General features: G+C 44.9%; 2 protein-coding genes and 1 pseudogene across 2 annotated transcripts; all 3 read left to right on the forward strand.

The window, feature by feature from the left end:
* The first annotated feature begins 11,820 nt into the window (after window positions 1–11,820).
* LOC123081704 (putative protease Do-like 14) lies at window positions 11,821–26,928 on the forward strand (annotated as a pseudogene).
* Window positions 26,929–33,141: 6,213 nt separating this feature from the next.
* Window positions 33,142–35,107, forward strand: LOC123081705 (putative cyclin-dependent kinase F-2). The gene has a single exon (XM_044504248.1). The coding sequence runs from the start codon at window positions 33,286–33,288 to the stop codon at window positions 34,489–34,491; it is 1,206 nt and encodes a 401-aa protein (XP_044360183.1). The 5' UTR covers window positions 33,142–33,285; the 3' UTR covers window positions 34,492–35,107.
* A 364-nt stretch (window positions 35,108–35,471) lies between these two features.
* On the forward strand, window positions 35,472–45,229 carry LOC123084993 (uncharacterized). Its single transcript, XM_044506544.1, has 10 exons — window positions 35,472–35,725; window positions 36,292–37,792; window positions 38,096–39,445; window positions 39,630–39,931; window positions 40,542–42,184; window positions 43,080–43,509; window positions 43,594–43,756; window positions 44,265–44,368; window positions 44,448–44,539; window positions 44,792–45,229. The coding sequence occupies exons 1-10, from the start codon at window positions 35,541–35,543 to the stop codon at window positions 44,866–44,868; spliced, it is 5,847 nt and encodes a 1,948-aa protein (XP_044362479.1). The 5' UTR covers window positions 35,472–35,540; the 3' UTR covers window positions 44,869–45,229.
* Window positions 45,230–72,089: the final 26,860 nt, after the last annotated feature.

Consider the following 72,089-nt stretch of genomic DNA (forward strand, 5'->3'; position numbering starts at 1 on the left):
ATGACAGGAAATGCATGAACCTGGCCTCAACTTGGAAATCCAAGTGTGCCACTGTAAAGATGAGACGAAATCGCTTGAAAACGATATAAAGAACGCCGAAATCGGAGTTACGGTTTGGAAATGGCAAGCGATTCAAATATGACACCGGTCTGCGATTTACAGCAAGTAGCCAACTAAATACAATGAGATGAACATGCTACAGCAACCAAACATGATAACAAAATACATGGCAGGGATGCATTCAAGATGCTTAACAAAAGTCTAGCACTGAGCTACGGCCAATTCATCCATTAACAGGTTCAAACAAGCATGGCAAAAATGCATATGGCAAACATATCTTAGACTTGGTGAAATTAACACTTGTCTGGAATTTCAGATCAGGTAGCCCTCTTCGGAGCAACAAAACTACATGCTAAAGGATCTGAACATGGCAAAGTAAAGCATTGCATGGAGCTACTCAAAGAGCTTAACAAAAGTCCCTTAGTGACCTTGAGCCAAAAGGGGTCAGAAAATACAATTGCAAGCATGTGAACATAGCAAAAACATAATCAGTTTTTAGACTTAGTGAAAACTGGCACATGCTGAAATATAACTCAAGTAGGCATGTTTACGAGCTCGATGCACTCACTATGGTGCAAGTCATGGCAAGACAAACATACATCCATCAAGAAGGCACAAAATTCAAGCTAGAAATGGCAAGAACAATAGCATAGCATGCACGGATCAACTACAACATCATCGGCAAAATTGCAAACAAGTTGACAATCTGCCCAGATTCACAAAGTAGCAAAAGTAGAGCTAGATTGACTCAAGCTAGGGTGATCCATAATTGCAAACAAAGACATGGATGGATAGAGCACTACCAGATTAAGAAAACATCCTTACTAATCATCCTCAAAAGAGGCACGGATCACTAGAAAACAATATGAACATATGGCAACATGAGATAAACAGATCAAGGACTTAGTGGAATTGCTAAGTCCTTGAAAACAGAATTACTAAGTGCACCACTTGGCAAGCTTGCACTAGTCACCTCACACATCACAAAAATACATGGGTTGCATCTCTGGAAAGATGACAAAACCCCTAACAAAACATATGTAGAGCATCAGGGCATATCATGCACACAATAATCATGGCAAAAATGACAAAAACCTAAATGGAGCAATAGATCTGACAATTATCTCAAGTAGCCCTCTTCTAACAGCATTTCGGGCATCAAGATGAATTCAAATGAAAAAGATGCAATGGAATTAAATGATGTACTCTCTGAGATGAACATTTTGATATGCTATATGCATGAATCGGAGCTACGGATGCAAAGTTACGGAGCCACGAACAGGAGCACTTGAACTGAAAATATCAGGGACTTAGACGAATTTGACCTAGGGTTCATCCCAGATCTGGATCGGCATGCAAACCGAGGAGCTCCGGCGAGGCGGCGGCTGCTCCGACGAGCACTGTTCGTCGGCGGGGAGGAAGAGGCCGGAGGAGGGAGAGGCAAGGTCGGTCGGGGCGGACGGAGGCGGTTGGCGCGGCGGCGGCGGCGCGTGGATGCGGCGGCGCCGGCGAGCTCGGCGGCCGGAGCGCAGCGGGCCGGCGGTGGCCGGCTCTGGTGGCGGCGCGTGAGGAGGCGGCGGCGTCGGGGGCGACCGGGCAGCGCGGGCAGCCAGGCGGCGGGGCGAGGGAGCGGGCCGCAGGGGCCGGCCGTGGGCTCCCGGGCCGCGCGGTGGGAGGCGGCGGCGGAGGACACATGGTGGGCGGCGGTTGGCTGGGGCGCGGCGGCGGACGCGTCCGGCCTGAATCGGACACGTCTGGCGGCGAGGAGAGCGGTTTTTAGGGTTTGAGGACGAGGGGGATCCGGAATTTCGGAGGAGGGGCTAGTTTTATATGTAGAGGGAGCTAGGAGAGTCCAAATGAGGTGCGGTTTTCGGCCACACGATCGTGATCGAACGCTCTAGATGATGGAGCAGAGTTAGGTGGGTTTTGGGCAAATTGGAGGGGTGTTGGGCTGCAACACACATGAGGCCTTTTCGGTCCCTCGGTTAACCATTGGAGTATCAAACGAAGTCCAAATGATACGAAACTTGACAGGCGGTCTACCGGTAGCAAACCAAGGGCGCTTGGCAAGTCTCGGTCCAATCCGGAAATGTTTAATCCCCACACACAAAAGAAAGCTAGAAATGACCACCGGAGGAGAACGAAGCGCCGGAATGCAAAACGGACAACGGGGAAAATGCTCGAATGCATGAGACGAACACGTATGCAGATGCAATGCACATGATGACATGATATGAGATGCATGACAATGACAACAACACACGGAGACCAAACCCGAACCCGAGGAAATAAATATAACTTAACGCCGGAAACGGCAAGAGTTGGAGTACAAATTGAAAAGTTACATCTGGGGTGTTACAGTTGACTACGATGAGACTTTCTCACCGGTAGCGAAGCTGAAGTCCGTCCGAATCATGTTAGCAATTGCCGCATTCTATGATTATGAGATATGGCAAATGGACGTCAAAACGGCATTCCTTAATGGTTTCCTTAAGGAAGAATTGTATATGATGCAGCCGGAAGGTTTTGTCGATCCTAAGAATGCTGACAAGGTGTGCAAGCTCCAACGCTCGATTTATGGGCTGGTGCAAGCATCTCGGAGTTGGAACATTCGCTTTGATGAGATGATCAAAGCGTTTGGGTTTATGCAAACTTATGGAGAAGCCTGCGTTTACAAGAAGGTGAGTGGGAGCTCTGTAGCATTTCTCATATTATATGTAGATGACATACTTTTGATGGGAAATGATATAGAGCTTTTGGACAACATTAAGGCCTACTTGAATAAGAGTTTTTCAATGAAGGACCTTGGAGAAGCTGCTTATATATTAGGCATCAAGATCTATAGAGATAGATCAAGATGCCTCATAGGTCTTTCACAAAGCACATACCTTGATAAGATATTGAAGAAGTTCAATATGGATCAGTCTAAGAAGGGGTTCTTGCCTGTGTTGCAAGGTGTGAAATTGAGCTCAGCTGAATGTCCGACCACGGCAGAAGATATAGAAGAGATGAGTGTCATCCCCTATGCCTCAGCCACAAGTTCTATTATGTATGCCATGCTGTGTACCAGACCTGATGTAAACCTTGACGTAAGTTTGGTAGGTAGGTACCAAAGTAATCCCGGCAAGGAACACTGGACAACGGTCAAGAATATCCTGAAGTACCTGAAAAGGACTAAGGAAATGTTTCTCGTTTATGGAGGTGACGAAGAGCTCGTCGTAAAGGGTTACGTCGACGCTAGCTTTGACACAGATCTGGATGACTCTAAGTCACAAACCGGATATTTGTATATTTTGAATGGTGGGGCAGTAAGCTGGTGCAGTTGCAAGCAGAGCGTCGTGGCGGGATCTACATGTGAAGCGGAGTACATGGCAGCCTCGGAGGCAGCACATGAAGCAATTTGGGTGAAGGAGTTCATCACCGACCTAGGAGTCATACCCAATGCGTCAGGGCCGATCACACTCTTCTGTGACAACACTGGAGCTATTGCACTTGCCAAGGAGCCCAGGTTTCACAAGAAAACCAGGCACATCAAGCATCGCTTCAACTCCATTCGTGAAAATGTTCAAGATGGAGACATAGATATTTGTAAAGTACATACGGACCTGAATGTAGCAGATTCGTGGACTAAACCTCTCCCTAGAGCAAAACATGATCAACACCAGAATTCCATGGGTGTTCGATTCATCACAATGTAACTAGATTATTGACTCTAGTGCAAGTGGGAGACTGTTGGAAATATGCCCTCGAGGCAATAATAAAAGGATTATTATTATATTTCCTTGTTCATGATAATTGTCTTTTATTCATGCTATAATTGTGTTATCCGGAAATCGTAATACATGTGTGAATACATAGACACCAACATGTCCCTAGTAAGCCTCTAGTTGACTAGCTCATTGATCAACAGATAGTCATGGTTTCCTGACTATGGACATTGGATGTCATTGATAACGAGATCACATCATTAGGAGAATGATGTGATGGACAAGACCCAATCCTAAACATAGCACAAAATCGTATAGTTCGTTTGCTAGAGTTTTTCCAATGTCAAGTATCTTTTCCTTAGACCATGAGATCGTGTAACTCCCGGATACCGTAGGAGTGCTTTGGGTGTACCAAACGTCACAACGTAACTGGGTGACTATAAAGGTATACTACGGGTATCTCCAAAAGTGTCTGTTGGGTTGACACAGATCAAGACTGGGATTTGTCACTCCGTATGACGGAGAGGTATCTCTGGGCCCACTCGGTAATGCATCATCATAATGAGCTCAAAGTGACCAAGTGTCTGGTCACGGGATCATGCATTACGGTACGAGTAAAGTGACTTGCCGGTAATGAGATTGAACGAGGTATTGGGATACCGACGATCGAATCTCGGGCAAGTAACGTACCGATTGACAAAGGGAATTGTATACGGGGTTGCTTGAATCCTCGACATCGTGGTTCATCCAATGAGATCATCGAGGAGCATGCGGGAGCCAACATGGGTATCCAGATCCCGCTGTTGGTTATTGACCGGAGAGCCATCTCGGTCATGTCTACATGTCTCCCGAACCCGTAGGGTCTACACACTTAAGGTTCGGTGACGCTAGGGTTGTAGAGATATGAATATGCAGTAACCCGAAAGTTGTCCGAAGTCCCGGATGAGATTCTGGACGTCATGAGGAGTTCCGGAATGGTCCGGAGGTGAAGAATTATATATAAGAAGTGCAGTTTTGGCCATCGGGAGAGTTTCGGGGGTCACCGGTATTGTACCGGGACCACCGGAAGGGTCCCGGGGGTCCACCGGGTGGGGCCACCCATCCCGGAGGGCCCCATGGGCTAAGTGGGGAGGGGAACCAGCCCATAGTGGGATGGTGCGCCCCCCTTGGCCCACCCCATGTGCCTAGGGTTGGGAACCCTAGGGTGGGGGGCGCCCCACCTGGCTTGGGGGGCACTCCACCCCTTGGCCGCCCCCCCTAGAAGATCCCATCTCCTAGGGCCGGCGCACCCCCTAGGGGTCCTATATAAAGGGGGGAGGGAGGGGCAGCCGCACCCTTGAGTCTTGGCGCCTCCCTCTCGTCTGTTACACCTCTCCCTCTCGCAGTAGAACGGCGAAGCCCTGCTGCGGTGACCCCTGCATCCACCACCACGCCGTCGTGCTGCTGGATCTTCATCAACCTCTCCTTCCCCTTGCTAGATTAAGAAGGAGGAGACGTCACGCTGACCGTACGTGTGTTGAACGCGGAGGTGCCGTCCGTTCGGCGCTAGGATCTCCGGTGATTTTGATCACGTCGAGTACGACTTCCTCATTCCCGTTCTTTGAACGCTTCCGCGCATGATCTACAAAGTTATGTAGATGCAATCCGATCACTCGTTGCTAGATGAACTCATAGATGGATCTTGGTGAAACCGTAGGAAAATTTTTGTTTTCTGCAACATTCCCCAACATGAGAAGGCAAGTATTATAGATTTTTTTGTGCAGGCAAATGTTCAAGAGCTCAGAAGATAGAACAATGTTAGCACTCAAAAGCTCAGAGATATGAAATATTAGAACATAAGCATTCAAAGAAAGTGGCTCACCTGGCATAAAATTCACAAACATCTGCTATGAAGCCTGCATATTGTACCTACTTCCTGTGTAGAAGAAATAGAATAGTTTGATATGAGGGAAACTTTCTATGAAAATATTCACATGATATGTTTACAAAAATCACGTGGCCACAATAAATCTCAGCTTTCTTACATGACCAAGAATAGTGTTAAATCAATGCTTCAGTAGTAATTCACTGAAAAATAACATATCAAGAAATAACATGAGGGAGAGGAGTTTATCCTTCACTACGTCATATAGATCACCTTGATTCACCTCACCTGCAACCTGCTTGGATTTCATATCAAACACCCTTGTCAACATGACACATAAAAGATCTTCAGAAACAACATGAGAGAGAGAGAGGTGGTTAAGTTAGCAAATGGTAATAAGAAGGGTAAATCATGAACCAAAAATCAATGTAGAAAAAAAAACTGCAGCAACACCAATCGTTTAGTCAACTTTGTATCCAATTAGGAGCCATACTAAACAATAGAATAAACAAAAAAGGAACTCAGGAATCCTATTTACCTCCATATTGGGAGAGTTGAGGGTGAAGCATGAGGGGGAGACCCTGTGATGGCGAGTGGCGGGGCAGCGAGGAGGCGAACGGGGCAGAGGGATCGTCACGTCGACGCAGCTCTCGCCGCGGTCGTCGCGAAGACGCTCACCGGCAGCCATCGGGTAGGCTAGCGAGACGATGAGCGCGTGAGGGCGGATGTCTTCCGGGTCGTTCCGCGTCCCCTGCCGGCTGCCTTCTGCCGCCCCTCCCAAAGAATCCTCGGCCGTCAGTGCCTTTGGGAGGAGGCCATCGACGGACGGCGACAGCGTGGAGCAGCGGGCGGAGGATCAGCGGCGACAAAGGCCGAGTTGTGCGGCGGCAGCGGCGGAGGCCAAGCGGAGCGGGCGGTGGTGGGCTATTGGTCCGGCGGGGGAGTGGAGGAGCGTGCGTGCGGGGGTTGGTTGACTGGGGGCGTGCGTAGGCGAGCGGGCGATTTTTTGGGATCAATCACGGCAGGCGTGGGAGGAAAGGCTTAGGAAGCGTGTGGTGGGGATTGTGTGATTATAGTGATAGTAGATTAACTCAATGGTATGATGGGTAATTAAAGCATAAAACATGTTTAGTAGGCTGGAGGGATGTAGACTAGTAGATAGATAGACGAAAAAGACCAGCACCACAGGCCCAGCACACGGGGCCGTGGCAGAGCCGGAACTGGGCGGGAGAGAGCCCCATCAAGCAACCAGGAGGGGCCGCGCAAAAGGTCATCCCAGGATGCCGGCTTTGAAGATGGAGATGATACAGATGCTGATGTTACTAGCCCTCTGAAACCCACAACTGGCCTTAGCTCGTCTGAGGAGCCAGCGGCACGACATAACTTGAATGTTGTTCTTAACGCTAGTAGCAACATGCCTGAAGTTTCAAGCACTACGGGGACAAACGCAAACATCACTGATCAAAACCAAGCGCTAGGGCTGACACAGAAGGGAGCTGCAAGTGTTGTACATGCTAGTACGTCTGATACACCACCGCCTCCACCGGTGTATGTGTCCCCAAGGGAGTCAAAGAAAGCTAAGAAAGGTTCCTCACCGAAGAAGGATAATAAGATGGCGTTATTGGCGGGCTCCGAGCCGGGGCGCCGCCAGGCCCAATGAAAATATTATGCTGGAACTGTCGCGGGATTGGCGACCCTGCGACGGTCAGAGAACTCCGCGATCTCGTGGAGAGGAGTTCGCCGATGATTCTTTGCTTAGTTGAAACTCAACTGCCGAAGAATCGTGTTGAAGGTCTTCGTTTTTCGTTAGGTTTTGATTTCAGTTTTGGAGTTGGTAGTTCAGGCCGCAGTGGCGGCATATGTATCCTTTGGAAAAATTCTCTGGATGTTTCAATAAAAAACTTTTCTCGGTATCATGTGGATGCATGGGTTAAGGAACCATTGAAGGAACAATGGCGGCTCTCGTGTTTTTATGGGGAAGCAAATAGAAGCCTACGCTATAAGACGTGGGATATGATGACGCGTTTGCGAGGCGAAAGCACTCTGCCGTGGCTGTGTATAGGGGACTTCAATGAAATTCTCAGGAAAGAAGAGCAGATGGGAGTACATGAGAGAGATAGTGCGCAGATGGAGGCTTTCCGCGAGGCAACTGATTTATGTGCCCTTGCGGACTTGGGCTATAAGGGCCTGGACTGGACATGGGAGAAGAAAGTTTCTGGTGGTCATTACTGTAGAGTTCGTCTCGACAGGGCACTTGCGTCTGCTTCTTGGTCCACCCTTTTCCCTCTTGCCAGTGTAGAGCATCTTACGGCGGCCAAGTCCGACCACTCCCCAATCCTGTTGGCGACTGATCTAGTCAGTGAGAGTGTCCGGGCAGCCCAGCGGCCCTTCCGGTATGAATGCATGTGGGAACGAGATGGTCGGTTCGGGTCTGTTTTGGAGAATGCATGGAAATCCAAAGCCGTGGCTCAGTCAGTTTTTGATTTTTCAGAGAAGCTAGCCAATTTAGCGACAGATCTACAACAGTGGGGGCGCCACACTTTTGGTTCAGTTCGACATGAACTCAGACAACTACGCAAGAAACTTGAGGAATTGCGAGTGGCACCCATGCGCGTCGGACCAAGTACGGAAGAGGAGGAAGTTGAAGCTCGCATGGTCGAGCTGTGTTGTCGGGAAGAGATCATGTGGCGTCAAAGGGCCCGCATACAATGGCTCGCTGAAGGGGACAGCAATACGAAATTTTTTCACAAAAAAGCTAGTGCAAGGAAAGCCAAAAATCACATTATGGAGCTTCAGAGAGCTGATGGATCAATGACGTCCGATCAGGAGGAGATGGCAGCAATGGCAACTAGCTTTTACGAGAACTTATATGCTTCGCAAAATACCATTGGATTGGAAGAGGTTCTCTCTCACATACCGGTTAAAGTAAATGGCCAAATGAACACTATGTTGAACGCCCCTTATACCAAGGAAGAGGTGAAGTCTGCACTCTTCCAAATGTTCCCGACAAAGGCCCCCGGGCCCGATGGTTTTCCCGCTCACTTTTTCCAACGTCACTGGGATTTATGTGGTGAGGAGGTAACCGATATGGTGCTGCGTGTTCTGAGTGGTGATGATTCACCGGAGGAGATAAACAAAACTTTCATCGTTCTTATTCCCAAGATTGCTAGTCCAAAAAATTTAGCACAGTTCCGACCGATAAGCCTATGCAATGTGATCTTCAAGATTGCTTCCAAGGTATTGGCTAACCGGCTCAAACTCATTCTCCCCGAAATCATTTCAGAGGAACAATCTGCATTTGTACCTGGTCGTCTAATCACCGACAATTTCATCTCTGCTTATGAGTGTCTACACTATATGAAAACAAGGAAGTTGAAGGGAAACAGATTCTGTGCTCTAAAACTCGATATGATGAAGGCCTATGACAGAATCGAGTGGGCATATTTGAAGGCAGTAATGTTGAAACTAGGTTTCAGCCCTCGGTTCACCGAAACTATCATGAGGTGTGTTACTTCTGTTTCTTTTTCAGTTATGTTTAATGGAGGCAAGTTAGAGGAATTCAAGCCAACCCGAGGCTTACGACAGGGGGACCCCAATTCGCCCTATCTGTTTCTGTTGGCGGCAGAAGGCCTCTCATCTTTGTTGAAATCTTCGGTACCAGGGGAGAGTATCCATGGCATCCAGGTAGCTCCCGATGCTCCAATTGTTAATCACCTCCTCTTTGCTGATGACAGCTTGCTCTTTTTTGACGCTACACCCGAGATGGCAACACGGGTCAATGTTTTACTCCAGAGATATTGTGATGCGTCGGGACAACGGATTAACAAAGATAAGTCATCAATCTTTTTCAGTAAGGGGTGCTCTGGGGACTTGAGGAAAGATGTTATGCGAGTCCTGGATGTCAATAATGAACAATTATCAGAGAAATACTTAGGGCTCCCCTCGGATGTTGGTAGAGCTAAAGAGGGATCCTTTAAGTACCTAAAGGACAGGATTTGGAAGCATGTCCAAGGGTGGATGGAAAAGGCCCTTTCGGTGGGGGGCAAAGAAGTTCTCATAAAATCTGTGGCGCAAGCGATTCCCACATATTCAATGGCGTGCTTCAAACTACCGAGGGGCCTATGCCTTCATATTAACGGCATGCTTCGGAAGTTTTGGTGGGGATCTAAGAAGGGAGAAAGGAAAACTGCATGGGTCTCGTGGGAAGTCATGACGCAACCGAAGTTTATGGGAGGCATGGGCTTTCGCGACATCGAGCTTTTTAACTTAGCCTTGCTTGCCCGTCAAGCCTGGCGCCTACTGCAAGAGCCTGATTCGCTAAGTGCGCGCATATTAAAGGCTGTATATTATCCTAACTGCACCGTTCTGGAAGCTGGGCTGGGAAGTAATCCGTCTCAAGTGTGGTGCTCCATTCATGAGGGGTGTGACACCCTGAAATTGGGAATCATCAAAAGGATCGGCACCGGAAGTGAGACGAGCATTTGGCAGGACAACTAGATACCGCGAGATCACAAGCTACGGCCAGTGTGCCCAAAGACCCCAAACCCACCGCAACTTGTGTCAGAGCTGCTTGACCATACTACTGCAGATTGGAATATTGATGTCCTCGATGAGCACTTTTATGCAATGGACAAGGAAGTGATCCTGAATATACCTTTGAGTACACGAGTACAATCTGACTTTTGGGCCTGGCATTATGACAGAAGAGGCACTTTTTCGGTAAGGTCTGCCTACCGTTTATTGGCGACTACAAAGCAACAGAGAACGGAATGGCTGGAGCATGTTCCAGGGCATTCAGATACGGATGCAGATAAGAAGTCTTGGGGCAAACTTTGGAATTTGAGCATCCCACCCAAAATCAAAATTTTTGCTTGGCGGCTAGCCAAGACATCGATCCCCACAGGCGAGGTGAGGAAGGAGAGGAAGATGACGGACTCGGCGGCTTGCCCACTTTGCCAAGCGACAGTGGATACGTGGAGACACTCTCTGTTTGATTGCCATATGTCACGTTGTGTCTGGGCTCTGGCTGATGAGGAACTGATAGAAGTAATGATCTCAAACCAAATAGAGGATGCTCGTTTGTGGATGTTCTGGCTACTGGATACTCTAAAAGAGCAAGAAGTTGTTCAGATTTTGATCACAATGTGGGCCATATGGTGGGCGCGGCGCCGTGCTATCCATGATGAGCAGTACCAAAGCCCCTTGAGCACTTCGGTTTTCATCAACAAATTTCTGTCCGATCTTGATTGCATGGCTGTGCACAAGACACGCATGAGGGACTTGCATGCAAAGCCAAAGGACCTGCATGTAACAGCGGGAAACTCGAGGACCAGAGCGACATCACCTGGTTGGCTTCCTCCAACCGATGCAGAAGCGAAGCTAAACATTGATGGAGGCGTGTCCAGATCAGGTAGAAGGGGTGCAGCAGTTGTGGTCTGTCGTGACAGGGCGGGAGCTTTTCTTGGAGCCTCAGCCAGAGTTTTTGAGGGTCTCACGGATCCGCCCTCGTTGGAAGCACAATCATGCAATGAAGCCCTTGCTTTGGCGATGGATCTCAACCTCAACTCTATATGCGTGGCCTCGGATTGTGCTGTTGTTATTTCCATGATAGGCTCAGATGTCCCCTGCCAGTTTGCCTCAGTTTTGAGTGAGATAAACCATAGGGCTAGTTTTTTTCCTACTATCCATTTTATTCATGAGAATAGGAAGCATAATTTCGAAGCGCACGCTCTTGCAAAAGCTGCGGCTTCTTTGTCTCCCGGGCGCCACCTGTGGCTTCTAAATACGCCCGACATCATCTGTATCCCTATGAACATCCAGATTTAATAAAGGTTACAGATGCTCAAAAAAAAAGGCCCAGCACACGGGTGGCGGAATGGGACGCTATGAACCTGTGCCAAAAGGAAAATTAAAAGATCTTCACAGATAGACAGGGCCCACAGAGCAGAGAGTCTTAGCGGCGATGGAGCGGCCAGGCGGTCCCACCTGTCGGCTACACGCGTAATTTTTACTAGGAAACCCGGCCTCCTTCAAAGTTGAAGACTGAAGGGTCGGGGGGCGGCGGCGGCGTGATCGCAAGAGGTTCCGCCCGCTTCCACAACTACGCAAGAGAAGAGGGTGGTTCGTCGGGACCCCAGGCCGAGAAAGAAGATGAGCTCCCACATGGAGAAATCCAAGAACAAAAGGGCCATGGCGGCCGTTCCGGAGGAAGTCGAGGCGAAGAAGAGGAATCCGGGGATGGAGGAAGAAGAGAAGAAGGACTCGCCTGCACTAGCACTACTTCCCATGCCCGGAGGGAGGCGTGGCTGCTTCATCGATCCCAGGTGGCTCACTGCCAAGATTGCAAAGGAGAAACTGGATGCCGCAAAATCAGGTCCGAATGGTTCCCCTCCCCATCCTCAGAATCCAATCAATTGCTAATTGTGTGTGATCGTCTGATAGATGCATATCATGTTCTTGTAGCAGCTCCCCCTCCCCCGGTGAAGATTCCTACGCTTGAGCACTTTAAACCCCCGACCAGGTTTCACACCCAAGCGCTTCTCCCCTTGCGTGAATCTGGAAGCAAGGCGGCGCTCTCCGCCGCTAAATCTCTTGTGGGATTTCATCATCTCTTGGTATGTATATGCTGCCCTCTGGGTTCAAGATTAGCTAGCTGGCTGACCAAATGCGTGGATAGTTTTACTACTGTATATAGCATTATAGCACTACCTCTGACTGTGAACACGTATCTTCAAAGAAATCGTGTGATGTTGTTTGATACTGTTGGGAACATGTGAGTGAATTGCAAGAAACCACCACATTTGGGGCTTATCTTGCAGAAAACAACGTGGTCGCTAATCATTTGCAAAAGCCACCGCGGATTCAGTAACAGTTTTGCAGATTGCACTGAACATGTCATTTGGCTCGGTTGAGGGCGTTTCCGACATATGGGGCCCAATATGCGTGACATGGCGTAACGGACGCGCTGACGGTGCCGTTTGAGCGTACATCTTGTCGAGCCGGACCGACCGACCGACGGCGCCCGACCAGACCAGATCTGCTCCGTCCTCTCCCTCCAGATCCAATCCATGGCGACGACGAAACCTAGTGGCGTGGACGGCGGTGGGGGAGTTGCTGCCGGTGGGGATGCTCCGGGATCCACCGGAGTTCTGCGGGAGCTCCAATCCGTCGAGCGCGCTGCCTCTTCCTCAACCGCCGTCGCCGCCGAAGTCGTTGGAATACGCGGCGGCTACTGCGTTCGCCCAGGCGGTGAAGGCCAATCCGACGGGCAGCCACCATTTTGCCTCCTCCTTCGGCGGTGTGGAGTAAGTCATCCTCCTCCTCCTTTGTCATTTCCCTGATTGGTATTCTAGGGTTAGGGTTGTAGTGTTAGGGTTCTATGGTTGGTGTTCTTGGGTAGTTGTAGTACGGCTAAGGTTGTAGTGTTAGGGTTCTAGCATTAAGGTTAGTGTTAGCTGTTAACTGAATTTTCAGTAAACTGTTAACTGTCTACTGAATTTATTGAACACTGTATATTGTTAACTGAATTTTATGAAGACTGTTAAGTGGATTTTAACACTGTTAACTGAATTTTTGTTGCCAACAATTTTAACTCTGTTAACTGAATATTGTGAACACTGTTAATTGTTAACTGAATTTATTGATAATTGTATGCTGTTAACTGAATTTTGTTTACACTGTTAACTGGATTTTAACACTCTAAACTGAATTTCTGTTGTCACCAATGAGACCTCTTAACAATAATTGTGAACATTGTTAAATGCATTTTATCTGAATTTGTAGCTTGGATGATGAAGAATGGGAAGTGAGGTTCCATTTCCTAGACAGAGATAACTTAGAAAGAACAATCTGTTTATCAGACATAACCTTCTGGAATCTCATTGCCCTAATAGAGGTAGAAGGCTATAGTTCAAGGGATTTTATGTATTATGTTAGAGATCCAGGAGCTGGGGTGTCAGGAATGGAAGAATTAACTGATGATGACAAGGTTGAAGAAATGTTGGATCACATAGCTAGTAAAGGAAAGAATGTTGTTAACATTACAGTTATGAGAAGTGATGCACCTAGACCAGTTGATTTGAACATTGGTCATGCTTATGAAGAGCAAGTTCCTTTGTCAGAAATAGGTGTACCAGTTGTCTATGAGGTAGACAATTCAGGAGTTCTTTTCCCCAGTCCAGTGAAACCCCAACCACAGCCAGTCCAAGTAATGAACACACAGGAGAGCTCTTGTTTGTTGAAGCAAAAGGGCCCAAGTGAACCTGAGTTTGCTTTGGACAATGGTAATGAGAGGCATGAGTATTTCATGGAGACAGACCAAGAGCAAGAGCACATTGAGCAGATGATGGAGCAGAAAAGAAATGAAGAAATTTAGAGGTATAGGAGTAATATGATACAAAGAGAGAAGTACAAGGCAGCAAAAAGAAAACTCCCACAGCTGCTTACTGAGGAGTTCACTGATAGTGAAAGTGAGGATGAAGATCTTGAAGATGAGGACATATTGGCTAGGTTGGAGGCAATGAAGAGGCATAGGGATGATCCACTACATCACTTTGAAGGAGACACTGATGTAGAAGAGCTATATGGGCCAGATGAGGAGGAGGAGAATGAAGGAAGAGATGAAGAGGAAGGACAAGAGGAGCCACTAGATGAGGGCTTGAGAGGAGGAAGCAGTGTAGGAGGAAGCAGCAGCACATGAGGAAGTAAGAGGAGGGGAAAGGGGCCAACAACAAGATCCCATGCAAGTTTGGATCAAATCATATAGCAATACTAGGCACCTTCACCTGATGAGGAGAGCAACCCAGGTGACTTAAGTCAGGAAGAGAATGATTGTGCTCAGCTTCCACCATTTAAGCTACCAAATGGTAGGAAGAGCAGGGCCAAAAAGAATAAAGTTAGGGTTTGGTATGATGAGGAGAGGGAAAACCCACAAGAACAATTTGTCAAGCAACTTTGTTTCCTAGATGTCCAGCAGTTCAGGAGGGCACTCCTTACATTTCATATCTCACAAAACAGGAACTACTCATTTCATAGGAATTTCTCAGATAAAGTTATTGTAGTTTGCAGTACAGATGACTGTCCTTTTTTCATTGCTGCTTCCAAAATTGCACATGAGAAGACATTTTGCATGAAGAAAATGAACTTGTACCACAACTATCCTGCTGTTGGAGAGAGCACCAAAGTCACTGCAAGATGGTTGGCACATGAGTGTGAGCAACAGTTAAGGTCTGACATAAACACACCAGTCCAGGCAATAATTGACAATTTGAAGAAAAAACATGGAATTGAAGTGTCCATTCACATGGCCTACAGGGCAAGGAAAGCAGCTAAGGAAGTTGTCCAAGGAGATCAGAGGGCACAATACACTAGGATAAGGGATTACCTCCAAGCTGTGCTGGATACCAATCCTGGAAGTAGATGCATTGTGACAACAAAGCATTTAAAGCTTCATCCTAGCAAAAACCCTAGATTTCATGGCTTGTTCATGTGCCTCAATGCTTGCAAAGAGGGCTTCCTAAATGGTTGCAGACCCTTCATAGGTACTTGCATAATTATTTTCCCAACATATTTGCCATTGCTTTTGTTTATGTTTGGTGCTAATGTGTTATGTTTGGTTGTAGGTGTTGATGGTTGCTTTGTTAAGTTGACAACAGGGCAACAAATATTGGCTGCAACTGGAAGAGCTCGCCGGCAACAACCGCAAGCTGCGCGCGCAGTACAGGGAGATCGCGCGCTGGTTTCCCAGCGCGGCGATGCTGAGGAACCATGCCCGCGGCCTGGTGAAGGTGATGACACCTGCCGAAAGGCAGCGTGCATTCCCTGCCGGCTACACCGTCCCGCCGGCGACCATTCTCCTGTGGGCGATGCGCGAGGTGCAGCGCTCCCCCGACCCTAGGCAGCGCGCCCGTTGGTGGATGTACCGCTCATCCACCACGCCGCCGACCGCCGCGGATGACATCACCGACGCCGTCCTCGCTCTCCCAGCCCCCATCAACAACGCCTACTGGGAAAGGCGCAATCCATGGGTGCTCGGGCCAGACGACGACTCTGACGCCGAGTCGGAGTCCTCTGACGACTACGACTCTGACGAATCTGACGGCTACTCCTCTGACGACGAGGTGGACGAGGTCGTCGTACTCTCCTCCGACTCCTCTGACGACGAGCCTGGTGTGCAGCTCCTGGCGCCCGTCCTCCACGCCGTCGAGGGGCAGAAGAATAGCCCAATTGATGTGGATAAGCCGCCGGAGGTCGCCGACAACCCAGAGCTCATCGTCGTGAAGCAAGAAGAGGAGGGCGGCGGTGAAGATGTGGTGGAGCCAGCGCCGGCCAAGAAGAAGAGGGCGGCGGTGAACAACAATGACGTGCGGCGCTCCCTACGCCTGAAGATGCTGAAGAAGGAGGAGTGACATGCTGTCTTCAGTTTCGTCAGAAGAAGAAAAAGTTCAGTTTCGTCAGTATGTTAGTTTGCCAGTTCTATCTATGTCAGTTGTATCTATGCAGCTACTATCTAATTAGTATGCCACTATCTATGTAAGACTATCTATGCAGCTACTATCTATGTTAGTATGCCACTATCTATGTCAGACTATCTATGCAGCTATTATCTATGTTAGTATGCCACTATCTATGTCAGACTATCTATGCACTATGAATTTGCTATCTATGTTCACTATCTACTTGCTATAATCCAAGCTATTAATTCATCACAAACTGAACTTAATAAAAGCTGATAATTCATCACAAACATAGTACACTCACAAACAACATACAATCCAAGGTTCATTGCTACAGACATAATAGAGTTCACCACAATAAAGCTTAACACATTACAAGCTTTCCTCCATAGCTACTACAAAAGACATCATTGACACACATGGTCAGACAGCAACACAAATTAGTCCTCATCACAAATAGCCTTAATCTGGTGAAGCTTCCTCTTGTTGCTATCACCTGCTGTCTTGAGCTCAACAATGCAGGAAGCAAGAGTACTCTTCTCCATGGTCAACTTCTCCTTCACTTTCATCAGCTCAGCAATGCAACAATCCAGCTTATCCTTCTCTTTCTTTAGGTCATCCTTCTCTTTCTTCAGGTCAGCATAGCAAATCTCCAAAGTCCTCTTATCAGAGCTCAACTTTTCCTTCTCCTTAAGATGGTTGAACTTCAAATTCCTAATGACAGTGGCTTGAGCTACATGAATTTGCTTTAACTGGTCAACAACAGCCTTTAATTTTTTTATCTCAGCATCCTTTGTCATGCTGCTTTCCACACTAACTGAAATGTTGTCAGCATCATTCTTCTGGTTTACCTCAGGCTGGCTATTCTTATAATCCAAGAGGTTGTTCACATCTTCAACAAGCTTCTCATATGTCTCCTGCAACTCTTTTTTCTGCTGTGTGAGATTGTGTACAGTGCTTGCATGCTCCAGACATGCCATCCTGTTTTCATGCTGGCTATGCTCATACATAAGCCAGAGCTTATGAATAGCATTCTGCAGATGCTCTGGCCAATGCTCATCTACCCACTACACTAATCCACAATTTGCAACACCCTACAATAGAAAAAATCAGTTCAAAAATACAGATATTACTTACAGATTCAGTTAAATAGCTGATTCTGTTAATGTACCAGAATCACATTCATTTAATGATGAATAATTATGAAAACTACAACTAAGAACACTACCTATGAATCCTAGAACTAAATTCAGTAACTATAAACCCTAGAACATGAGCAGTAACTATGAACCCTAGAACATGAACAGTAACTATGAACCCTAGAACAGGAACATTTACTACAAACCCTAGAACAAGAATTGGAATGCTGCAAACACAACTTAAAACTTACTTCAGTGGCACAAGCAATGAACCTCCTACCAGTGCTTATCCCCTCAAATGCAACATACTTCCTCCCTGGATTCCCATGCTCATAAATCACATTCAAGTCGTCAGCAAGACCCTCGAACGACGGCTCATCAATTGTAGCTGGGATCTGAGAAATCCAACAAAAACGTGTTCAAATTGAGCAAATGTTCAACCCTACAAACCCTAGAACAGAAATGAGGAATAGAATGTTCTGACGTTGACAGGGGAGTCGTCGGAGGAGATGTACTGCGCGGCAGAGCCGTCTGTGCTCTCACTGTCGGTCCAGGACACCATGGCGGACGGCGGCCGGCGGTGACCGGAGAGGAGAGGAGCAAATGGGAGGGGAGCGAGCGAGCGTGAGAGCAGAGAAATCGAGCGAGATGTAGTCGGGCGCGGGCGGTCTGTCTCTGGCGACCCGACCGCGTCTGTCTTAAGCAAACGGCGCCGTCAGCGCGTCCGTTACGCCATGTCACGCATATTGGGCCCCACATGTCGGAAACGCCCTCAACCGAGCCAAATGACATGTTCAGTGCAATCTGCAAAACTGTTACTGAATCCGCGGTGGCTTTTGCAAATGATTAGCGACCACGTTGTTTTCTGCAAGATAAGTCCCAAATGTGGTGGTTTCTTGCAATTCACTCGGAACATGTTGACGATTCTGATTAGCAGAGCCAGGCAAAAGAGATTGTCAAACCAAAATAAAATAAAAATATGAAGATAGGCGTAATGTTCTTTTTTATAAATATTTTTACCAACATATAATATGAAAATCCAACTTGTTTGGGACTGATAGTCGTCGTCGTTGTTGTATATACATACATGTGAAAATCAAACATCTGTTGGAGGCCATGCAAATGTCCAAAACAATATGCATTTATAAATGGGGTGACTATTAGTTTTTTTGCTTACCCCGTGTGCAACTGTTGTCCATTTAATTTACCGCTACATTAACAGTGTTATGTCAATTGAATAGAACATAAAATAAACACTAGGTCTTAAGAAAAGATTATTATGACGTATTAAAGTTTCCGCAAGTCCTTCGGCATTCCATCTTCTGACCAATATCCTTTTTTCAGAGATGATTTTCCAACTGGTACTAAAATGTGAACATCGATGGGTCAGGCATAAACCTTGTGTTCTCTATTTGTGTTCCATGATCGGCCACATTATGGTTGTACGGCAACTGTATTTTTCGTTAGTGCCATATCATGAGTCTAGTTCCTTCCACACGCTCATCTAAGTATAGTTATCTTTCGTTGAAAGATGCTAAAACTAAAACATCATTTGACCATTCTACTTTCTATTTCCTCCTGTTTTTAACTTCTTATCAAACATGAAGTGGTTTGCTAATTTAATTAAATATAGTTTTATTCCACATCTCTTTTTTGTTGCATTTCATATATAAATCCGACCGTCTTTTATAAGTTGATTCCGAAAGTTAGTATTGTAATAAATTTTGTGTGGAGTATGTATGAAAAATCAAATTTGCTGATTTTCTTATGCCTCTTATTCCAATTTGTTTCACCTTATAAGAAATACATTTTTTGAAGGAAAACTATAAGAGAGACTCTACTCTATAAATAGAACCTAAATTTGCATGCATGAGGAGTTAAACTATGGTGGTGGGCTTGTTCATCCATTCAACCAGCCAACTGAGCTAGCTTCTATTGCATTGATTGCCGGTGTGGAATTTATGTGACTATCTCTTTTTTTGTGGGCATTTTTTTTTGTAAATCTCTGACAGGTGGCTTTATATGCGTACATATGTATTTGTTATTTTGAAAGTTTAGATTGTTTTTTATAAACTTGGTCAAACTTTATAAAATTTGACTTAGGTAAAAGCTAATATGCGGAGTAAATAAAAATATAGGGAGTACAAAATATGTATGTATATACCCTGTTGCGAGTAAATTTCTTTTTCTTACTATTCTTATCCCTGTCTTATATACTATTATTGCATTTGCTTTAGAACTCTACTTACTCCCTCCATCCGAAAAAGCTTGTCACAAGCTTGTCCTTCAAATGGATGTATCTAGCACTAACTTGGTGTTAGGTACATTTATTTGAGGGAGAAGTTTTTACGGAGGGAGGGAGCATTTATTTACCTGTGCAAGTTCATCTCCTTCTATAATTGGCTACTTGTAGTTGCCTAGATGTGTACATGTTGAATCCGTATCGGTCTAAATATATTGTTTGAATGTCTCTTTCTTTTCTTACTATATATATGACGCTATTAACCCTGTTTAATTTATTTTGTCATGTATGTCTAATTAGTTAACACTAGCCATTGCTTTTCTACTACTTTAACAATAATATAACTGATAGATTGATTGATCGTCCCACAAATTGATGTATATACTATTAATCCCTGTTGTTATTTTTCTGATGTGTATGTCTAGTTAACCATGGCCATTCATTTTCTACTACTTCAGTAATATAATAGATAGATAGATTGTCCTGCAACTTGATGTATATTTTGCATTCATCTGGATAGATATAGGTAGCAAGCCTCTAAAGCGGTGCTCTGGTTTATTGATTGATTGGGATGAGGAGCAAAACCTGTGTTGTTTTGACAACTGCACATCTGATTCGCACAAAGGATTCTCCTGTCAATGTGTGGTTAGGCGGAGAAGAGTATACTTCCAATGCTGATGTGAGCCAATGTTCTCTCTTTTAACTTCTATGAGTATTTTTTTCATTTTAGTTGATTCCAAATCACATTAATAATTACTTGATGTAAGATAGTTAGTGTGAAATTGCATTTCTTTTGCTATTGGACTTCTCTAGTAACACAAAGAAGCAACAAATATGTTTGATTAAAAACATTTATGTACATCTAGATTTTTTTTGTAGGCATTACTCAGAATGTAATCTGATTCTTTCTCCAACGTTTTTAGGTCACTGTTCATTTACTAGATGGCACTAGTGAAAAGGGTCAGCTGCTGTACTACCAGACACACTATGATCTTGCTTTTGTGCGGGTTAAAGTGGACCAGCCTATCCAGTTGCCGTCTTTCAGTGAAGAAGTGACATTTGCTGAAGAAGTTCTTTGGCTAGGAAGAGACAATATGTTAGATCTACGGATAACTTATGGTAGAGCTGCATATCAGAATCCAGATATTGATGAGCGGTATCATTACATGTACTTTGATTGTGCAGATGATGATAACGACGACGATGAGGTAATATTTATTGTCACGAGATTGCATAATTGTTTAATGTTGTATATTGCAATATGTTATGACTATTTTTCTATGTTGTAGTATGACAGCGGAGGGCTAGTCATTAGCTTGGATGGAAAAATTGTTGGAATGTTCAACATTAGCTCGAGGGGGTCTTTCAAACCTTCTTCTATTTTGCTCAGTTGTGTGAATTTGTGGAAGAAATATGGGTGCGCTTCTCTCTATTTTCTCTCTCATGCAATTTAATCTACTACCCCTATAAAAGCACGAAAGGGCGGAGAACCCATTCATCCTATCCATCAAATCGTGTGATCTGACGGTCTACATTGCTCCAACGTACTAAACGTGTTTTATGCTTTAATTACCCACCATGCCATTAGCCTGTCCACTATCCTCTACTGCCTCTTTCAAAGGAAAACACAAAAAACAAAACCGATGCCTCCCGCTAACTAGCCACTAATCCAATGCACGCACGCATCACGCACGTTCTCCCCCGAAAACTAATCCCACTCAAATCACGTCCCCTCGATCTCGATACGATCAGTCTTGGCAAAACGCCTCCACCGCTAGGACGTCCTGCCGGGTCGGCGGCCGCTTCACACCGGAGGGCGCCGTTGGGGCATGTAGCGCCGCCCGCCGGGAGATGCCGTGGCCGTGTATGAGGACCAGCTGCCCCCGGGAGTGGTCGTGTCCGCTGGCAGCCACGCCGGAGGGCGTCATTCGTCGCATCGCCTCCTTGATGCCGGCCAAGAGAGCTCAGGCGCCGCTTGCCGCTGTGGCGACGGAGGTCCTTCCGGTCTCCATGGTGCGCGCATGGCGTCCTCCGCAAGGCGGGAGCAAACGCCATCACAAGGGCCTCTGGAACAGCACCGGTACACGTATATATCAAGACATTGAATTCTTCAGTGAGCAAGTGAAGCTCTGATCCCTCTGCTGGAGTCCATGGAGATGAATGTGTAAGCGCAGTACGGGGTCAACCCTGACAGGGAGGTGCTGGAGATCTTACAAGCTGAATCCAAGGCCAAGCAGGTAATAGATCTACAGTAACATCATACATGTTAAATTAACCTACGTTTGATGGATCGTTGGTTCATATCTAGGGGATATCAGGATGGATTGGAGTGTTTGTCTCCATTGAATTTTCTGCTGTTTGTGTTGATTTGAACCCTGAAATTGATGCATTTTGTTACCATTATGAAAATAGAAACCGAAGACTGGAGCACAAGCTAGCTAGCTTCTTCGTGCATGCTGCTACCTGCTAGCTAGCGACTACAGTTTGCAAATCATGGCCTTGCACTCTGTTTATGCGATGTCTGCATATGTACGAGATGCATGCACTTGCTTGCTGAGTTGCACTCGAGGCGTATTGATTATAGGTTACCTTGTGTGCAGGTACGGCCAACCACGAGCCCACACATACAGATTGAAGAATGAAGAACTGTATGAAATGTTACCGTCTGTTGGTGATAGTGCTTTGCATGATTTTAGGACTTAGTGGATACACGGATCTAAATTTGATAGATGTTTCTTATTTAGTTTTTGTTTCAAACGCATGCTTTAATTGATGAACACTGTTACTAAGGAAGGTCTTGTTCCAAATGCACATGCCTTCCATGTTTAACTCTGAACAGAATGAACTGCACTTGCTATAACCAGACTAAACTGAATGTATAGAAACATGTACAGGTTCCCCTATCCCGCTCGCCCCTCCGGCAATGGTCCGGCCACCCCAACAATGGTCCGGCCACCCGAGCACGGATCCAACATCTAACACGTGAATCCTCGCCGTCCCCATCCTCAACGAAGCTACAGGGAGCAGATTTTGCGGAATCTATCATTTTGTGTTACATTTGTTGCCATCCAAATATTTTGCACAGACACCTTAAATTTTGCTGCGTGTGAGCTATGCTAATTTAAATTTACATGACATTTTAATTTCATATTTCGAATTAAGATGCCATCATCACTTTTGGTTGTGGTAGCTCTACTCCACTTTGTCATTTCTTGATGTTTGGATTGACCATATCTTAATGTCCATTATTGCTAGCATTAGGAATTATATGCACATGAAGCTGAATTACAACATAGAAGACTTTGATCAAGATATACATTTTATATTTAGAAAAGATATGTAATAAGTCTTTTTATGTTCCCTCAGTAGTTATTCAATGTACCAAATTTATGAAATTTCAATTGATCAAGGGAGCATTGGTCTAATTTAAAAGAAGATTAGTAGCTTATTTGGTTCACGTATATTTAGAAGGGGCGGAGAAAATTTCTTGCTGAGCTTTTATTGTGTGTTGCACGTGCAAACTTATGTAATTAAAACTGTTGTGTTTTTAGTTAGAAATAGATGTATCCCGTTGGCATGAAACTATTTTCGATCTTCAAAACGAGCATTAGTAAAAACGTGCGTTGCACGTGCAAGCTTACTAGTAATCATAAACTATGTTTGAGTAAATAGGTGCAGTAAGTCATGTATATATTGTTATGTTTGAACAAATAGCTACAAGTAATAATTTATCAATGATGGTCTAGCTGGGCATGTTGAGACTTCAAAACAATTCATTATGCCAACCACTTGTTGGAAAGAAGATGATTACCTTACCATATACTCTACATGTCTTTACTATCCACTACTAGGGAAAAACTTATAGACAGACGCTTACTAGTAGCGTGGGTTTATACCCCTCGCTGCTGCTACTTACTAGTAGTGCGGGTTTATAGCCCTCGCTACTATTAAGTTGATAGTAGTAGCGGGGGTTTATAACCCTCGCTACTACTAAGTGGTCTCTGCTGTGCCCCCCCGAAACATGCCATAGTAGTAGCGAGGGGTATAAACCCACGCTACTACTAAGTTGATAGTAGTAGCGTGGGTTTATAACCCTCGCTACTACTAAGTGGTCTCTACTGTGCCCACCCGGGACATGCCATAGTAGTAGCGAGGGCTATAAAACCGCGCTACTACCATCGACAGACATATGTACACATAGCGTGCGGAGGCCCAAATCCAAACCCACACTCTTCTGATTCCCCTTCTCCTCCCACTCGCCATTCCCTTCCTCGCCCACCACCACTGCCGGCCTCGCACCTCGGCGCCACTCCAAATCTGGCGACCTCCTCTCGCAGACCCCTCCCCTACCCCTCCATCCTCCTTCTCCGCTATTGGAAGGAGAGAGAAACCAGCAGAGCGTCATCCACATGGCGGCGGCCAGATCCGCCATGGATGCAACCACTTGCACCTCCTCACCGGGTCAAGGGTCCCACGACAAGCAGCGGCAGGTCACCGAGATTCATCTAGGGTTTCAGGCGTCGGCACCAACTCCGGCGGCCACCGGTGAGTTCCTCCTCCTACTGCTCTCTATCTCTCTCTTCCTCTTTCTAATAAATTTCTCTTCTTTTGTAGCAGCAGTAGACGAGAGCTGCGGGCACAAGTTGGGTGGGGAAGCACCATCACCATGAACAACTTCATCCCCACCAGGACCAGTAGCAGCCATGAATGGAGAGGACGATGACGCCGAGCAGAAGCAGCCGCCATGGCTGCAATTAATTTTTTTAATTCTGAATTAGTTAGTAGTAGCGCGGGGCTCTGACCCGCGCTACAACTAAGTAGTAGTAGCGCGGGTGGCAACCGCGCTATTACTACTAGAAGTAGCAGTAGCGCGGGTACCACCAGCGCTACTGCTAAAAGTTATCTGTAGTGCCCTAGCAGTAGCGCAGCCCCCCGTGCTACTGCTAGCAATTACCCCGCGCTACTACTAGGGTTTTCCCTAGTAGTGATCGTTTACAGCTCAAGTGCAAACTGAATTTAATAGAGATCAATTGTGATAGGCGTCCAATTTATATCGAAATATGTTAATTTTTTTAACATAACATCATGGAAGATCCTTTTTGAGTCTTTTTCAACTCTTACTAATGTATCATTCCCGTTGAACTCTATTCGAATTGACATATTGCTTACTATTGGGTTCTTTTGCAACATGCTAGAAAGAAGTTGGATTCCGCTGAAGATGGCTCATTCAGAAAGTATAACTTGCTTGTGTATACCATGTTATAAAGATTTTAATGATTATTTGGTTTGGTATAGGCGCATCCCCCGGCCCCAACTTGGAATGACGTTTGAGGCCATCAAGCTTCTAGAGCCTGCTCATGTTGACAAGATATGGCGCATGTGCCACATTGATGATGGTCTTGTTGTTCAAGAGGTATATAGAGTGCCTTCCTGAATGTACTTACTTTCTCATGTGTATAGTGGTTAATTATTGCCAATTGAACCTTAGGTCTTGAAAGGATCTCCTGCTGATAAATTTGGAATCGAAAGAGGTGATATTGTTGAGTGTTTCAATGGAGAGCCCATTTCTAATACTGTTGAGGTGAGTGCATTAGATATTTGTAGGTTTCTAATGAAGTGACAATAAGTTACATCTGCGTGACATTGGGTAACTTCATGCTCTTGATTCTGTGTTTTTTCTGCAATTGTCAGTTGGAGAATAGGTTGATGAACACATGCAAGGGCCTTTCAGACAATTATAATGACCTTATTGAAGTTCATATTTCTGTAAGTTCAGTTCTTGATTGATCCTAATCTTATTACTAAAATGCTAGCACTAACAAATGTGTTATGCTGACTCCATAGGTTGGGGTTTTTCACACGCTTAAAAAACAGCGAAGGATTGGAGAGTTGACTGTAAGTGTATCAGATCTTGGAGAAGTTATTGCAAGAGGTACACATCTCCTATTTTAACCTAGTCCCATCTAAAAATTATCTTGGGGGTTAATTTGATTTATTCCTCTCCGAATTTCTAGAGATGAAAAAATGCCACTGCAGAAAAACGATTATAAAAAATGCCACCGCAACTTCCCCTATACTTTGAAATATGTTGTTATGCCCGATTCCACACTAGTACCGGTGAATAGCCTCTCGTATTTCGCTTCGTATGCCTGTAGATAGGATCCTTACCTGTAGAGATCAAATTTGCCCCAGCCTCTTACCACACATCTAGCTATCTCAAATCCCTAGCAGAAAACCCCAATCCGCTTCTCCCCCACACAGTCTGCACCCAGCCTCCAACCGCCTCTGCCTGACTTCTTCTATCCCGGCGACTTGCCGCCACTACTTGTGCTATTTCCTCAGTTAGCTCCCCGCATCCTACGGTCCGCAGCGATGAACTGCACAGTTTCTCCCCTGCCTGCTGACTTGGACTCATGCTCATGACAGCCCATGGGCTCCAACTACCTTCGCTGCCTCCCAATGTTCGAGTCGTCACGGGGAGGAGCTGCAGTTGTGCCTCCCCATTCGCCTGTTCTAGTCACTGTGAACTGCAGGTTGCTCCGCCCAGTCCTGTTCCATGTCTGCAATGTATATGCTGCAGCTTGCACAATTTGCTGCAATGCGGTGTTTTTCTATTTCAGGTAGCTAAGTCTGTTACCAAAAACTTGAGCATGATGACCATGATGTTGACATGTCCAGAAAGGATCAGTTTTTACCAAAAACTTGAGCATGATGACCATCATGTTGACATGTCCAGAAAGGATCAGTTTTTACCAAAAACTTGAGCATGACATCTACACATTTTACCAAAAAATTGAGCATGACTTTAGGTTGGAACAACTAGAAATCTACGAGTTCACACAATATAAAGCATCAGATTGGCAATAAAAGTTCCATGTTGTGTTGAGCATCTGGTTCACCAAATATTTCAATGTTCAAACATGCAACTTGAAGTTGACAATAAAAGCTCCATAATTCTTCACACACAAGTTCACAAAATACAAGTTCTCAGCACAAAATACAGTTGACAAGTTCTTGTGCAACGATCCATAAGATAAAACATAGTACCGAGTAAGAAGCAATGATATGTAAAACAAATTAACACGAGGGAAAACATTAGTTTGATGTTGGGTCTTCACCAACATCAGATAAGATCATAAGAGTTCCTGTTCGGGTTCGGGCTCATTGCATGTTTTCTTTGTATGGCCCACTCCTTTACATATTTTGCACTGACCACCTTTCTACCAGGTTCAAGAAAAATCTCCTAATTCTCTGCTTCTTAGGTCCGTCTAGAGTCCTTGGAGAAGGTGAGTGTACTTTGCAACCCAAGTCGACTTTCACTCAATTGTGTCTTATTTGTGAATCTGTCATGGATGGTGCTGACCCAGCATATGTTGCCCTAAACTTCTCAATGCTGTAAAAATTATCCACATGTGCTTGGATCTCAGCTCCCCTGATTGAGCAGATGAAGGCCAATTCATGAAGGCATGGCTTCCCAGAAACTTGACACACTCTGCATGAACATGTGCTATCTTTTATGTTCATGACGCGTCTCCTCACATTAAACTTACCCATAATGAGCTCTCTAATACAGCCCCTTGAAGTCCTTAATTTGACCGTTAAAACTTTTTTCAAACCATGCAAGAGGGCTGCATGTATTTCAGTATAAGAAATAAAAGAGGTTCTGGTAAATGGCTGGTGGCCAGCAAAAGTTAATTGTTGAGAACAGAGTTCATCCATGCTTTCTTTACCAAAGCATCCATGTTAGGTTGTGTGTAGTCTTGTAAATTTTAGGATTATTTTGGGCTAAGAGATCCATGTTTGTGCTTGTAGGTTTGCCAACCCATAGGATTCTGGGCATGAATTTTGTGTTGTGTGACATGTTGCAAAGAATGTGGATTAAATACTGCTTGCATTTTGCTCCCTCAGTTATATGGATACAAAACATTGGCCTCGATAGAGGCGTCATTATTTGGCACTCATGTTGATGTTATTCTTTGTACAGATCCTACTGTCTCATGAACTTGCTGCCAGAAAAGGGATGCCAGGCTACTAGATGTTTTTGTGTTGGGCGTACTGTGATGGATACTTGACCTGTGACCATAGCTAGTACTCTAGATATTAGAAATGACTTTATAATTTGTATATATGAGTACACTGCACAATCCGCCGGAAAAGCTTTTTGGGTGTGTCGAATAGCGAGTGGAGCTCCGAGTGCATTCTTCCTTTGTGGTGTCTCTGGTGGGATGAACTTGACCGACAACACATTTGGCAGCTTGAACTTCGTCCGCCACACATTTTTCTTCTTTTTTGGTGTCGGCAGTGGGATACTCTTGGCCCTGTGCATTCTTCCTCTTTTTTTGGTGTCACCGGGGGTGGTCTTGGTCCGCCACAGATTCTTCTTTGGTATTTCCGGTGGAGTGATCTTGATCTGTGACACATTCTTTCTTGGCAACGCTACCGTGCCAATTCAGGCAAGAGCCACGGTAGTTGTAGTGACAAGTTAAAATCATTATTATTGAACGTTCTTTCCTTTTGAAATAAATTCTTGAAATCATATTTTGCCAATGTCACGCACATTGTTTCTTTCTGAAACCATTTCTTGACATAATAAAGAAGTGTTAAAATCACCTTTTGAACTTTTATTTTTTAATCTTTGAATTAATTTTTATTCTATGATAATATGCGAACTTGGTTAAATAATTATCTTGAAGCCAGCCAACTCATGACCTAAACAGTGAACAACGTGTGTGTTTTGAGAGGGACCAATCATGTGGATAGACTCCAGAGGTGTGTACAATACGATAATTTTGCATATTCTATATTCTTAAAAAGTCTATCCCAATTCTTTCAACATGCAAAGTGTTCACTTCAACGTTCACACTAAGTCATGCATTTATGTCTTCTCTCACACTAAGCCATGCATTTTAAGTCGGCCACATAAGCAAGCCATGCATTTAACCTATAAATTACAATTATTTTTTGCATTAGTCTATGCATGTAATGCTCCCATATTATACATGCATGTTAGTCATACTTCATAGTTTGTTCAAAATGGCATTTTAACTATGATTCAAAAGTTTTCCCCCCTATTTTAGACACATTTTTTTATTGATTTTCAAGAGCTTATATTTTTATTATATTTAATTATTTTTAGCAACTATTTATGCCTTTTTTCATAAAATTATGGCTGTGGAGCATCATCTAGTTGACAAGAAAATGCTTTGGGCCTACGCTGCTTCTGCAAGCAGCATGGGTGCAACCCTAGCCTCGTCCCCCACTAGCATTTTCCTTCCTCCCCGATGTCGTCAGCGGTCATCGTCGAGCAAAGCCCGCGTGATACTGGCGGCTGCAGGGCCTATCCTCCCCTCTTGCTTGGCTCGAGGGGTGCCGCGGGCGGCCCTCCGTGGCAAGGGTGCATGATTCCTGGTGGCTTTTGGCGGTGGGGGGTTACGAATGAAAGGGTAACAACATGGGTTTGGCAATAGTATGGTTTTGGTAGTTGAGAAAAGTATTTAAGTTGTGATTTAAGATGAATTATTAGGCCATGTTGGATTATGATAACTTTAATATAAGGCCAATGTATGGAAAGGAGTAATAGAAGATGGTATTGGTTACGACAATAGATAAGGCCATATGAGTTGTGGCCATATGAGTTGAGTTATGACCACCTGGATTGAGTTGACTTTAATTTAGTAATGGACAAGTTTGGGAAAGGCACAATGTTGTTCAGACTGCACACGATAAGTTTATTTGTATTCTTGCTTGGATAGTATTGTTGTTGTTGCTTTGTTACAGGTTTGTTTGATTGCTATATATTCAGATGTCTTGCAAGTTCATTCAAAGTACTTACCTGTCATTGTATGTGGCTAGATTTTGAAGAAGATGAATAAGCTAAATGGTCGCCTCAGCCAGTACTATGAGCTGTGAAGCCCATCCAAGCCGCCAATGTAGTCTTCAGCTGCCAGGCAGCTCTATCATAGAGATTTACACCACATACTCTTGTAATCGTGTTGTAAAGTCCGTTATATTAATAAAGTCATGTTTGGAGCATTGTGTCATGAGTCTGGCGCATGCCGGGAAGTTATCCTGGGCCGGCATGTGCAGGGGCCTGTTTGAGTCAGATCGCGGTGCCACGGCCACCTTGCCTAAGAGTGGTCGTCTGCTCGGTTCCTCTCCACGCAATGCTTGCATTCGATCTCCCCATGAAGACCATCGCGGCCATGAACAAGATAATAACGGGTTTTCTGTGGTGTGGCAAGACCGAAGCCAATGGTGGGAACTGCTCCGTCGCTTGGGACGACGTGTGCATGCTAAAATGGGCAGGAGGCCTAGGCATTCCGAGCCTTAAATGGCTAAACATAGCAATGTAGACCCATTGAGCTTGGTTGCAAAGGGTGGATCACAAAAGACCTTGGAGAGAGTTCGCCATCGCCACCCCAAAGGATTCATTGGCGCTGTTCAGCGCTGTGACCATGGCAACTGTTGGGAATGGGAAGGAAACACTGTTTTGGGAGGATCGATGGTTGGATGGGACACAAATTGAGGAGCTAGCCCCGGCGCTCTACGCTTGCATCTCGTATCGAGCCAAGGCCACTCGAACAGCACACGCGGCACTGACACAAGGAACATGGGTGGAGGATGTTAGCCCGGACTTGGGTTTGGCAGTGCTTATGGACTAAATGGCAGTTTGTTAATGGGTGGGAGCAGTTGAGTTGGAAGGAGTCAAAGACACCATTGTTTGGTCTTGGGAGGGGGATGGACAGTTCTCGGTAAGATCCGTTTACGCTACCAAGTTCGTAGAAAGAGAGGTGGTGTCAACCGCGGATTCCACATGGAGATCACAGGCCCCACTACAATGTCAGTTGTTCATGTGGCTTGCAATGAGGAACCGATGTTGGACCTCAGATAGCCTCGCTAGACGAGGCTTACCACATCAGGACGCCTGCCCTTTCTGCGAGCAAGAGGAGGGAACTATCAACCACATCCCGTTGACATGTGTGTTCGCCAGGACCATATGGAGGGCGTTGTGCTTGGCTCTCGGCAAACAAGAATGGACATCAACGACACAAAACACTCTGAGGGCCTTGTGGGTGGAAACAACAACCGCGGTACAAGCTAAATGAGCTTCCGGCATTTTTCACCCTAGTATTTTGGAAGCTTTTGAAGCATATGAATGCGATTGTCTTTGACCGCGCATCTTCTTCTTTTGAGGCGGTGGCCATGAGATTAGCGACCGAAGGAAGAGCATGGCAACAAGCCCATTTTATCAAAGGAGACCTCGATAACTTTTTCAAAATGTTGCTAGGGTGGGCGAGGCGAGAGTGATACATCCTACGTAGATTAGCGGTAGATTGCCAGGTTGTTGTCGGTGTGGTAGTTTTACCTTGTACTCCCTCCTGTCCTTTTTATTCCACGCATTAGATTATTGTCATGTCAAGCTTTGCAAAGTTTGACCAAATTTATATTAAAAAAATATCAACATCTACAATATCAAATATATACACTATGATACTACATTTCACAATGAATCTAACAACATTGATTTGGCATTGTGAATGTTGACATTTTTTCTATAAGTTTGGTCAAAATAGAGATATTTTGACTCCGGACAAAACTTATATGCAGACTAAAAAGAACGGGACAAAGTAACATCGACGGTGGTTTGGGTTCTTTATACCCCCCCCCCCTTCCCCTCTCTCTATAAAGTATGATGTGCGTATGGGAGAAAGAAAAAAAAGCTCAAGCCAGAATGAAAAAGTATGCAAATAAAAAGAAAAATGACATCAACTACGAAGTGAGACATATGGTTTGGTATTGTGAATGTTGATTTTTTTTCTATAAGTTTGGTTAAAATAGAGATATTTGAACTTCGGACAAAACTTATACGTAGACTAAAAAGGACCGGACGGAGTAACATGACGGTGGTTTGGGTTCTTTATACTCCCCTCCCCTCTCTCTATAAACTATGATGTGCGTATTCGAGAAAAACAAAGCTCAAGCCAGAATGAAAAGTATGCAAATAAAAAGAGAAATGACATCAACTATGAAGTGAGACATATGATTTACTTAAAAATTGCAACCATGACAGCTTTTGACATCCGTCTAGGACTCAAACTGGCTACTAAATTCTATTGACCATTTCTGGTTCCGAAGAAAATTGGTGGAGGTGCATACGAACTTGAGCTTCTGAACACAACACAAATACATGAAGTTTTTCACATCAGTCAAAGAAACACTTCAGTCCATTAGCTGTTCCTGCTCCAGATTAGGGGTGGACTAACGAGCAGCTCGGCTCGTTAAACTCGTACTCGTTAAGCTCGTGCTCGTTAAGGCTCGGCTCGTTAAGCTCGTTAAGATTAACGAGCAGAAAACTCTGCTCGGCTCGGCTCGTTTGAAGCTCGTTAAGCTCGTGAGCGCTCGCGGACGCTCGTTAACAGACTATAATGTGTTATGATGTACATGATGAATGTTGAGGTATGCTTTTCAAGATGAAATATGATAACAAAAAGAAATGAAGTAGTTTGTTGCCCCATATGTCGATTAGATTAAATAGATGGGCTGAGGTGCTACAAAAAAAATTTGTCACGTAAGATGAAAATATGCGTTGTGCTGTTACTAACGAGCTTAACGAGCTACTCGTGAAACTCGTTAGCTCGCTCGTTAAGCTCGTTAAGCTTAACGAGCTAAAATCAATGATTGGCTCTGTTCATTAAGAAGCGAGCTACGAGCTTAACGAGCCGAACTATCGAGCGCTCATTAAGCTCGCGAGCTACGAGCTTTTGGTCCAGCCCTACTCCAGATCCTCGTGGCAAAACAAGGTCGCTCCTAATTCGAGCAGTACCTCGTCCTCCTAATTCGTAACATAGTTAACATGTCACCAGGAAGATGCCAACTTCATCAAGTTCACGTTTCCAGAATTCTTCAATCAGACAATCCCATCTTGGTTCCCTCAAAATGATCCTAGTGGGCAAGGATCGTCTTCAGGAACGGGCAATTGTCGGTACCTGAACTATCTGAACCTAAACATTTCTGAAGAATTGGACAGTGACACTGACGAAATCGACAGCTTGTCGAAGCGGTACACCGACTGGTTTGATTTCCGGCACGGCTACGTGCTCCGCTGATGCTTGCTTCACAACTGTGGTTAACTCCGGTAAGTCCTGTCAGCCGGCCTCGCGCCGGAGCTCCCTAGTGGCGTCGGCGGGGTCCTCGGTGAGGCGGAGGAACTTGATCGCGGAGGTGGCGCGGTGGCACACCTTGACGACGATGCCGGAGCCGCCATTGCCGATGCCGCGCGTCTCCTCGCAGTCCTCGGTGCTTCTCATCCGGATCCGGACGCGCATCCTCTTGCGGCAGCCGGTCGTTTCTGGTCGCCGCGTGGCCGGTGTCGAGGACGGCATCACGCCTCTTGCAGACGGCGCTCGATCGACGGCTTGGTTGGTGCGGAGAGGGGATCGAGATGGAGGAGACGATCCATGGATTGGAGGCGGGAAGGGGCGAGCTTTCCGTGTGGATCGTCTCGTCAGCATATATTGAAACCGAATCCGGAACGAAGGCGGGAAGGGAAATGAAGAACCTGAATTCGACTCGGAAACGAACGAACCTGAATCCGCCGTCGGTCAAACGAAAACGCAGGCAGCAAGGCAAAGAAGCTGTCTGCCACCGTAATTCGGACTGAGCTGAATTCCATGGCGAGTCGGTGAGGCAACCTGTGGAAACAAATAGCCAACGCAGCGTGTAGATCCATACGGAAGTTCCTCCCTCCCCCTTCTCCATCATCAATCTCTGCCGCCGCCCTCTCCACCAACCAAAGCAGTTCGTTCGTCGAGCTAGCGCCATGGCCGCCCGCAAGCGACCTGCTGCCGTCCTCGACGCCGACCACGGCCACGCGACGGCTCAACATCAACAATCGCCGACGTGCTGCAAGAGGAGCCGCGCCTCCATCGGGAGCACCGACGACTACGAGAAGGTGGCCTGCCTAGGCGAGGGTGGCTTCGGCGTCGTCCACAGGATGCGCCACCGCGTCACCAAAAAGGACGTGGCCGTCAAGTTCCTCTCCTCGCCGGACGACACCGAGGAGCCCCCCGACGTCCAAGATCTTGAGCGGGAGGCACGATTCCTCGAGGCCTGCAACGGAAACCCTTACGTCGTCGGCTTCGAGGGCATGGTGTGCGACCCGGCCACCGGCGACACCGCCGGCCTCGTCATGGAGTACGTCGCGGCGTCGAGCCTCCTGTCTTTATTGTGGGACAGGCGCGGCGACCCGCCGCTCCCGGAATCCACGGTGCGCGACTTCATGCGGAAGCTCCTGACCGGCGCCGAAAAGATGCACGAGCACGAGCGCCACATCGTCCACCGTGACATCAAGCCAGCCAATATCCTCGTCGGGAAGAACGGGGAGCTCCTCAAGATTTGCGACCTCGGGCTGGCCATGTCCATGTGCGACTGGCCGCCGTACAACCAGGTCGGCACGGCGCCCTACATGGCGCCGGAGATGATCCTGGGCAAGCAGGACTACGACGCGCTCGTGGACACGTGGTCCATCGGCTGCGTCTTTGCCGAGCTGCTCACCGGCACGACGCTGTTCACGGTCGACCCCAAAGACGAGGAGGAAGACGAGACAAAGAATGACGTAAAGCAGCTGTGGAGCATCTTCCGGGTGCTCGGGGTGCCGGACGAGAGGACGTGGCCAGGCTTCACGTCGCTGCCGCTGGCTAAGAAGGCGCCGCAGCTGCTACAGGCGGGGCACAACAAGCACCGGCTGCGGGATTTGTTCCCTGAAGAGAAGCTGTCCGACAAAGGATTCCAGGTGTTGCAAGGGCTCCTCACGTGCAACCCCGACGAGCGACTGACGGCAGCCGCCGCGCTGAAGCACCCATGGTTCGCAGCTCCTCGTTCCGCCGCCGACGCCGTTGAGAAGGTCGATGCTCTGTCATTTCCGAAAAGGAAGACACCAAGGATCAAGTTCATCCCGCCGGCCATGCCCCAGAAGAATCTACTCAAAATCCCACTGGCCGTGTGGAACGCAGCGCAACGAGTGTAATGAAACTCTCTACTATAGATGTGACTGTGCTTTGATGAGCCATCTGTGTAAATGCTAGCATAAACTCTCTTGATGTGATTGTGCTTGGATGAGCCATCAACAATCATGAGTCATTAGTGCTGATCCATCAAGTAGAAGTTGATCCTTGGCACATGTTCAGAGAATCAGAGATGTGTTAGCCTGCTTTTCTGAATTCTATGTGTCATTGTGCACATGTTCAGAGAATCAGAGATGTGTAATTGCGAGGTTGTGTTCAGAGATTCATTACAGTGCTGACATATGTTGTTTACATGGTCAGTTGTTATTGAGTTATACTGCACAATTTGTGTTGTTTTTCAGAAATCATGAGCTGATGATAAAAATGTGCAGTTCAAATCTATAGAGTGATGGATGAATTGATATTAAAAATGTCTTGCTGGTGCAGATTTCATGAGAACTTATATATTTAGCAATGGTACTAGTACAGCAACTGGACATACTTTCTTCAACCTAGTATGGCACCTAGGGGAGAATGAGTGCCTGGTATGGCACCTGTCGGATCTTCAACACATGGAGCTGTGGAAGATGTCCTGCAGGGGAGAATGAACCAAATTCAAGAGCTTATTGGACCATCGCAATCCGGCGGTACCCTTGCACTAAAACTGAAACTATGGCGTGGATCAGCTCTGTTCAAGCATCTAGCTCTGAAGCAGGAAGCAGAGACTTGAGTCTGCAAGGCAGGAGAAGGGCAGGATATGTATAACAAGGTAAGTTTCAATACCAACACAAGAAGAATCAGAGTGGCGCAGCGGAAACCTGGTGGGCCCATAACCCACAGGTCGCAGGATCGAAATCTGGCTCTGATATACATTTTTTCCACTTTTATTTTCTTTTTTTCCTTCATTTTTTTTGCTGCCTTTCTATGAGTTTCCGCTTCAAGATTCGTGCCACGCCTTCGACGCCATGTGCGAACCGCAGCACAGGTGTACCAAAACGAAACGCTCCCGCAAAAGCAAAACCCAGAACCCTAGCTTCCCTCCCTCCCTCCCTCCGCCCCCCTTCGCGCTCCCATGGCCATGGCCACGGACTCGGCGGCCGCCTCCAGCCCCCGCGGCGCGTCGAGGAAGCGCCCGCGGAGCCAGTCGCCGCCCCCCGCAGGAGAGGGCCCGAGCGAGCCCGCGCTCTCCCGGCCCCGCTTCGCGGAAAACCTCGACCTCGTCCTCTCCCTCCAGGGCAAGGGGCTCTCCCTCCAAAGGTCATCCCCTCGCTGCCCCCCGCTTGCGGTTCGATGCAGCTTAGCACCCCTGTGTGCCCAATCTCCGAGTAGGATCGAAGCAATTTTTCTGTAGTAATTCGCGTGCTTCTAGTCTGGCTGCGGCTACGTGGATTTGGGGATGCGCTGCTCTAGGTAGCTACATGAGGAGATTCGTCTGATTCAGCCAGCTAGTATATTTGGAAATGTAGTTTCGTTGTAGTTGTGTGATTCAAAGGGAGATGATGTGGGCATGTGGCCAGAAGTTTACACCTGCACTGGTTGGATCATTGTTGACTTAGGATAATAACAACAATAATAATTACTCTGTAAAAACAGTTGCATTAATTAAGGTCAGATTTTAGCTTAATTGTTCTGTGGAGGCGAAAATATGCTTATGATTATACAGTATCTTTTTATGACCTCCGATTCTCAATAGCATCTGTTTGGTGATACTTGGATATTGCAACACATAGTCCAGTGTTTCTTAGTTGGGGAATAATTCCTGGATGAACCTTATTATGCTCTTGCTGTTTGTGATTCTAACTTTTGTATGCTAAATCATGCAGAAAGGTTGAACTGGCATTCAATTTTATAAAGGCCGAGTCAAATCGTTCAACCCATGGCCATAGAGCGGACAATATCCAGCTATTGCGAATGGTTTCATTTATTGGAAACTGGGTGCAATCTATCCTACTTCCGTCTAAGAAGGTTCCAGAGCCTTTTGATCCTGTTTTAGATTATAGATGCTGGGAAATTCTGAGATTTTGCATTGAAAAGAAGCCGTCAGTCTCAATTTCTCTGAAGCTACTTCAACCACTTGGTTGCATTGCAAAGGATGGTTTGAGCAGAGTTCAAATCGGCGCTCCATGTGATGACCATGAATCCTTTTTGCTCTTTGAACGAGTTTTCCACTGCGTGTCCTTTCTTTTCTCCTCCAATACAAGAGCTTTCTTCAACGCACCCGTGGATTTGTGGACCTCTTGTGTCACCGAGGCTATTAATCTTGTCCAGAAGGTTTCAACTAATGAGAAAAAGGGTTGTACCATTCTTCAGAATCTTGGAAATTGTCTGCTTGAGCAATTTTCAAGCTTTCTCAGATTCCATGCAAATCCTAAGAATATTTTCCGTCCTTTTGTTGACAAGATTCTTGATCCGCTGTTGGAATTGTTGGTTTTACTTAATTCACAAGCAAATTCTATCAAGCACAAGCACGCAGGATCCACGTTGAAGATTGCTGAAGAAATTTTGTCAAATGGACTGTTTCATCCACAACATCTTAGTGGATATTTTGGGCTCAAGAATTTGAATAAAGGTATTGTCAAGGATGTCAAAGGAAGCTACCATAGGCATCTGTTTGAGCGATTCAAGGGAATAAAAGCAGAAAGCAAGGCTGTATTGCTTGCTGGGTTCGGTTACTTGCTTCAATTGTTTGTTACCAGGGCTAGAAATCAAAGAACATCTTTAGCACCAAGGGGTACATCCTTCAAAAGCCCACAAAAAACCAGTGAGGGTTCTGAAGAACCCCAGCAACAAGGAGAATCCATTTTTGAAGTGTTCATGCAATTTATGGAACCTTTGGTGTTAGAATGCAAATCATATTCGCAAAAGGACTTCTCTGATTTAGGAGTCACAAAGCTAGTAGAAGTTCATTGCATGCTGAAGTCCATCAATGAGATGCTAGCAACAGTTACTGAAGAGAAAATTTATGTCCCTACAGAGGACACATCGGAAGGATCTTATCTCCAGTTCTTGCAAGAAATTTACAGGGTCTTAATCTTGATGGCTGAAAAAATGTACGACTTCTGGGTGTCAGCTCTGCATTTAGAAGATACAAACGTTAAGAAGATGCTGCCTTTAATGTTTGTGGAGATTGTTGTTGCAGTTGGTCATTTTCTAGAAATTGAATACAAGGTCATGGGGAGTGACCTTGTAAAATTATGGTCAATGATTTTTGCTTTGTCTGCTATCAATGCATCTTCCAAGGACATCAAACCATGCTTACTACTAACCTCAAAGATTTCAAGCCTTTCGTCCCAAGTGATTCGTACATTTAGTGAGCTTCGTCAGGTCAGTTATGTTCTTTTTCAGCGATCACTTTTAGCAATGCCCTCTAAAAAACAATTGTTATCTTTTTTCTTTATTTTTTATATGCTTCTTACTTTCTGCTTTTGTGTTCTTTCGTTGCCTATGCCAATGGTTATATTTCTGCAATGGGATGTATATTTTACGAACTACTCACTCCGTCACATAATATAAGATGTTTTTGCAGGCTAAGATAGCTTGCAAAAACGTCTTATATTGTGGGGCGGAGTAGTACTGAATAGATTTTTATTTTGAATCTGATGCTTCTCTCTCTTTTCCAAATTGTAGGTTGCGCACTCCATTTGTACGCTGTGCAATACTGTGAGAACATTCAGAACTGTTGCTGGTCCTGATGCAGTACCAGGACCGTTTTCTGTGGCTTCTTTATCCTCACATAAATGTTTTGAATCACTGGCAACATTGCTGAGCTCCCAAACATTGAGGGATGCTATCTGTACTTCAATTAACTCAATGCCAGAAGGACAGTCTAGTCGATGCATAGAGGAGCTGACAGTAGATCTTACAGAAACATTGAAATGGATGAAAAGTTGCGACGAGTTTGTAGATTTGGAAACACAGGGAGAGCCCCGCTTGATGTCCAGGAAGTCAGTTTTTCATCAGAGAGCTGAACTTTTTGGAAGGTACTTATCTGAACTATACACAAGCGTGCTTGACTCAATAACTGTGACCGCTTCAAATACTACACTGGTTGCAAAATCTGTTGAAAGGTTGGTCAACACAATACGTCCCAACTTGAGTCAGTTGATGAGAAATGAATCAATTAATCCAAGTGAGTTCATTTCTTCAGTTGTAGGAAAGAACCTATCTAACAAGCAATGTGCCAACTGGCAAAAGATTCCAAGTTTGTCTTGGTTTTTTGCCTTCTTCTTTCGCATATATACATCATGTAGGAGTCTGTATCTGCAATCTGTTGGCCTCATGCCTCCAAATTTAGCAATAGAAGCAACAGAATTAGTGGGGAATTCATTCATTGTATGCTGCGGAAAGGAATGGACCAATACATCCAATATTATCGCTGAAGGCTACTTTGCTTGGATTGTTGAAAGTGCTGGCTCCCTTTGGGAAGTCATCGAAATTTTATCACAGTCCCTTCCAAGAAACCATTCTGGTTTTACTACGCTTTTTTACACCCTTCATGTGATGGCTCTGCAAAGACTCGAAGATCTTAACAGGCAGATTAATGCATTTGACTTTTTGCTTGAAGACGGCACACAGCAGTTTGATACTGAGGATAGGGGAAAAACTGAGTTATTAAAGGATCCTTGCTGTCTTGAGGCTGCTCGACTAACCGGTTTTATGATGAACTATGTGAGAACATTATCTTCAGGAGGAACTGACAGGACTTCTTCCTGGGATATGAGTATATGCTCTTTAGATGAAGATTCTTTTCACATAGCAACTTGGCGGCTTCTGTGTGAAAACATTGATATTTGGAGTTCTCATGCATCGAAGAAGGACCTAAAGAACTTCTTTTCGAACCTGATAAAGTTTTCTTTTGTTCAAAAGAGGTCATGCAGAGATGAGGAGAGTAGTGACTGTCAGGATTCATGCAGAGAAATAACCTTGCATACTATTTCGGTGGAGCTTCTTTGTGATACTATCATTTATGACCAAAAGGTTTTGTTGTCCTACTCCTTCCATCCAAAGAAAACTTTGTTAAAGAATTTACCGTGTATGCTGATAGTATTAATTCTGTTTCGATGACGATGATCTGTTTGTTTTGCAGTTTTAAGTTTGAGTAGTTTCTTCCGTTTGTTCTTTCCTATTTGGTCTAATTTGGAACGAATGTACTATTTCACAGGTGCTATTAAAGAATTTGGTATCATGTTTTTGCGGTGCTCTCAAGAAATCAACATCTTCTTTTATCACCAGAGCTGATGAAGATAATGCCTTATTGAACATCTCGCCTGATTTGATGGAGATATTAAATAAACTGAATAATGAGAAGTTGTTCCGTACATATCCTGATTCTACACATGCACACGGTGTAGATAAATACCGGATCTGTGAGAATTTACTAAATTTTTGTAGCACAGTTCCCGGATTTCATTCCAACTCCAAGTCATTCTTGCAACTTATAACTTACATTCTCCATCTTGAAAGGCAAGTGCACTATTTTTACATTTATCCATTTATTTGTATGGATGATGACGGCTATCCTTTCTGCCATTGCACTAGAGTATCTCTGTATGCTCCCAGTTTGAACTTTTGATCTAAAAAAGTGTTCACAAATACTTGCCCCTAGGCATTTTCCCACTTTATGGTCATTAATTCTACTTATCTCCTCGGCTTTTCCTCGTTTTTTAGTCTTGTGAGATTAACTGGAGGGTAGGAAGGTGTGGGAATGCCAAATCTCGTGAGGATAAAAGGTCCATTATTTTTATGGATCCTGGTGATGCTGATAATTTATCTTTCATGTCACCACAAAAACTAGTCAGTGTAGTTGCTAATCTGTACAACTTAAGAATTTGTCACTTTAATTTTAATGGTTATTTCTAGTCTACGTTTAATCTTTCTGTGGATTTGATGACTTATCATATGATGACGTGTGTCTGTCAACTATCAACTAATGTGCCACCTAGTTAACGCTACAGCCTTCTTGGGTAATCTGGGTTATCCGCAATTTCGGTGAATATAGACCAAACATGCTCATTTCTTATCTGCAAGTCTGTGCTCTGATTAGCTTGCTGACAAATTCTTTCTTTCCTTTCAGACTTCTGCTGTTGACATTGCTAAGTCGCCATTATGAATCATGTAATCCAATTGAGCTAATCCGTCTGTTTATATGTTGTCGAAGGGCAATGCAAAATCTTGTTTTGAAATTTGGCAAAGAGTACCCAGATTCAAAGCAATACTCCACGTCTTCTGAACTTCTAGGTAACTCATATTCTCTGATTTGGCTTTTGAGATCTGTCCAGGAGATTATTGGATTGTCACACGAAATATTTGGTGAGCACACTGATCAGAAGAAAAATACCTTGTTCTCCTTGGTAGACAAGACATCAGAAATATTTTCTACACTAGCGAACATGAATTCGAAATTTTGCTTGCTGGGTCCCAAGAAACAAATTGGATCTTCCCTGAAGCATACTGCTAGTGAAAGCGACACTTCTGAACATGATGGTCAGGCATTTGATACTCTAGAAAATTTAGCTTTGGAGCATGTCAAAACTATGGCTGAACAGTTAGAGAAGACTACAGCTGGCATACCTGTAACCACAAAGGATTGCAAGTGTGTTATAAAAATAGAGAACTCTTATGACAATGTGTGCTGGGATAAACTATTATGCACCATGTCTTGCATAGGTGGATTCTTGTGGGGTCTTGTTTCAGCATTTGAAAGCACAATCAAAGACTATCCAACTGCAAGCTCAGAGGAAAGAAAACTGATGCTTCACTATGCCTCCAATTTCAGCAGATCTATTGCTAAATTTGAGACCTTTGTAGATATCTGTCTGCATGTCTTGTTTATGGAGAACAAGGATTTTGGGTCTGTTGATTTGATCTCTTGTCGTCTACCACAAGAGCTGCTTTGTGAGAATGGTTTTCTGAATATTGAAGTAGTCATGGATGTTTGGACTATGCATCAGCTAAAGGATAACAAATTACAGTCAGATGGTCCACCCGGTATGAAAAGATCTCTTTTGGAAAGTCTGTTAAATGGTGAAGGTCCATTTGTAGCATTTACTTTGAGAGAGCTCTACAGTGTATCTGCTGCTATTGTTAAGTTGAAGGGCCTCATATCCTTTTCAGGCGATGTCTGTAGGAAGGCATGCAATCCTTTCCAACACCTGTCGCTAAATCCAATGGTTGGGACAGCTTGCATTGCCCTACAGAAAATTGCAGACATGTCTGATTGGCCAGATATGTTTTCTCTTGTATGGATTGATGGAATATTAAGATATCTTGAAGTTTTAGGAACATTTCCTGAACTCAAGTTGTCAAAAGAACTGTATGCTCAGATAGTAAATGCACATGTGAGTGCTATTGGAAAATGCATTTTACTTCAAGGAAAGAGTGCGACTCTACCTACCCATGAGATTGGATCAAGCACAAAAACACTTCAGTTGCAGAATACGTCTGGCTATGTAGTTACAAAGAATATTATCGATAGGCAGAATAGGTTAAATTCATTGATATCAAGACTTAGACTGTCGATGAGAAATTTTGTTAGTGTTGCATCAAACATGCATCTAAGTGCAACTTTACAAGTCATTGAGAGAGCCTTGGTCGGAGTGAATCAATATAGCCACTCAATATATGAAGTGGAGACTGGAACATCTGATGGTGGGACAGTTTCTTCTGACGTTGCTGCTGGAATTGACTGCCTTTATCTTGTTCTTGGATCTGTGCCAGGTTAGCAGCCAAAATTTTCTATCTGATATTCTCTGGAATGCAATCCTATTATTCATGTAATGGAATGTGTTTCCGTCTACTTGCTTCTGGGATATGTTAAATTAGCTTCTCCAAATAAATCAGTAATCTACTAAATCTGTAATGTCATGATATGCATTCGAACTAGATTACTTGCCTTAACAATAGTGATTGATTGTACCTGACAATAGCATTAGTCTCAAATTTTCATTGCTCATTAATGTATATTCCACTGTCCACTACTGAATATATGAAGAGTAAGCATCAAATTGTTCTTCAATGATAAAGAATGTTGATCAGTCATAGGTGGTTCTGAACGTAATAAAGTTCTATTTTAAATAAATATGTAAAATTTTATCTTGGAGTGCTTGATCCAGACTTCCATATTTTGGTTTCTCTTTAGGTAACAGGTAGTTGGTTAATGCTTCCACGAATAGCTGTAAATGATTTGATAATACATCATAACCAGAACATCTGTGATTCTACTCTGGATCTTTTGATCTGAATAATTCCCAATGATGAGTACTGTAAGGCGTTGGCTCGTGTAGCGTGGTGGTTGAAAATGTTGGTTGTTGCGTGAAAGGTTACAGTTTGAAGCCCTGATATGTGCTCCTAAAACTATAAAACGTGCAGCTCTTGCTTATTCTCAAAACAGCTTATACTCTGTAAAGAAATATAAGAGCCTTTAGATCATTAAAGTAGTGATCTAAACACTCTTATATATCTTTACAGAGGGGGTACTATATAAAGGTGTGGAGTTCATATTTTTGCAGGCATCATTTCAGACTACAGGGCTGGTCATCAGCATTCAGCAGTTTGCACCTTGTTTAATGGCAGGGAGCAAGTATTTTGGACTGATTTTGTACTCATATTGCAGGAAATAAGCGTGTTTTTCAGAGAACTGTCCCAAGCCTAGTTGGTGCTTTATTCAACATTGTTTTACACCTTCAAAGTCCACTCATTTTCTATATAGAGAAGCTACCTCCTCTTTGCCCTGATTTGCATCCAGATGCTGGAGCGATTGTTCTAATGTGTGTTGAGGTTATCACATCATTTGTGGGGAGGCATACTTTTCAAATCGATGCGTGCCATGTGTCCCAGTGCCTGCATCTTCCTGTGATGCTTTTCAAGGGCTTCAAACATCTTCTTGCTGATCGGAGTGTATCCTGTTCATCAGAAAACATTCGTGAGCAAATTGCAGGACAACCTCTAGCTAGTAAAGAATACTTACTTGACAGGCAATTTTCTGTTGACATGTATGCTGCATGTTGCAAATTGTTATGCACTGTTCTTCGGCACCAACAAAGGTAAAGATTTGGGTTATTTTCTTTTTGTGCTTTTATGTTCTTTATTAAGACAAGCCTTTATATTGTTTTTTTCCCTCTGGCCAGTGAGGTTGGACAATGTGTGGCTGTCCTGGAAGACTCAGTAAACATACTACTTAGTTGCTTGGAGTCTGCAGATTCCAAGATGGTTAGCATGGCAGGATGTTTCACTTGGAACAAGGAGGAGGCACTAAAATGTGCTTCCTTTTTCAGAAGGATTTATGAAGAGGTTTGTGATGCTTTTGTTCTGTGATTTAAAATGATACTTATCTTGCTTTAGTAGTAATGCCATGCCTGGACAGATGGTTGGGACGTTTTATTTGCTGGTTGTAGTTCACATTTGCACTGGGCTTAACTGGGTATCCTTTTAAAAGCAGCTTCATAATTAGGCCATCTACAATGCAAAGTGCTTTAAGAGGTGCTTATACAAAATAAACCAGTTCTTTTAAGCACCAGTGGTTATTTCTGTAGCAGAGGTGCTCAAATAAGCACCTACGCTCTACAAATAAGCACAGTGCTTAAGCGGTTTATTTTTCAAAGCACTTCTCTAAGCACCTTGCATTGTAGGATGGCCTTAGGAACCCGTTTGCTGCAGCACAGACTTTGTATTTTGCTTTCACAGAATCAGGAACGTAAATGGCACAGTATATAGATGTCATGCCATTCAGCCACATGTTTTATAGTTCTTATGTGAACAAATCATATGTACTGATTCTCCTTTTGTGTGGATAATACAGATGCGTCAGCAAAAAACCATCATGGAACATCACTCGATGCACTTTCTTGCTGGTTATATTTCCATGTTTTCTGGACTGGGTCCATTTCAGACAGGCATAACGCGGTATGTTCTCCCCTAATGAAGACCTTCTGTTTAATTATTTATGTTTTTGTCTCAGCACTCGCACCCTTGTCCATGATAGGGAAATTGACGAGGCCTTGCGACCTGGGGTGTATTCTCTAATTGATATCTGCCAGGAAAGCGATTTTCAACAGCTTCACACATACCTTGGTGGTTCGTAAATTCTTCCTGTTCTATTTATGAATAACCTTTACTGCTATATACTCCTTCCGTTCCTCAATATAAGACCTTTTAGCTATTTCAAAATATTGACTACATACATGCTAAAATGAGTGAAAATACGTACTAAAATGTGTCTACATACATACGAATCAAGAAAAAACTAGAAGGTCTTATATTAGGGAACAGAGGGAGTAAATACTAATCCGACACCCAAGATAATCCTTTCCTTGTTTGGCTTTGCAGAGGGCCCATGCCGAACCACTCTTGCTAACCTAGTGCATGACTATAAATTGCACTTCCAGTATCAGGGCAAAATCTAGTCCCAAGTTGCTTAAGAATTTTGGAATACTTGGTTATTTGTCCCGCTTAAGCTGGATATGAAATCTACGGTGTCACCTTTTGCATGATGTTGGGTTCCTGGAGTTCGATGGATATGCATCAAACTTTGGGGAGGAACCAATGGAACTTTGGTTAGTGCATTATTAAACCAGCCTGCTGGTATGTGTGGCAGATGAAGTGAAACCAAATCGTTTGCTGTAATTCGCAGTAATCTCGAGCAGATGTTGGCGTTCATATTTTGGGGCAATACATAACACGCTCGTACTAGACTAAACGAGTAGGAGTATATTATTCAGGCCATACTCTGTGTCACTAACTCACTATGATTGATGTTTCTTTTCACTTACGTTTCTATAAGTGTAAAAAGGTTGAAGGGGCGTTTCTATAAGTGTAAAAAGGTTGAAGGGGCACCCGATTAATCTATTGTTGAAAAATTCTGAAAAGAAAAACTCTCAGGCGCACATGTGTCCAAAACATGTGAACTCGCAGATCTCTTGCTGCCCCATAGACAACATAACTGATGGCACAAAAGAGTGCAATTTCTGCTCCCTATCCTTCTCGTGGGTAGTGAAGTTTGTAGCGTTTTTATTTTTAAAAATTCGTTATATTGCAGCATCAAGTTTTCATGATAAAGAATCAGAAAATATTCTTCTGAAATATTGCAGCATCAAGTTTTCTGCTGATAAATTCAGGCCCCTATGCCTTCACGTAACTCGGTAGTGAAGTTTGTAGATTTTTTTATTTTTTAAAATTGTATCTTGTTATTCTTCAGAAAATATCAGCAGCGTTTTTGCAGCATCAAGTTTTCATGATATCTGTCTTAACATCAGGGTAGTATATCGCCTTCTTCTCTTTCACCTTTTACCTGTTACAGTTTATCTCTAAACCACCAACACTTGTGCTGCTTTTTTTTTTGGCAAAGCACTTGTGCTGCTATGGCCTAGCATCTCTACGTTGTCGCCACCTAGGGCCACTTCATTGTGATGGCTAACCGTGGAAGCCACGGAGGATAAAATAAATTTGTTTTGATTAACATTAGTTTCGCAGTTCCAGCCATGCCTCCTTAGAGATTAGGATCACTGTAAGTGTATCAGGGCTAGGTGGGTGCAAGTGTATGATGCAGTCGCTAAGGATCAGTGTGGAGATTACCAAGAACGTGTAGCTGAATCCCAGACCACTCGAGGAAGGTGCCACATAGTTGACTCGCACGGCCAAGGGTGCCTCCGTCTGTACATTTCGTCGGGGTCTGTTTAGTGAGGGGCTTTGGATTAGCAACAAGTCGTCGTGGTCACCATCAGTCGAGAGGGCCACGAGAGAGAGAGAATATGTGAGGTGATAGATAGGTGTGCTGCGCGCGGTACAAGCAAGATCAACATGGTGGGGCACGCCACGGAATGGAATTAGGTGGATGCGGCAACAAGATAGCCGATCGGGGCCGAGAGGGACCAAAGCCAAAAGCTACCCGCACGCACGCACACCGCGGTGGCCACTATCATTGGATTGGATAAAAAGTCTCTCTGGACTAGGCCACAGGGCTGAATCAGATTCCCACGATCGCGTGTTATCCATCCGTCACCTCACGTCGCCTCGCCTCTCCGCCCATGACTCGACGCGACGCTCCAAGCCTCATCCACATCCCGTCTCCGTGTGCAGTGTGCGTGCACCACGCCGTGCCTCCCCTCGCCCGCCGGTTCTGCCTCAAGGTCGTTTGACGGTAAATCTTTCCGGTGCTGTTTTTGATGTGAACACATGCTTTCCACCTCTTCGCAATGGGGACGTGAGAGGTTGCACGTACTATGCATTAGCATGGAATCATTTGCCAACTTCTCTTGATTGATTGATTGCTTGATTTATTGCCCTCCAAACTCTACCTGATGTCCTCATCACCCATCACCCCGATGCGTGTGTACCGTGCATGATAATAGTTTGATTTGAATTGTACCGCTGCCAAGGACCCAGTTGTGTTACAACGCCTCTATGCACACGACACCGTGCGAACGTGCACCACAGCCCGTATCAGTCCGTTCATGTATTTCATAAGGCGCATGCATACGATTGGATTGGCCATCGTGCATCTGTCGTGCATGTATGTGTCGTCCCCGTAGCAGTTTTGGTTCTGTTAACTGTTGTGGGCGTTCCCCTAAAAAAACTGTTGTGGGTGTTGGCTGCCTGGTGCTGCGAGGGTTGCGGTTAGGGATCATCTATTTTTGGAACAACTTTTGTGGTTCGCGGGGCGGTCATCTCGTGTAGCAAGGGCTATAAGGCACTGGAGTCGTGCGGCGCTGCGGCTTGCGAGCGAGAGAGAGGGGGGGATGTCGGTCTGGCGGCGCCGAAGTTGGGGGTATGTGTTTTTTGCGATTATGCTCTAGGGTCGTGTGGTCGACGAGGTCTCGTTGCTTGTGTGGGTTTTGGGCTTTGTTTTCCTCATGAAAGGTTAGGTTTTTGATCTGCTATAAACGGGATCAATTATCTTCTTCCTGATGCATTGCCAGAGCTCCTAGCACTCTTAATAACGAGGTTTCGTGAAAGTGCATTGTCGGTTCATAGAAGTAGAAGTTTGAAGGCAGAATTTTAACATTCTCCTTTTCATTTTGTAGATTATTATTACTAAAAGAACACATCTATCTATGCATAGGATAATGCATGGTGGAAGTCTCTCATCAATCGAATGAACACTATAGGCCAACAGGTTGCAGGGAAATAGAAACCACCTGGGGCAATGAAAGTGCATGGTTTCTCCACTAAAAAAAGAGAGGAGATTAGTTGTCAACCCTGAACCCACCAAGTCGACTCAAGTATTTCCACGGACCTCCCCATCCCAATCTCTCAGCATTCCCATCCCCATCGAGCCTGATTTTCGCTTTTCTACATCAAGATATGGTGTTTGATTTGTGAGTTCGAGGTTTGTCTTCGGGCCATCATGAGGCTTAGCTCCAATCAACATCCTTGATATACCACATGCGATGGGATTGGGTTGCGTGCAGTGGTACTACTACAAAAAAGGAGGGCTAGGGCCTCCTCTTCTTGGCTTATCCCTCCTTTGGTTGGCTTGCTGCTGACTTTTTTGGCACCTCCAGCCAAGCCACCAGCACAGCACTACGAGTCGCAAAGCAAAGCAGCGGTTTGCCTCCAGTTAGCATTGGACCACGTGTGCCAAAGCATTATTGTCACTCTGACTCAGCACCCTTCGCCCACCCACCAACCAACCAGAGGAGTCCAGCGCAAAGGAGATAAAAGCTGCCCGGCAGTATAGCGTGTTGCATGCACGATCCGTTCCGTCGAGTGCGTCCGGTTCACGATGCTACTACTCCTCCAGTTGCATTGCATGGCATTGCTGGGGTCAACCGACGTCACCGATTTGCCTCTTATTTCGTCATCGAACGCCTCAGCTACAGTTCGATTTTACACGCGATATAAACTGGTTGGAGATTTTCTTCCATCTTTTAGTCTGGAGGAAACCAATGATACCGGTATGTCAGTCAGGTCTCTTGACTCTTGTCGACCCAAGCGCCAGTGTAGTACCATCGATCGGCGAGGGAGGAAACGTGTGGTGCAGCGCTAGTCGCACGAATGACAACGTGCTGCCATTGCCCACTAGCCAACGTGTGTGTCAATCTCCCAGTCCACTTATAATTGGCGCCGTAGCCGGCCATCCTTATCCCATCGATTCTCCTTGTCCTGGGGCGGGCAGTTCGGAATTCGCGATCCGCCCGATCTGAGTGCAGGGGGTGGCGCGCACCCAGACGACCCACGTAGGTACGAGTACCATCGAGGTCCCCCTCTCTATCGCCGCCGGGGACCGACCTCGCCTTGGCGCTTATTGGCAGCACGGGCACGGTGGAGGACATGGTAAACTGACATAGAACGTGAATAGTCAATTCTGAGCTCGTACTCATCTACACCCAGTGAATAAGAAAATAGTTTTGCTAAAGCACATCTATAGGTGCTTTAAGTATTGCATATCTAAATTGTATGTCATTGATTACGTTAAGGTTCATGTAAGCATTTTCTTTTGTTTTTTTTTCATGTAATTTGACGAGTCACTTAGATGTGTAATAGCTACAACACATTTAGATGTGCCTAGGCAGACCCAAAAATTATTTTTAAAAAATCATAAAACAATGCTATTGCCTATCATTAGGGCATCTCCAACGCAGACGCTTAAACTGTCCGCAACCGTCCGGACCGCGCGGTCCTGTATCGGTCCACTTGATGGTTCGGACGCAACTTTTCCGACAAACCGGAAACAAAATGGGGGAGCTTTGCGGGCGTCTGAACCACTGCTTTGCCCGCGCTTGACTAACCTGACCCACCCAAAATCCTCCTACCTCGCCGCATGCTTTCTCGCCCGGCGCCATCTACTCGCGTTCATGTCGCTGTAGAGCGGCCGCTCTGCATTGACTCATTCTTAGAGCGGACACGACCACTCACAGGCTTTGGCATTGAAGCGGCGCGTCGGTCGAGAATGCCACCGGTGCCGCGCCCCTGTTGTCCGCGCCTATTCAATGCCGAAGAGACGTTTACTGGATGGGACGGAACGAATATCTACCACCCCGTTCAATGCCCACCCGTCCGTATGCCGCCATTAAGAAAGCTCGCCGGTCGAGGAACCAACTCCGGCGCCACACATTGACGCACCCGGACGCTTGACCTCACCAGAATCTGCTATTTAAAGGCTGACATACCTGGCTAACTCCACACCACAACACATTCGCTCCACATCCTTCTCCCCTGCACCACATCCGCCATGACCGCAAGCTCTAGCATTGTGTGGGAAAGCCTCTCCTCGGAGCAAAAGCACGAGGTGGCCGCCCTTCCAGCCGACTGGCAGACCCGCCGCGCCAGGCGGATCGAGCACGACATGCTGGCCAGCTTGCCCGAGGACTTCAACGACGACCCTACAATGGCGACGGGCTCCGACGATGACTCCGTGTGGACCCTGCACCTGTGCATGCCTACTTGACCATGGAGCAGGCGTAGACGCACTTCAACGCCGCCATGCAGGAGGAGGAGCAGCCTATGTCGGTGCCTACTGAAAGGATCGAGATAGACCTAGAGGGGGGGTGAATAGGTATAAATTACAAATTTTAATTGTTACTTAGCAATTTTAGGCTATAGTGCGGAATATGAAAGTGAGCCTAACAATTGCAAGTGTGATGCTAAGAACTAAGCAAGATAAACAAGTAACACAAGTATGAAGTAAGCAAGCACAATATGAAATAAGTAAGTGCTAAGAGACAAGTAACCACAAGTAGAGAGTTAGGGTTAGGAATAAGCGCAACTCCGGGAGACGAGGATGTATGCTGATGTTCACTTCCTTGGAGGGAAGCTACGTCACGATTAGAGAGGTGGATGTTACCACGAAGGCACACCAACGCCACGAAGGCTCGCCTTATTCTCCCTTTGAGACAACATCACAGAGGCGTTTCTCAACCACTAGTGGTAGACCTTGGGGTGGTCTCCAAACCCTCACAAACTTTCTGGGGGTAATCACAATGGTCGATTCCTCTCCGAAAGACTCCTACCGCCTAGGAGTCTCCAACCTCCAAAAGTAACAAGAACGTTGGGAAATGCTAGAGAACTTGCTCAAACCACGAATTCCTTTGGTGAGAAGAAGGGGAAGGAGTGGATCTATCACTTGATTGGAGAACTTCTCTCAAATGTTCCCAAATCCCTTGGGGATCTAGGATTTGGTGTAGGGAATCAAGAGAGGGAGTGTGATGTGTTCTTAAAAAGCTCAAAGTGAATGGTCGCCCCTCTCCCATGAGGGAGATGTTGGAAATATGCCCTAGAGGCAATAATAAATTGGTTATTATTATATTTCCTTGTTCATGATAATCGTTTATTATCCATGCTAGAATTGTATTGATAGGAAACTCAGATACATGTGTGGATACATAGACAACACCATGTCCCTAGTAAGCCTCTAGTTGACTAGCTCGTTGATCAATAGATGGTTACGGTTTCCTGACCATGGACATTGGATGTCGTTGATAACGGGATCACATCATTAGGAGAATGATGTGATGGACAAGACCCAATCCTAAGCCTAGCACAAGATTGTGTAGTTCGTTTGCTAAAGCTTTTCTAATGTCAAGTATCATTTCCTTAGACCATGAGATTGTGCAACTCCCGGATATCGTAGGAGTGCTTTGGGTGTGCCAAACGTCACAACGTAACTGGGTGGCTATAAAGGTACACTACAGGTATCTCCGAAAGTGTCTGTTGGGTTGGTACGAATCATGACTGGGATTTGTCACTCCGTGTAAACGGAGAGGTATCTTTGGGCCCACTCGGTGGGACATCATCATAATGTGCACAATGTGACCAAGGAGTTGATCATGGGATGATGTGTTACGGAACAAGTAAAGAGACTTGCCGGTAACTGATAGAGGCTAAGGTGTCCCGATGTTTCGATGAGATGGTGGCTATCGTTTTCTGTGGGAGTCGACCTTGACGATCCGACTACGAACGTGCGAGACGTCGCGCCTTAGCAATCGCTAAACCAACTTCCGAGGGTTATTGACCACGCCGGAGCACGATCAACCTGACCACGAGGGTCTGTTTCCTGCGAACAAACGAAGAACAAGAAAGAAACTGAGATTGCAATCGGGATATTGCGAATATAAGATGAAAGCTTTATTGATCAAGGTGGGGTTCTGTGACGTCTTGGTCTGGTCGTTGGACACAAACGAAGTACACGAAGTTGCAGCTATGGCGAACTTTTAATCTAAACAAAACCCAAAGTCTAAACGATGCCCTAAGGGCTGTATATATGGAGGAAGAGGGGGGAATTTCGTGGCCCTTGAGGGTGGGGTCCGAAACCAACCCTAACTCTTGTTTCCCCACACATACGGACTCTAAAAATAGCCTATACTTAAGTATTTCGAAATTACATGGGCCTGTCCCATTAATAAGGTGACGCAGCACCTAGAATAGCCTATGGACGAATATTATGAAGTGGCATCTTGTATATTTCGTCCAAGGCTTCATGCACTCCTTATGGCGGCTTCAAAGTCCTGAAATCATCACTTGTAACTCCGTTCTTGATCCCCTTGCGCATGCCATCAACTCCATGCGTGTTCTTGCTCCAATGTTCATCCTTCTCCAAGCTAGGCCCTTCATTTGTAAGCAAAACAAATGTATCCAATTTAGGCAGCATCATAATCTCATGAACATTAGAATCATTACCAAGAAACGAAAGTACCTGGTAATTTAATTGACGTGCGCGAGCTCTAGTAATTGGTCCAGTATATGTAACAGTAGGGGTTGTGGGTGTAACAATGGTATTGATGTCCTCATCATCCTCCCCTTCTTGAAATGAAGTCGTCCTCGACGGAAGCGCATCTTCCTCACCCAAATAAGGCTTCAAATCTGCAATGTTAAAAGTGGGACTAACCCGAAAATCTACAGGTAGCTCAAGTTTATATGCATTATCATTTATTTTCTCTAACACCTTAAAAGGACCATCAGCACGTGGCATTAGCTTTGATTTGCGCAGATTAGGAAATCTATCCTTACGCAAATGTAACCAAACAAGATCTCCAGGCGCAAACACAACATGTTTTCTACCCTTATCTCCGGCAAGTTTATATTTAGCATTCATACGCTCAATGTTTTCCTTAGTTAACTCATGCATTTTTAAAATCAATTTAGAACATTCTTTAGCATCAAAATTAACCTTCTCTGAAGATGGAAGAGGCAACAAATCAATAGGTGCACGAGGTAGGAAACCATACACAATTTCAAAAGGGCACATCTTAGTAGTAGAATGCAATGAACGATTATAAGCAAATTCGATATGAGGCAAGCATTCTTCCCACATTTTCTTGTTATTCTTCAAAACAACCCTAAGCATAGTAGACAATGTTCTATTGACTACTTTAGTTTGTCCATCAGTTTGGGGGTGACAAGTAGTACTAAAAAGCAGCTTAGTCCCCAACTTAGCCCATAAACATCTTCAAAAGTGGCTAAGAAATTTAGTATCACGATCTGAAACAATAGTATTTGGCACACCATGTAAGCGAATAATTTCACGAAAGAACAAATCAGCAACATTAACAACATCATCGCTTTTATGACATGGTATAAAGTGTGCCATTTTCGAGAACCTATCCACGACAACAAATATGCTATCCCTCCCCTTCTTTGTTCGAGGTAAACCTAAAACAAAGTCCATAGATATATCCTCCCAAGGAACACTAGGTACAGGCAAAGGCATATATAAACCATGAGGATTGAGTCGTGACTTAGCTCTTTGACATGTAGTGCAGCGAGCAACAAAACGCTCAACATCCCGTCTCATCTTTGGCCAAAAGAAATGTGTAGCAAGTATATCCTCCGTCTTCTTGACGCCAAAGTGTCCCATTAACCCTCCTCCATGCGCCTCCTGCAACAACAAAAGACGAACGGAGCTAGCTGGAATGCATAGCTTGTTAGCACGAAACACAAATCCATCGTTAAGAACGAACTTGTTCCAAGTTCTCCCTTCCTTACAATTCTGCAATACATCTTTAAATTCAGCATCATGAACATATTGATCTTTGATGGTCTCCAAACCAAATATTTTAAAGTCAAGTTGTGAAAGCATAGTATAACGACGAGACAAGGCATCAGCAATAACATTTTCTTTACCCTTCTTGTGTTTAATGACATAAGGGAAAGTCTCAATGAATTCAACCCATCTAGCATGTCTACGGTTCAGTTTTGCTTGACTTTTAATGTGTTTCAAAGATTCATGATCAGAATGTATAACAAATTCCTTGGGCCATAAATAATGTTGCCATGTTTCTAAGGTCCGAACAAGAGCATATAATTCTTTATCATAAGTAGAATAGTTCAGACTAGGCCCACTCAATTTTTCAGAAAAGTATGCAACAAGTTTTCCATCTTGTAATAACACACCTCCTAATCCAATTCCACTAGCATCACATTCAAGCTCAAAAGTCTGATGGAAATTAGGAAGTTGGAGTAAAGGAGCATGTGTCAACTTATCTTTCAATACCGTGAAGGCTTCTTCTTGTGCGGTACCCCAAACAAAAGGCACATCCTTCTTTGTAAGCTCGTTGAGAGGTGCAGCAATGGTGCTGAAATTTCTCACAAAACGCCTATAGAAACCAGCGAGGCCAAGGAAACTCCTCACTTGTGTGACCGTTTTGGGCTGCGACCAACTCTCAATAGCTTCAATCTTGGCTTTATCAACTTCAATTCCCTGTGGAGTAACAACATAGCCAAGAAAAGATACTCGGTCGGTGCAAAAGGTGCACTTTCCAAGGTTTCCAAACAAACGTGCATCACGTAGAGCAATAAAAACAGCACGTAAATGTTCCAAATGTTCCTCCAAAGATTTGCTATAAATCAATATGTCATCAAAGTAAACTACCACAAATCGTCCAATGAAAGCACGTAAAACTTCGTTCATTAACCTCATGAAAGTACTAGGTGCATTAGTTAACCCAAAAGGCCTGACTAACCACTCATATAATCCAAACTTAGTTTTAAATGCTGTTTTCCATTCATCTCCCAATTTCATACGAATTTGATGGTATCCACTACGCAAATCAACTTTGGAGAATATTGTAGAGCCACTCAATTCATCAAGCATATCATCTAACCTAGGAATAGGATGACGATAACGAATAGTAATATTATTAATGCCTCTACAATCAACGCACATACGTGACGTACCATCCTTTTTTGGCACTAAAATGATAGGAACAGCACAAGGACTAAGGGATTCGCGTATATAACCTTTGTCGAGCAGTTCTTGTACTTGACGCATAATCTCCTTCGTCTCCTCTGGATTGGTACGGTATGGTGCACGGTTGGGTAGCGAAGCACCGGGAATTAAGTCAATTTGATGCTCAATCCCTCGAATAGGTGGTAATCCCGGTGCCACGTCTTGTGGAAAGACGTCAGCAAAATCCTGCAAAATGTTAGTGACAGTAGGGGGCAAAGAGGAAGGCACGTCCTCGAATGAAAATAATGCCTCTTTGCACACAAAAGCATAGCAAACAGATTTGCTAAAATCTAGCTCATCAATATCAGATTTGGTGGCAAGTAAACATGCACTTTTCAATTTAATTTCAGAAACAACAGTAGATGGTTTATTATTAGGCTTCATTTGGTGCTCAAATTCTTTTGCCACAATCTGATTTTCACTCTTATTTGTCTCCTGTTTTGCTTTATTAGCTATATTAATACCATCTTTCAAAATGGAATCAGGAGTCATAGGAAGCAAAGTAATATTTTTATCGTTATGAACAAGAGTATACTGATTGTTTCTACCATGGTGTACAAATTTTTTATCAAATTGCCATGGTCTACCAAGTAATAAGGAACATACTTGCATAGGTACCACATCACAATCAACATAATCAGCATATGTAGAGATACTAAAATGCACACGAACAGTACGTGTTACCTTAATCTTGCCGCTGTTGTTGAACCATTGGATGTAGTAAGGATGTGGATGTGGTCTTGTGGTGAGAGATAGCTTCTCCACCATCTCCATGATAGCCAAGTTATTGCAGCTCCCTCCATCTATGATCACGCGAACAGAACGTTCCTTCACAACTCCCTTTGTATGGAACAAATTATGCCTCTGATTTTGCTCAGCTTGTGTAACCTGCACACTCAAAACACATTGAGCAACTAAACATTCATACCTGTCAGCATCTTCAGGAGCCATGTATTGCGTCTCATGATCAGAATCGTCTCCACCGTGTTCATCACGTGTAATAAGAGCCAAAGTCTCCTCATCATAGTCACTAGCGAAGTCATACCCACCATCCTCAGTAACAATCATCACACGCTTAGATGGGCATTCTCTCGCATAATGACCTCCACCCTTGCAACATCGACAAATAATATCATGTGTTTGCCCTGTTGATGCCATGGATGAAGAAGAGCTCTTTGCAGGCTCAGAAGGTGTGCTCTTGGCAGATAGTGGTGATTGTGCCTGCTTTATTGTATCACGGTTGGAGGTGGCAGCCGACGGACGCGCCGGTGTAGTAGAACGTGTGGAAGTAGATGATGCACGTGGTGTCCATGATGAAGGTCGACCTGTAGAAAAGTTAGTCCGCGCCAATGCCTGTCGATCCTGCACTTCACGTTCAGCTTTACAAGCAAGATGGAATAAACGAGTGATATTAGTATACTCCTTATACTCTAGAATTGTCTGAATCTCTCTATTTAATCCACCCATAAAACGTGCAAGCATAGCTTCATTCTCCTCAACAATACCACATCTAATCATGCCAGTTTGTAATTCCTGATAATATTCTTCTACAGAATTTTTTTCCTGTCTTAAGCGCTGCAATTTTTGAAGTAATTCACGTTGATAATATGGTGGAACCCAACGAGTACGCATAGCAGTTTTCAAAGCAGCCCAAGTAGCCGGAATAGGATATAATCTACAATGCTCAGACCACCAAACACATGCAAAACTAGTGAAAGCACAAACAGCAGCAGGAACACGTCTCTCCTTGGGATATTGTAAACATGTAAATCGTTGTTCAGTTTCTAACTCCCAAGTAAGATATATATCAGGAACATATCTACCCTCAAATGGTGGAACATTCAATTTTAGTTTAGGGAGATGGTCATGATCTCGTACCTGAGGGTGAGCCCTACCATTGCCATTATTTGCATGTGGACGACCTGGTGGTTGCTGTGCTGGTGGTGGCACGTAGTTCTGATTTTGATCAACCTCATCCTCATAATCTCCCACATAATCATCCTCCTCCACATCAGCAGTAGGAGCCACAGAAGTATCAACAGCAGCACCAGCAGTTTGGCCCGACTGAAGAGGGACAGGGCTCGCTCGGCGGAGGGCTGTTTCCCGACGTCGAGGTAGTCGGTGTTGTTGCTGTTGTTGCAGAGGTGCGGCAGGAGCAGCCGGTGGTGGTGGTGGAAAACGCGAAAGCAATTCAGCAAACTTGTTATCGAGCTTTTTTTCAAACGTCTTCTCCATGCCATCTATCTTCTCCATGGCCTCTTCAAATCTGTTTATCACATCTTGCACCTGTCCACTCATCATTTGCTGAAACGTGTCATGAAGCTCCTTGTTCGTCAAGTTCTCCCAGTCAGTCTCGTCGGCTTGTGATCCTGGCATGGTTAGCAGCAATAGAAACACACAAGAATATGATCCTACAGACTACTAACAAGTGGTGGTGGTGGCGGGTGTCACAAATCCGTCAAGCAAATCTCAAATTCTTACCAGTTCTTACCCAGCAGCAGGCGGTGATTGGCAACCGTTGTAGTCAAAACTCTCAAAAGCTTGGATAGAGCGATTGCCAGGGAGAGTCAAACGCACGACATAGATGTATGTGGAGCTGGGAAGGCTTATAGTATGGTAGCAAAAAGGGTCAGCAATAATCAATTCAGAGATGCAAAGTTGAATAAACGCTCAACGACGGTACTGTGCTGGTCCTAGGCTAGACCGTGCTAGAGACGCGAGCCTAGGACACTAACAAAATCACGGCGCTGCACGTAAATAAGGGAAAAGCACACTCTGGAACTCTCTTTTTTTCGCTCTTTTTTTTGCGCTCCTTTTTTTTGCGCTCCTTTTTTTTGCGAAAAATCACTATAATGACGAGTGTCTCAAAACTCTTCCCTCGTCGAACTGATAGGATGGGCACGAATTTTTTTTTTCACTTTTTTTCGGAAATCAGGGCAGCGACGACGAAAAAGTGCGACAAAAAATCACTATGATGGCACGTGGCTCAAAAGACTCAGAAAAGCCTAAAAATAGGATAGGGAAAAAAATTTGCCCGTGAAAATTTTGGCCTAAAAACTGCCCGGGGGTCTCCAGACTCTTTTTTTTTTCGAGACCTACGCAGGCAAGGAAACACGAATCGGAATTTAGATTGATCTCAAGAACAAACCTAATATGAGAAGAACTCGGATTGGTGGTGGATATATGGTTGTGGTATATGGCAGCGGTGGTGGTATATGGTAGCGGTGGTGGTATATGGATATAGATTGGTGGTGGTATATGGATACGGATTGGTGGTGGTATATGGATATGGATTCAGAGCGGTGGCGGATAAGCAAAAGTGGTAGATGGGCGATGATGATGGTGCGGCGGCGGCGTGTCAACTTATGACCAGAACTCGAAACTCTAAAAGACTAGACTCTAAGACCAGCAACTTGACACGACGATGCAACTGCAAATTCAACAAAGCAAAAACCCTAAAAAGATTATGCAAAGGCTCAGAATTGTTCGGATATGATGAACTAACCCTAATTTTTTGTGTGTGGCTTTTTCGTGGACTGTAGGTATGAAGAACAGACTCGATCTAATCTACGAAAAACTGTAAAATCTCACCGAGCAACCTGGAAATCTGATACCACTTGATAGAGGCTAAGGTGTCCCGATGTTTCGATGAGATGGTGGCTATCGTTTTCTGTGGGAGTCGACCTTGACGATCCGACTACGAACGTGCGAGACGTCGCGCCTTAGCAATCGCTAAACCAACTTCCGAGGGTTATTGACCACGCCGGAGCACGATCAACCTGACCACGAGGGTCTGTTTCCTGCGAACAAACGAAGAACAAGCAAGAAACTGAGATTGCAATCGGGATATTGCGAATATAAGATGAAAGCTTTATTGATCAAGGTGGGGTTCTGTGACGTCTTGGTCTGGTCGTTGGACACAAAGGAAGTACGCGAAGTTGCAGCTATGGTGAACTTTTAATCTAAACAAAACCCAAAGTCTAAACGATGCCCTAAGGGCTGTATATATGGAGGAAGAGGGGGGAATTTCATGGCCCTTGAGGGTGGGGTCCGAAACCAACCCTAACTCTTGTTTCCCCACACATACAGACTCTAAAAATAGCCTATAATTAAGTATTTCGAAATTACATGGGCCTGGCCCATTAATAAGGTGACGCATCACCTAGAATAGCCTATGGACGAATATTATGAAGTGGCATCTTGTATATTTTGTCCAAGGCTTCATGCACTCCTTATGGCGGCTTCAAAGTCCTGAAATCATCACTTGTAACTCCGTTCTTGATCCCCTTGCGCATGCCATCAACTCCATGCGTGTTCTTTCTCCAATGTTCATCCTTCTCCAAGCTAGGCCCTTCATTTGTAAGCAAAACAAATGTATCCAATTTAGGCAGTATCATAATCTCATGAACATTAGAATCATTACCAAGAAACGAAAGTACTTGGTAATTTAATTGGCATGCGCGAGCTCTAGTAATTGGTCCAGTATATGTAACAGTAGGGGTTGTGGGTGTAACAATGGTATTGATGTCCTCATCAGTAACGAGATTGAACAAGGTATCGGGATACCGACGATCGAATCTCGGGCAAGTACAATACCGCTGGACAAAGGGAATTGTATACGGGATTGATTGAATCCTCGACATCGTGGTTCATCCGATGAGATCATCGTGGAACATGTGGGAGCCAACATGGGTATCCAGATCCCTCTGTTGGTTATTGGCCGGAGAGTTGTCTCGGTCATGTCTGCATGGTTCCCGAACCCGTAGGGTCTACACACTTAAGGTTCGGTGACGCTAGAGTTGTTATGGGAAATAGCATGTGGTTACCGAAGGTTGTTCGCAGTCCCAGATGAGATCCTGGACATGACGAGGAGCTCCGGAATGGTCCGGAGGTGAAGATCGGTATATTGGACGAAGGGTATTGGAGTCCGGAAGTGTTCCGGGGGTATCAGGCTATGGCCAGCATGACCGAAAGGTGTTTCGGGAGCCCCGGCAAGTGTGGGAGGGCCTCATGGGCCAAAGGGGAAAGGGCAAACCAGCCCACTAAGGGGTGGTGCGCCCTCCACACCCTTTCCCACATTACTTGGGGGTTGGGGAGCCTCCACCTGGCTTGGGAGGCAAGCCTCCACCTGCTTGGCTTGGGGGGCAAGTCTCCCTAGGATTTTCCCTAGGGAGATCCAATCTGCCTAGCCGCCGCCCCCTAGGGGAAACCCTAGGGCGCCTCCCCCTCTCCCCTTGCCCCTATATATAGTGGAGGGGTGGGAGGGCAGCCGTGACCTCTTTCCTGGCGCAGCCCTCCCTCCTCCAACTCTTCCTCCTCCTCCGTAGAGCTTGGCGAAGCCCTGCAGGAATACCACAAGCTCCACCACCACGCCGTCGTGATGCTGGAGTTCTCCCTCAACTTCTCCTCTCCCCTTGCTGGATCAAGAAGGAGGAGACGTCCCCGGGCTGTACGTGTGTTGAACGCGGAGGCGCCGTCCGTTCGGCGCTAGATCGGAATCAACCGCGATCTGAATCGCTGCGAGTACGACTCCTTCATCCGCATTCTTGCAACGCTTCCGCTTAGCGATCTACAAGGGTATGTAGATGCACTCCCCTTCCCCTCGTTGCTAGATTACTCCATAGATTGATCTTGGTGATGTGTAGAAAATTTTAAATTTCTGCTACGATCCCCAACAGTGGCATCATGAGCTAGGTCTATGCGTAGTTTCTATGCACGAGTAGAACACAAAGCAGTTGTGGGCGTCGATTTTGTCAATTTACTTGCCGTTACTAGTCTTTTCTTGATTCGGCGGCATCATGGGATGAAGCGGCCCGGACCGACCTTACACGTACTCTTACGTGAGACTGGTTCCACCGACTGACATGCACTAGTTGCATAAGGTGGCTAGAGGGTGTCTGTCTCTCCCACTTTAGTCGGATCGGATTCGATGTAAAGGGTCCTTATGAAGGGTAAATAGAAATTGGCATATCACGTTGTGGTTTTCGCGTAGGTAAGAAACGTTCTTGCTAGAAACCTATAGCAGCCACGTAAAAACTTGCAACAACAATTAGACGACGTCTAACTTGTTTTTGCAGCATATGCCTTGTGATGTGATATGGCCAAAAGGATGTGATGAATGATATATGTGATGTATGAGATTGATCATGTTCTTATAATAGGAATCATGACTTGCATGTCGATGAGACAACCGGCAGGAGCCATAGGAGTTGTCTTAATTTATTTATGACCTGCTTGTCAACATAAACGTCATGTAATTACGTTACTTTATTGCTAAAGTGTTAGCCATAGTAGTAGAAGTAATAGATGACGAGACAACTTCAAGAAGACACGATGATGGAGATCATGGTGTCATGCCAGTGACAACGATGATCATGGAGCCCCGAAGATGGAGATCAAAAGGAGCAAAATGATATTGGCCATATCATGTCACTATTTGATTGCATGTGATGTTTATCATGTTTTACATCTTATTTGCTTAGAACGACGGTAGCTTAAATAAGATGATCCCTCGTAATAATTTCAAGAAAGTGTTCCCCCTAACTGTGCACCATTGCGAAGGTTCGTTGTTTCGAAGCACCACGTGATGATCAGGTGTGATAGATTCTAACGTTCGAATACAATGGGTGTAAGCCAGATTTACACACGCAATACACTTAGGTTGACTTGACGAGCCTAGCATCTACAGACATGGTCTCGGAACACGGAAGACCGAAAGGTCGAGCATGAGTCGTATAGAAGATACGATCAACATGAAGATGTTCACCGATGTTGACTAGTCCGTCTCACGTGATGATCGGACACGGCTTAGTTGACTCGGATCATGTTTCACTTAGATGACTAGAGGGATGTCTATCTGAGTGGGAGTTCACTAAATAATTTGATTAGATGAACTTAATTATCATGAACTTAGTCTAAATTGTCTTTGCAAATATGTTGTAGATAAATAGCTCACGTTGTAGCTCCCTGTTTCATTATGTTCCTAGAGAAAGATTAAGTTGAAAGATATTGTAAGCAATGATGCGGACTGGGTCCGTAGTCCGAGGAGTGTCCTCACTGCTACACAGAAGGCTTACGTCTTTGATGCACCACTCGATGTGCAAACCCCTACAACATCGTCTGTGGATGTTGTGAACACCTGACAGACACATCCTGATGACTACTTGATATTTAGTGCACCATACTTTACGGCTTAGAATCGGGATTCCAATGACGTTTTGAACGCCATAGAACATATGAGATGTTCGAAGAGCTGAAATTGGGATTTCAGGCTCATGCCCGTGTTGAGAGGTGTGAGACCTCTGACAAGTTCTTTTGCCAACAAGATGGAGGAGAATAGCTCAGCTAGTGAGCATGTGCTCAGAATGTCTGGGTGCTACAATCACTTAAATCAAGTGGGAGTTAAACTTCCAGATAAGATAGTGATTGATAGAGTTCTCTAGCCACTATCACTAAGCTACTAGATCTTCGTGATGAACTATGACATGCAAGGGATGGAGTTGATCCCGGAGCTGTTCGCGGTGCTTAAGACCACAAAAGGTAGAAATCAAGAAGGAGCATCAAGTGTTTAACAAGACCACTGGTTTCAAGAAGGGCAAGGGCTAGAAGGGAAACTTCATGGATGGCAAACCAGTTGCCGCTCCAGTGAAGGAACCCAAGGTTGAACCCAAACCCGAGACTAAGTGCTTCTATTGTAAAGGGAACGGTCACTGGTAGCAGAATTACCCCAAATGCATGGTAGATAAGAAGGCTGGCAACTTCGAAAAAATTTATACGTGTTATTAATGTGTACCTCACTAGTACTCCTGGTAGCACCTGGGTATTGGATACCGGTTCAGTTACTATTATTGGTGACTTGAAGCAAAAGCTACGGACTAAACGGAGACTGGCTGAGGGCAAGGTGACGATTGTTGGGGAACGTAGCAGAAATTCAAAATTTTCCTACATGTCACCAAGATCTATCTATGGAGAAACCAGCAACAAGGGGAAGGAGAGTGCATCTACATACCCTTGTAGATCGCTATGCGGAAGCGTTCAAGAGAACAGGGTTGAAGGAGTCGTACTCGTCATGATCCAAATCACCGGAGAACCTAGTGCCGAACGGACGACACCTCCGCGTTCAACACACGTACAGCCCGGTGACGTCTCCCATGCCTTGATCCAGCAAGGAGAGAGGGAGAGGTTAAGGAAGACTCCATCCAGCAGCAGCACAATGGCGTGGTGGTGGTGGAGGAGCGTGGTACTCTAGCAGGGCTTCGCCAAGCATCGCAAGAGACGAGGAGGGAGAGGGGTAGGGCTGCGCCCCCAACTAGGTTTCCACCCCTAGGGGTGGCGGCCAGCCTAGATCCCATCTAAGGGGGGGGGGGCGGCCAAGGGGGGAGAGAGGGGAGGCGCACCTAGGGTGGGCCTTAGGGCCCATCTGCCCTAGGGTTTGCCCTCCTTCCCTCTCCCTTGCGCCTTGGGCCTTGGTGGGGGGTGCACCAGCCCACCTGGGGCTGGTCCCCTCCCACACTTGGCCCATGCAGCCCTCCGGGGCTGGTGGCCCCACTTGGTGGACCCCCGGGACCCCCCGGTGGTCTCGGTACGTTACCGATAAACCCCGAAACTTTTCCGGCGACCAAAACAGGACTTCCCATATATAAATCTTTACCTCCGGACCATTCCGGAACTCCTCGTGACGTCCGAGATCTCATCCGGGACTCCGAACAACATTCGGTAACCACATACAAACTTCCTTTATAACCCTAGCGTCATCGAACCTTAAGTGTGTAGACCCTACGGGTTCAGGAACCATGCAGACATGACCGAGACGTTCTCCGGTCAATAACCAACAGCGGGATCTGGATACCCATGTTGGTTCCCACATGTTCCACGATGATCTCATTGGATGAACCACGATGTCGAGGATTCGATCAATCCCGTATTCAATTCCCTTTGTCTAGCAGTATTGTACTTGCCCGAGATTCGATCGTTGGTATCCCGATACCTTGTTCAATCTCGTTACCGGCAAGTCTCTTTACTCGTTCTGTAACACATCATCCCGTGATCAACTCCTTGATCACATTGTGCGCATTATGATGATGTCCTACCGAGTGGGCCCAGAGATACCTATCCGTTTACACGGAGTGACAAATCCCAGTCTCGATTCGTGCCAACCCAACAGACACTTTCGGAGATACCTGTAGTGTACGTTTATAGCCACCCAGTTATGTTGTGACGTTTGGCACACCCAAAGTATTCCTACGGTATCCGGGAGTTGCACAATCTCATGGTCTAAGGAAATGATACTTGACATTAGAAAAGCTTTAGCATACGAACTACACGATCTTTGTTCTAGGCTTAGGATTGGGTCTTGTCCATCACATCATTCTCCCAATGATGTGATCCCGTTATCAACGACATCCAATGTCCATGGTCAGGAAACCGTAACCATCTATTGATCAACGAGCTAGTCAACTAGAGGCTTACTAGGGACATGGTGTTGTCTATGTATCCATACATGTATCTGAGTTTCCTATCAATACAATTCTAGCATGGATAATAAACGATCATCATGAACTAGGAAATATAATAATAACTAATTTATTATTGCCTCTAGGGCATATTTCCAACAGTCTCCCACTTGCACTAGAGTCAATAATCTAGTTCACATCGCCATGTGATTAACACTCACAGGTCACATCGCCATGTGACCAACATCCAAAGAGTTTACTAGTGTCACTAAACTAGTTCACATCATCATGTGATTAAGACTCAATGAGTTCTGGGGTTTGATCATGTTTTGCTTGTGAGAGAGGTTTTAGTCAACGGGTCTGCAACAATCAGATCCGTATGGACTTTGCAAATCTCTAGGTCATATTATAAATGCTGCTTCCACGATCCACTTGGAGCTATTCCAAATGGTTGCTCCACTATACGTATCCCGTTTGCTACTCAGAGTCATTCAGATAGGTGTTAAAGCTTGCATCGATGTAACCCTTTACGCCGAACTCTTTATCACCTCCATAATTGAGAAACATGTCCTTATTACTCCAAGGATAATTTTGACCTCTATCTAGTGATCCACTCCTGGATCACCTTTGTACCCTCTTGCCAAATATGTGGCAAGGCACACATCAGGTGTGGTACTCAGCATGGCATACCGTATAGAGCCTATGACAAAAGCATAGGGGACGACATTCGTCCTTTCTCTTTCTTCTGCCATGGTCGAGCTTTAAGTCTTAACTTCATACCTTACAACTCAGGCAAGAACTCCTTCTTTGGCTGATCCATCTTGAACACCTTCAAGATCATGTCAAGGTATGTGCTCATTTGAAAGTACCATTAAGCGTTTTGATCTATCCTTATAGATCTTGATGCTCAATGTTCAAGTAGCTTAATCCAGGCTTTCCATTGAAAAACACTTTCCAAATAACCCTATATGCTTTCCAGAAATTCTACGTCATTTCTGATCAACAATATGTCAACAACATATACTCATCAGAAATTCTATAGTGCTCCCACTCACTTCTTTGGAAATACAAGTTTCTCATAAACTTTGTATTCACCCAAAATCTTTGATCATCTCATCAAAGCATACATTCCAACTCCGAGATGCTTACTCCAGTCCTTAGAAGGATTGCTGGAGCTTTGCATACTTATTAGCATCTTTCAGGATTGACAAAACCTTCCGGTTGTATCACATACAACCTTTCCTCAAGAAAATCGTCGAGGAAACAATGTTTTGACATCCTATCTGCAAGATTTCATAAATAATGCAGTAATCGCTAATATAATTCCAACAGACTCTTAGCATCGCTACGAGTGAGAAAGTCTCATCATCGTCAACTCCTTGAACTTGTCGGAAAAAATCTTAACGACAAGTCGAGCTTTCTTAATTGTGATACTTACCATCATTGTCCGTCTTCCTTTTAAAATACATCTGTACTCAATAGCCTTACGACCATCGAGCCGTTCTGCCAAAGTCTACACTTTGTTTTCATACATGGATCCTCTCTCGGATTATATGGCCTCGAGCCATTTTGGAATCCAGGCCCACCATCGCTTCTCCATAGCTCGTAGGTTCATTGTTGTCTAGCAACATGACTTCCAAGACAGGATTACGTACCACTCTGAAGTAGTACGCATCCTTGTCATCCCACGAGGTTTGGTAGTGACTTGATCTGAAGTTTCATGATCACTATCATAAGCTTCCACTTCAATTGGTGTAGGTGCCACAGGAACAACTCCCTGTGCCCTGCCACACACTAGTTGAAGAGACGGTTCAATAACCTCATCAAGTCTCCACCATCCTCCCAGTCAATTCTTTCGAGAGAAACTTTTCCTCGAGAAAGGACCCGATTCTAGAAACAATCCCTTATTGCTTTTGGATCTGAGACAGGAGGTATACCCAACTGTTTTGGGTGTCCTATGAAGATGCATTTATCCGCTTTGGGTTCGAGCTTATCAGCCTGAAACTTTTTTCACATAAGCGTCGCAGCCCCAAACTTTTAAGAAATGACAGCTTAGGTTTCTCTAAACCATAGTTCATACGGTGTCATCTCATCGGAATTACGTGGTGCCCTATTTAAAGTGAATGCGGTTGTCTCTAATGCCTAACCCATAAACTATCGTGGTAATTCGATAAGAGACATCATGGTATGCATCATATCCAATAGGGTGCAGTTATGATGTTCGGACACACCATCACACTATGGTGTTCCAGACTGTATTAGTTGTGAAACAATTTCCACGATGTCTTAATTCTGTGCCAAACTCGTAATTCAGATATTCACCTCTATGATCATATCATAGATATTTTATCCTCTTGTCACGACGATCTTTCAACTTCACCCTGAAATTACTTGAACCTTTCAATAATTCAGACTCGTGATTCATCAAGTAAATGTACTCAACATCTACTCAAATCATCTGTGAAGTAAGAATATAACGATATCCACTACACGCCCCAACACTCATTGGACTGCACACATCAAAATGTATTACTTCCAACAAGTTGCTTTCTAGTTCCATTTTACTGAAAACGAGGCTTTCAGTCATCTTGCCCATGTGGTATGATTTGCATGTCTCAAGTGATTCAAAATCAAGTGAGTCCAAACGGTCCATTTGCATGGAGTTTCTTCATGCATATACACCAATAGACATGGTTCACATGTCTCAAACTTTTCAAAAAATGAGTGAGTCCAAAGATCCATCAACATGGAGCTTCTTCACGCGTTTTATACCGATATGACTTACGTGGCAGTGCCACAAGTAGGTGGTACTATCATTACTATCTTATATCTTTTGGCATGAACATGTGTATCACTACGATCGAGATTCAATAAACCATTCATTTTAGGTGCAAGACCATTGAAGGTATTATTCAAATAAACAGAGTAACCATTGTTCTCCTTAAATGAATAACCGTATTGCGATAGACATAATCCAATCATATCTATGCTCAACGCAAACACCAATCTTGATGGTAGAGGGAGCGTACGGTATTTGATCAACCTTGGAAATACTTCCAACACATATCGTCATCTCACCTTTAGCTAGTCTCCGTTTATTCCGTAGCTTTTATTTCGAGTTACTAACACTTAGCAACCGAACCGGTATCTAATACCCTGGTGCTACTAGGAGTAGTAGTAAAGTACACATTAACATAATGTATATCCAATATAATTCTATCGACAGCCTTCTCATCTACCAAGTATCTAGGGTAATTCTGCTCCAGTGGCTGTTCCCCTTATTACAGAAGCACTTAGTCTCGGGTTTGGGTTCAACCTTGGGTTTCTTCACTAGAGCAGCAGCTGATTTGCCGTTTCATGAAGTATCCCTTCTTGCCCTTGCCCTTCTTGAAACTAGTGGTTTCACCAACCATCAACAATTGATGCTCCTTCTTGATTTCTACTTTTGTGGTGTCAAACATCGCGAATATCTCAAGGATCATCATATATGTCCCTGATACATTATAGTTCATCACGAAGCTCTAGCAGCTTGGTGGTAATGACTTCGGAGAAACATCAATATCTCATCTGGAAGATCAACTCCCACTCGATTCAAATGATTGTTGTACTAAGACAATCTGAGCACAAGCTCAACAATTGAGCTTTTCTCCTTAGTTTGTAGGCTAAGAAAATCGTCGGAGGTCTTATACCTCTTGACGTGGGCACGAGCCTGAAATCCCAATTTCAGCCCTCGAAACATCTCATATGTTTCGCGACGTTTCGAAAAAAGTCTTTGGTGCCTCAACTCTAAACCGTTTAACTGAACTATCATGTAGTTATCTAAACGTGTATGTCCGATGTTCGTAACATCCACAAACGACGTTTGGGGTTCAGCACACTGAGCGGTGCATTAAGGACATAAGCTTTCTACTGTCCGCATAATTGCTACTGTCAACTTTCAACTATATTTTCTCTAGGAACATATCTAAACAGTAGAACTAAAGCGCGAGCTTACGACATAATTTGCAAAGATCTTTTTGACTATGTTCAGGATAATTAAGTTCATCTTATGAACTCCCACTCAGATAGACATCCCTCTACTCATCTAAGTGATTACATGATCCGAGTCAACTAGGCCGTGTCCGATCATCACGTGAGACGGACTAGTCATCATCGGTGAACATCTTCATGTTGATCGTATCTACCATACTGCTCATGCTCGACCTTTTGGTCTCTTGTGTTCCGAGGCCATGTCTGTACATGCTAGGCTCGTCAAGTCAACCTAAGTGTTTCGCGTGTGTAAATCTGTCTTACACCCGTTGTATGTGAACGTTAGAATCTATCACACCCAATCATCACGTGGTGCTTCGAAACAACAAACTGTCGCAATGGTGCACAGTTAGGGGGAACACTTTTCTTGAAATTTTAATGAGGGATCATCTTATTTACTACCGTTGTTCTAAGCAAATAAGATGCATAAACATGATAAACATCACATGCAATCAAATAATAGTGACATGATATGGCCAATATCATATAGCTCCTTTGATCTCCATCTTGGGGCTCCATGATCATCTTGTCACCGGCATGACACCATGATCTCCATCATCATGATCTCCATCATCGTGTCTCCATGAAGTTGCTCGCCAACTATTACTTCTACTACTATGGCTACCGGTTAGCAATAAAGTAAAGTAATTACATGGCGTTGTTCAATGACACACAGGTCATACAAAAAATAAAGACAACTCCTATGGCTCCTGCCGATTGTCATACTCATCGACATGCAAGTCGTGATTCCTATTACAAGAACATGATCAATCTCATACATCACATATCATTCATCACATTCTTCTTGGCCATATCACATCACATAGCATACCCTGCAAAAACAAGTTAGACGTCCTCTAATTGTTGTTTGCATGTTTTACGTGGCTGCTATGGGTTTCTAGCAAGAACGTTTCTTACCTACGCAAAAACCACAACGTGATATGCCAATTGCTATTTACCCTTCATAAGGACCCTTTTCATCGAATCCGATCCGACTAAAGTGGGAGAGACAGACACCCGCTAGCCACCTTATGCAACTAGTGCATGTCAGTCGGTGGAACCAGTCTCACGTAAGAGTATGTGTAAGGTCGGTCCGGGCCGCTTCATCCCACAATGCCACCGAATCAAGATTGGACTAGTAACGGTAGGCATATTGAACAAAATCAACGCCCACAACTACTTTGTGTTCTACTCGTGCATAGAATCTACGCAATAGACCTAGCTCATGATGCCACTGTTGGGGAACGTAGCAGAAATTCAAAATTTTCCTACGTGTCACCAAGATCTATCTATGGAGAAACCAGCAATGAGGGGAAGGAGAGTGCATCTACATACCCTTGTAGATCGCTATGCGGAAGCGTTCAAGAGAACGGGGTTGAAGGAGTCGTACTCGTCGTGATCCAAATCACCGGAGATCCTAGTGCCGAACGGACGGCACCTCCGCGTTCAACACACGTACAGCCCGGTGACGCCTCCCATGCCTTGATCCAGCAAGGAGAGAGGGAGAGGTTGAGGAAGACTCCATCCAGCAGCAGCACAATGGCGTGGTGGTGGTGGAGGAGCGTGGTACTCCAGCAGGGCTTCGCCAAGCATCGCAAGAGACGAGGAGGGAGAGGGGTAGGGCTGCGCCAAGAAGGAGAGGAACTCGTCTGTGTTGGGCAGCCCAAACCTCAAGTATATATAGGGGGAGGGGAGGGGCTGCGCCCCCAACTAGGTTTCCACCCCTAGGGGTGGCGGCCAGCCTAGATCCCATCTAAGGGGGGGGGGGGGCGGCCAAGGGGGGAGAGAGGGGAGGCGCACCTGGGGTGGGCCTTAGGGCCCATCTGCCCTAGGGTTTGCCCCCCTTCCCTCTCCCTTGCACCTTGGGCCTTGGTGGGAGGGCGCACCAGCCCACCTGGGGCTGGTCCCCTCCCACACTTGGCCCATGCAGCCCTCCGAGGCTGGTGGCCCCACTTGGTGGACCCCCGGGACCCCCCCGGTGGTCCCGGTACATTACCGATAAACCCCGAAACTTTTCCGGCAACCAAAACAGGACTTCCCATATATAAATCTTTACCTTCGGACCATTCCGGAACTCCTCGTGACGTCTGGGATCTCATCCGGAATTCCGAACAACATTCGGTAACCACATACAAACTTCCTTTATAACCCTAGCGTCATCGAACCTTAAGTGTGTAGACCCTACGGGTTCGGGAACCATGCAGACATGACCGAGACGTTCTCCGGTCAATAACCAACAGCGGGATCTGGATACCCATGTTGGTTCCCACATGTTCCATGATGATCTCATCGGATGAACCACGATGTCGAGGATTCGATCAATCCCGTATTCAATTCCCTTTGTCTAGCGGTATTGTACTTGCCCGAGATTCGATCATCGGTATCCCGATACCTTGTTCAATCTCGTTACCGGCAAGTCTCTTTACTCGTTCCGTAACACATCATCCCATGATCAACTCCTTGATCACATTGTGCACATTATGATGATGTCCTACCGAGTGGGCCCAGATATACCTCTCCGTTTATACGGAGTGATAAATCCCAGTCTCGATTCGTGCCAACCCAACAGACACTTTCGGAGATACCTGTAGTGTACCTTTATAGCCACCCAGTTACGTTGTGACGTTTGGCACACCCAAAGTATTCCTACGGTATCCGGGAGTTGCACAATCTCATGGTCTAAGGAAATGATACTTGACATTAGAAAAGCTTTAGCATACGAACTACACGATCTTTGTGCTAGGCTTAGGATTGGGTCTTGTCCATCACATCATTCTCCCAATGATGTGATCCCGTTATCAACGACATCCAATGTCCATGGTCAGGAAACCGTAACCATCTATTGATCAACGAGCTAGTCAACTAGAGGCTTACTAGGGACATGGTGTTGTCTATGTATCCACACATGTATTTGAGTTTCCTATCAATACAATTCTAGCATGGATAATAAACGATCATCATGAACTAGGAAATATAATAATAACTAATTTATTATTGCCTCTAGGGCATATTTCCAACAACGATGTGTGTTGGAAGTGTTTCCAAAGTTGATGAGATCACCATCGCATGCTCCATCAACCTTCGGGATTAGTATTGAACCTAGATAAATGTTATCAGGTGTCTACGTTGAGCATGAATATGATTAGATCATGTTCATTGCAATACGGTTATTCATTTAAGTTAGAGAATAATGGTTATTCTGTTTACAGGAATAATACCTTTCATAGTCATGCACCCTATGTGAATGGTTCATTGAATCTCGGTCATGGTAATACACATGTTCATGCCAAAAGATGTAGAGTTAATAATGATAGTACCACCTTTTTGTGGCACTGCCGCTCAGGTCATATTGGCGTAAGATGCATGAAGAAACTCCATATCGATGGATGTTTGGAGTCACTTGATTTTGAATCACTTGACACATGCGAGCCATGCCTCATGGGCAGGATGACTAAGACCCCATTTTCAGGTACAATGAAACGGGCAAATGACTTGTTGGAAATCATGCATGCTGATGCGTGTGATCCAATGAGAATTGAAGTGTGCAGTGGATATCGCTATTTTCTCATCTTCACTGATGATTTGGGTAGATATAGGTATATTTACTTAATGAAGCACAAGTCTGAAACATTTGAAAAGTTCAAGCGATTTCAGAGTGAAGTTAAGAACCATCATAACAAGAAGATCAAATTCCTACGATCTGACCGATGAGAATTTCTGAGTTATGAGTTTGGCAAACACTTAAGACATTATGGAATTGTTTCACAGTTGAAGCCACCTGGAACACCACAGATAAATGGTGTGTCCGGACGTCGTAATCGAACCTTATGAGATATGGTGCGATCTATGATGTCTCTTACCGATCTACCGTTTTTCATTTTGAGGATATGCGTTAGAGACATCTGCATTCACTTTAGATAGGAGACCATCTAAGTCCGTTGAGATGACGCCGTATGAACATTGGTTTGGCAAGAAACCAAAG

The sequence above is a fragment of the Triticum aestivum genome, chromosome 4A (assembly GCF_018294505.1).
Source record: "Triticum aestivum cultivar Chinese Spring chromosome 4A, IWGSC CS RefSeq v2.1, whole genome shotgun sequence".
Lineage (NCBI taxonomy): Eukaryota > Viridiplantae > Streptophyta > Magnoliopsida > Poales > Poaceae > Triticum > Triticum aestivum.

Excerpts from the sequence above, each read along its gene's own strand:
- LOC123081705 (XM_044504248.1), top strand. The coding sequence starts at position 33,286 with ATGGCCGCCCGCAAGCGACCTGCTGCCGTCCTCGACGCCGACCACGGC.
- LOC123084993 (XM_044506544.1), top strand. The coding sequence starts at position 35,541 with ATGGCCATGGCCACGGACTCGGCGGCCGCCTCCAGCCCCCGCGGCGCG. Across the intron at positions 37,793-38,095 it reads CATTTAGTGAGCTTCGTCAG|GTTGCGCACTCCATTTGTAC; the intron begins GTCAGTTATGTT and ends TCCAAATTGTAG. Across the intron at positions 39,446-39,629 it reads CTATCATTTATGACCAAAAG|GTGCTATTAAAGAATTTGGT; the intron begins GTTTTGTTGTCC and ends ACTATTTCACAG.